Below are 72,089 nucleotides of genomic sequence, written 5' to 3' on the forward strand. Positions count from 1 at the left end.
GTTGATGACCTTGTTTCTTGTAAGAGGGTCTAAGGAGATGATTGTCTAGGCAACCTTGGCTTCCTTGGTTGATTAAGATTGAAGTTGATTATTTGTTTTGGGTTGGCTACAATTGATTGCACCGATATAGTTGTTGGTGGTAGCCGTACCAAGTTTAACTGAAGTAGCTATTGTTGAAGCTTGAATGTTCTTGCTAGATGCCATTGAAGTTGGTAGCAAGATGATGAAGATTACTTTCTTTGAAGAAGAATGAGATGAGAGGCAGAGATGTCCCACCGGGCATGCCAGAATTTGTGGACAACTAAATTTTTCAGGTTCGAAATAAATCAAACAAGTAAAATAGTTGCACAAATGCGAATTTGTATTGATGAATGTGTGGTACAATTCTCTGTGATTACAAAAGAGTGATCTTCTGATTCGATCTCCTTGAAAGATTTATGATTGGAGTTATGGTAATGTGATTTTGATTTAAACACCAAATATACTTCAATTTGGCTAAAGAATGGATCGAAGACCTTTGAAACAGAATTACAGTGAATCTCTAGCTACGAGCTTGTTAGAAATTCTTTGTTCTTCGTGTTCTTCGTACGTTCTTTGTGTTCTTGGTGCGTTCTTCGTGTTCTTGGTGGATTCTTCGTCTTTGAAGATTTGTGGTGGAAGTTCTTTAGTGCTTTAGAGGCTTGAATCTATAGAGCTTCGTTGATTTATGGTTGGTTGGGTTTTTGGAGGCTTTTGAGCTTGATTTCAGGGAACTTTGAGATCTAGGAATATGATTTGGATGATTCCTCTTTGAATGTTCTTTGTATTTGAAGGTTTGTTGTGAAAGTTCTTCGGTGCTTTAAAGGCATGAATCCGTAGAGCTTCACTAATTTGTGGTTTATTGACGTTTCTGGAGATTTTTGAGCTTGATTCCAGTGAACTTTAGGATCTAAGCAGATCGTTTGGATGATTCTGCTTCGAATGTTCTTCGTATTTGAAGGTTGAAGTTCTTGAAGTTGCTGGAGGCTTCAAGGCTTGATTCCAGCAGAGCTTCTTGACTTCTGAACTCAAGATCTCTTCTTTGATGCTGCTTGTGCTTCAGATGGCTTGGTGCCCTCTCTCCAGACCTCTTTCAAATGCCTTAAGAAGGCTTCTATTTATAGGAGTTTGGAGGTGGGTGAGCGACATGTGGCGGAATCTGATTGGTGACACATGTCACAGCTTGATTGATTCGCTTATGTCATCGTTACACACGCGAGGCTGATTATGTCATTGCTTACATGTGCTGATGCGTGATTGGTTTTTGCATGACACTTGGCAAATTTCTGTTGGTTTCTGAGTAGTGATAGCAAAACCTAGCAGTACTACGTGGAGTTTTGTAATTGATTGTATTTTGTGGACTTGGTAGTGTGACGTGTCAGCTTGTGATAGGTCGGGAATTTTCCCTCTCTACAGTTCTATAGGGATTTTTTTGCTTCTTTGCATGCTAACCGTAATAGTAACTAGAGCTCCCCGATCGAGCCTCCTTTTATGTTGTTGGGTGGTGTGAATTATAGTGATTGCCCTTAATTTAATGAAAGAATATTCCTTTAATGAAAGAATATTCCAATTGTCTTTCCATCCATGTCATGTATTTTAATCAAGGACATTGCTCCATGACGATTACTTTTTAAGGTCTGTTTGGAAATAATTTATTTAGTTGAAATTGAAAATTTTTTAATGAAAGTGTAGAAAAAAAAAAGTTAAAAACTAACTGAATAGTATAATGAATCTCATAAATAGTACTAAAAAAAAAAAAAATAAGCTAAAATTTTAAAATAAGCTAAAAGTTTCATCGGCTCCCAAACGAACACTTAGTATGCATTTGGATATCGCTTATTTTGCTGAAAACTAAAAACTGAAAACAAAAAAAATCATCTTTCGGTTACTGTTCACTTTTAAAATTACTGTTCACATGCCTATTTGCACAGTTCATATCCCATGAACAGTGCAATAGACGCTGGTTTAAAAAGAAAAAAAAAAAGCCCAAAACGCCAGACACGCAAAACAAATGGACCCTTAGTGTCTAAATTTTTTATCCAACAATAAAATTTTTTATCAGTTAAGTTAACTAAAACTCGCTAAATAAATTGTTTAAGGGCAATATATGTTGCACATTCTTTAGTTTCAACTTATTCATGGATTATCAAAACCTTTTACATTTTTTTTATTTAAAGAAGAGGCTATTTTACCATAATTAATAAGATATATTCTTATGAAGGTTGGAACTCTTAAATGTGTTTCTAAGTAAAAGATTGGACACTTTTTGTTGTTGATTAATTGCCAAAAAAAGTTATTATTTAGATAATAATAATAAAAAGACTAAATAAAGCAATTGAACTAAATATTTATAATAATAACTTTGTGAACACAACCAATAGAATATATATAAAAAATGCCTACCACACAACAACCAAAAAAAAAAAAAAGGAAATCAAAATAAAATTCACTTTTTCATTCAGAGTAGAAAATCACCCTCTCAAATATATCCATCAAGCCAAGGAAAAATTCTCTTTAAAAAGCATGGCTCTTAAAAGTACCCTTAGACGTCATAAGAGTAGGTTTGTTTCTTCGACATGTAAATATTTTGAAAGATGAAATATATTGTATAAACTTATTTAGAAAAAAAATGAAAAAGAAAAACTAAAACTGCGATAAATATGCATTTTTTTTTTTCAGATAAATTGTTATTTGAGGTAATTAGTATTTTTTTTTTTTTAATGAACAAGTAATTAGTATATATATTTTTCATCCCAAGCCAGTTTCAAACTACATGCATGACTCATTGAAAGTTTGAAACACTTATCATGAAGATTGGAACACATAAGTATGTTGCCAAAAAAAAATTTCACGTTTTGTTGTTGACTAATTAATGAGTAATGTTACAGACACAAACTATTTTATAACATTTTTACAAACTACTGATGTGGAAAATTCTTACCAGTTTTAGTATGGGCTCATCACTAACATCATAATTTTACTTATAATAACTATTTGGAAAATGCTAAAGCCACATTTGTAAAAAGACTAATGCTACAGACACAAACTATTTCACAACATTTTTATAAACTGCTAATGTGGTTTTAGTAATTTTTAAATAATTATTGGTAAACATAAATGTGATATTAATAGTAGACCCATATTAGAACTAACAAAAATTTGTCTATCAATAGTTTGTAAAAATGTTGTAAAATAGTTTGTGACTGTAGCATTACTCTTAATTAATTGCCAGCAAAAGCTAGCTATTATTATTATTATTATTATTATTATTAATGCTATTTTACAAGAGTAATGCTAGCTATTTTATAGGAATAATGCTACATATACAAACTATTTTACAATATTTTTACAAACTGTTAGTGTGGTTTTAGTAATTTTCAAATAATTATTGGTAAACACAAATGTGATGTTAGTAGTGGACTCATATTAGAACTAATAAAAATTTGACACATCAGTAGTTTGTAAAAATGTTGTAAAATAGTTTATAACTGTAGCATTACTCCTGTAAAAATGTTGTAAAATAATATGTCGGTAGTATTATTCCTAATTAATTAGCATTACCCCTAATTAATTGCCAGCAAAAGCTAGCTATTATTATTATTATTATTACTCATAAATAATTAAAGTAATTGAACTTAATATTTATAATCATAATAAATTTGTGGATCTAGTCAAATAAATAAACCAAAATGAGTTTATTCCCAAATTTATTCCATCACAACATTTTTAATTCCCAATAATAAAAATTACTATTCACATTTTAAAAAAATAAATTACCCTTACTATCATAATCTCTATTCAGTATATATACCAAATGTATTCTTTACATTTTTGTAACATTTATTTAGTATACCAAATGTATTCTTTACATTTTTGTTAAAAGTGGCTATCATGTAATCATTAACTAATAACATACTTTCTATGAGCTCATAACTTCATTATGAAGGTTGGAAAAATAAAAATTTGGAGGCTTTCTGTTGTTAATTACTACTAATTGCCAGTGAAAGCTATTATTATTACTCCATGACTAATAAAAGCAATAATTGAACTAAATATTAATAATGATATACTTTTGGTAGGAACCAATTAAATCCACCAAAAATGCCAAATTAAAAAAATAAAAAGAGGAAATCAATATACTTCGCTACTATTTAATTCAAGTTTCAGAACATATCCATCTAGCCAAGAAATGAAGAAGTCCTTTTGAAAATGCATGACTCTCAAATTACCTTGGAAATCATAATTAAGAACATGCTTGATTTTTTGTCATATAGACATTTTCTACTTCAAGAATCAACAGATGAAATATGTTGTGAAAACTTAAAAATAAATAAATAAATAAATAAGAAGAAGAAGAAGAAGAAGAAGAAGAAGAAGAAAAACTAAGACTGTACTGAACATACATTTGTCAGATTAATGTTATTTAAGGTTAATTATCCAAGTTTGGACTTCAGTTTCAATGTACATGATCACTTATCGAAACACTTTACAAATTTTTTAAGTGTTTATCGTATAATCATTAATCAATACATATCATAGTTTCAATGAGCAGATAACTTCATTATGAGGGTTGGAATCTTAAGTATGTTTCCCAAATAAAAATTTGGACACTTACTGTTGTTGATTAATTGCCAATGAAAGATATTATTATTACTCCATGACTAATGAAAGGCAATTAAACTAAAGTTTTATAACAATAAATTGGAGGACACAACCAAATTAATACACCATTAAATGCCAATAAAAGAGAGTTCAAAATTGAGTTCACTTTTTAATTGAGGAAACAGAAACACAAGTTCTCAAATATATCCACCAAGCCAAATCTCTCTTTTTGAAATGCATGTCTCTCAAATTACCTTTAGAATCCATAAAATCATTCTACCATTTCTTTGACATATGGATATTTTCTACTTCAAGTATCAAAATATGTAATGTATGGTAGAAACTTGTTTAGCACAAATAAAATAGTAAATAAACTTTAAAAAAGTATAGAGAAAACTAAGAATGCAAAAGCATGCATTAATTTATAATGTATGCTTCTGGACAGATAGATGTATTAGCTCATAAGTTTCAATAAAAATATTCATCTTTTCACTACACACAAAAAAAAAAAAATTCAAATAAATTAAAATCACATTATAGTAATTCTTAACATAAAAAGAAAGGAGACTAAAAATTTGTTGAACTACATCTTAATTAACATAACATGCACTGCCTGAATTTGTACATTTTCAAGAAGACCATGCACACTCGCAATGATCAAGGCACACACAAACGCTCAAAGACTAACCACAACTGGCCGATGCAAAAACACAAATTAAATCAACAACAAAAACATGGCTAATCAAATTACGCATTCAGTAACAGAAAGATAGCTAGCATCTGCAGATTATGCAGAATTACAAAGATTAATACAAAATATTATCTGTTTTCTCAGATTTGTTGATATCACACCTAAATTCTATCCCCTTCCTTGCAACATTCATATCCTTTGATCTTCACGCACATTGGCTAGTGCTGCCATGGAGTACTTTGTAACAGAGGCAATAATGGTTGGCACAAGGACTTGAAAGATCTTTGAACCCAAGACTGTCAATAAAGTCAAAAAATGAGTTGCCTAAGCCGAATGGTTTGGAAATATATCGCATTGCTTCCATTTTCCTTCTCTTTGCATGGGAACTCATATGCCCTCCCAAGGCATTTCCACTTTGAAATAACTTGTGACACTGAAAGCATTTGTGCTCAACTGGATGTGGGGGTTTAGTTTGAGTTTCATTGGTTTTCTTGGCAATAGGATTTTTTTGTTCGATTTTTTTCGGCTTCGGCTCACCTGATTTAGAGCTGTTTGGCTTCATGGTTGAGCCAAGAACATGGCTAGAATGATTCTGACTATCCATATTAACCTGGGGTGAATTATTTTCTGGATGAACTTGGGGTTCTTGTTTTGGGACTAAGAGTGGGGGTGAATTATTTTCTAGAAGAACTTGAGGTTCTTGCTTTGGAACTGAGAGTGGGGGTGAGTTATTTTCTGCACAAACTTGAGGTTCTTGTTTTGGGACTAACATTGGATGTGAATCATTTTCTGGAAGAACTTGGGGTTCATGTTTTCGGACTAACACTAGGGGTGGATCATTTTCAGGAAAAAATTGGGGTTCTTGTTTTGGGATTAACACCGGGGGTGGATCATTTTCTGGAAGAATTTGGGGTTCTTGTTTTGGGACTAACACTGGGGGTAGATCATTTCCAAGAAGAACTTGGGGTTCTTGCTTTGGGACTAACACTGGGGGTGGATGATTTTCATGAAGAACTTGGGGTTCTTGTTTTGGGACTAACATTGGGTGTGAATCATTTTCTGGAAGAACTTGGGGTTCTTGTTTTGGGACTAACATTGGGGGTGAATCATTTGTAGGAAGAACTAGGGGTGCTCGTTTGGGAACTAACAATGGGGGTGAATTATTTTCAGGTAGAACTAGGGGTTCTCGTTTGGGGTCTAACAATGGGAAATTGAATTGGTTGTTAGTGAGGCTTCCATTGGTGCAAGATGATGATTGAGGACCAACATTTGACATGATTGAGAACTGATTAACCCTATGTGTGGAGCTATTTGGATTTTCTTGTTTAGTCACAGGGCCAACCTTTAAGCAAGGCAAGGGGGGCTTTCTAAGGCCTTGAAAATGGATTGCTTGATTTGTCATATGCTTTGATTTGTTTGGACAAACCTGAGATGAGTTGAAGGTGGTACGAAAGTTGGGTTGCTGGTTGATACCTGCAGTAGAGAAATTCAAAGAAATTGTATTATAAATGGTACACAAGTTGTTGATTTTTACCTGAAAGATAGAGTTCAGTACCTTTTGGTGTTTGAAGAAGAGGATTTGGTTCACATACTTGCTTGTTTTTCGTCTTGACATTGCCAACCGACCTAATTGTAGGTGTGGATGCAAGATGAATTTCAGTACTGCATGAAACCAATTCGGTTTCACTGATTGGATTTTCAAAGCTATCTTCTTGTAGCTTGTTGATGGTATAGATCAATTGGTGGTTCATGGTGTTTGATATATTTGGGAGCTCAAATTCTTTTCCTATAGGAACATTGATGATATCGAACCATTCGTCACTATATTGTTGTAGATCAATGTCCATTAGAGGGAGAAAAACTCTTCTACCTCTTTTGGGTAAAGGGGAGATATACCAAGGAGAGAAAGGGAAGATGAGGCTTAGTTGTGGATGAGAACCACATCAATGCTAACATATATATGCAAATTCAAGGTAGCAACACGCCAATGGCAATTCTGCCGTTATTTAGCGTTTTAATAGCTTCATATATTTTTTACCATACATAGAAGTAGGTTTCGCTGGCCTTATTCAAATGTATTGAATTTAAAAGGGATGAAAAAAAAAATTTGGTAACTAATTTGTAACCATACTAGGGTTGTCCAACATCTAACCAGACCTAATAAACCACTAGACTCGAAGCAATTTGAACTAAAATTCGTCCAATCCAAGCGATGGTGCGGTTGACGACGAGTGTTGATTTGCAAAAACTGATTTTATTAATTCAAGTAGCATGCGGATTCTTCATGCAAAGACCCAATCCAACCGTCAAAGCTATTCATGGTTGTCACTTGTCCTCCCCCACTCTCCATTGCTCTTCTCCATTAAAGTTTTCATCTTCATTAGATCCGTGAAGAACATCACCAAATTCGGCAAAAATCTACTAAATTTAATGAGATCTTTGCCGAATCTAGCAAAATATTATTTTTGACCGATCAATCGGGTTTTTTATTGGTTCGTAACCCATATTCCTCTAGTTGGCAATAGGTGAGTGTTTCTTAGACATGATCCAATCGGTCAAGTGCATGTTTAGGGAAATTTGACTAGACCCAACCCATGGACACCCCTAACCATAACTTGGGCTCATGAAATTCTAGTTTTAAATTTTTTAAAAATTGTCACCCTCTTCAGCTCTGTGCAATTCTCCTTACTAATTGATTTTTTTTAATTTACTTTCTAAATTCACACTTTCATGATTTTGAGTGAACTCTATTTATTAATTGATTTCTTAATTAATTCCCTAAATTCACATTTTCATAATTTTGAATGGATTCTCTTTATTAATTTGCTTTCTTAATTTCATAAATTAAACACAATTGCTTTTTTTTTCTTTTCTTTTTTGCAAAGAACACTTGCTTAATTCCTGAGTAAGCATTAAGCTAACTAACTTGCAAAATACATGACTCCCACTATGTGACTCTATAACATCAATATATACTTTCTTAATTTGTTTAGGCGTGGAGTGAGCATTAACCTAACTAAAACACAAAATGAGACTACTTTAAAATAAGTCTATTACATCAAATTCTAATGTAGTAAAATTATATATAATGGTATTAGACACAGAATTGAATCTACAAGCTAAAAGTCGTTGCAATAATAACTTAAAAGGTGGTAAGTTATTACATCAATAGTAATATAATTTGCAATAACTTATGTATTTTTGTTGCAATAGAGTTCTTAATATCTTGTTATGTTAAGAAAATTTGTTATAATAATTTAAGACAAATAAAGTGTTGTAATAACCAAATACTAATTATTTTGGCAATATAAAATTGAACAATTGAGAATTTAAATGTTTAGCTCTCCTCCTCTCTTTCAATGTCCTTCTCATCAATCCACACCTTGCTCAAAAGGGAGACACATAAAATGCAATCCTTTGCTTAAATAAAACTGAAACAAAATCTCTACTCACATAAAACTAGAACAAAAGCAAAAACAAAACAAAACTACAGAGCATCGATCTGAACCAATCTAGGTTACTTGACCTTGGTGGTTGAGGGGACAAAAACATGACAAAGACGTTGATGGAGGGGATGATATCCACAAAGACCTGATTAGTTAAATCATTTTTAAAATCTTGACAATTCTATAATTGAAAGTGATGATTAGTTAAATAATTGAAAACAACTTAAAAGAGCATTGACAATGTCAATAGTTAAAAAAAAAAAAAAAAAATAGTTTCAACCTATGGCTTCCGCTTCTAATGATAGTTCTTTATCATCAAACTAAGACATCAATCAGTTTTTTGTGTAGACAGGGATTAAAGTTAAACCCTAGATCTCTTATTCAACTATCAGTGACTTTACCAGTTAAGCTAACTGGAACCCATAAAACAATGTCAATAGTTAATTTTACTATTCAAGGACCAAAAAAATTTATGAAGAACTTTGAATAACACTTTCAAAGCTACACAATTTACTTTACTTTTGACATTATGTCAAAACTTAACTCAATTTTTTTTAAAGCCTCATAAATCAAAAGTATTTGAAGTCATCATTTTCACAACTATACATTCAATATATTTCCAAAACATTATCTATCGAAACTCTTCAAGGTAAACTTTCCATTAATTGCACTAACTTCTTGTGGAACATTATATGATGCAACTCTCTCTCTCTCTCTCTCGAAAAAACAAAAAAAAAAAAAAAAATAGTTTACCTCCAAATTGATTATGGAGAAAAATTCCTCCAACCCACTATATGACAATTGATTTTTATCAACCTGTACTTTTAGTCACTTGACCTATATATATATATTGAGTCATGTGACTTGTAAAAATAGTATACAATATTGATGGTTTTATGAATCATCACATGATGGATTGGAGAAGATTTCTCATAACCGTAACTTTATCCCGAACAAAAGTACAATTACATTCTTCAAACAACAATGTTTAGCTCTAAACCGGTTTTGAGTTATCTACTCCAACTCTCTATATGGTAATTTATAAAACCAAAACAGTTTAGTTTTAAACATGTTTAGAGCTATCTTGCTCCAATCTATTATGTGACAATTGAATAGATCATTCATGTATAATACACATGGATTGTCTTTTCTCATTGCTAAACAAAATTGGTTCTGAGTTTAGTCTTTCACACACATATACAAAAAATAAAAATAAAAAAAATAAAATTTAATTTTAGTAATCAACATTCTTATGAACTATCAGGAAATGATGTCAACCTATAGCAAATGGAGCTTCTTAAATAATGTTAACGTGTAAGAGCACTAGCATCCAAGTGGCCGAAAAAGTTTTATTTTACCACCTAAAAAATTACTTTGTCTATTCACTACAAAAAAACACAGCTATAAACCCTAAAAACGCAACTATAGGCTACAGCCACGTTTATCAATGCGGCTTTTACTGCGCAAAAATAGCCCCCTGCAGGGTTTATAGCCTCCTTTTTTTAATGCGGCTACGGGTACCCTTATAGCTGCGTTTTTCCACCCCCTATAGCTGCATTAGTTTGTCTATTTACTGCAAAAAAACGCAGCTATAAACCCTAAAAACGCAGCTATTGGCTATAGCCGCGTTTTCTATAACCGCATTTACAAACGCGGCTTTTACTACGCAACAATAGCCCCCTGCAGGGTCTATAGCCGTGTTTTTTTAACACGACTACATGTCCCCCTATAGCTGCGTTTTTCCACCCTCTATAGGTTGAGGCTTATAGCTGCATTTAAAAAAAAACGCAACTATAGACCTGCTTTGGGCTGCGTTTTCTAAAATGCGGCTATAGGCTAAAACCTATAACCACATTTTTAAAACGCAGCTGTAGTACAATTTTTTTCCTTTTTTTTTTTACTTGCTAAATCACAAATTCTTGCCCAAATTGCATGAAGAAATAAAAAAAACAAGTTCCCAACATATACAAACCAACAATTGAGGTGTGATTTAAACCAACAAAAATTAATCTAGGGAAAAAATTAATACAAAATTAGCATCTTACAAACTTGCTATTAGAGAAAGGAAAATTAAATGGTTCTTTGCTACTCAATTCATATTCAATAAAACAACAAATTGTATCTATCAATATTTACTTTACTGGAAGTACAAACCTAATAAGGAGTTTCCTAGAGGAAAAAGATGACATAATTGATTTATGCAATGACAAGACCAAGTGGATACTTCAATGATCAAAGCCATAAAAATTGTAGTAAATTGTGATTCATATAACCCGATTGAACAATAATCAAATTTGTAGTCTATCTAAAGGTGAGAGGCTAAGAGCAAATGAAAGGCAACATTACAGTCTTCATAAAATGTGGGTGCACAAATTGCCACAGACACACACACACATCGAATGAAACATAGAACCATCCTATATTAACCGAGTTGGAAATACACCCAAAAATACACACACACTCTTGAAATTAAGCCTAGTAAAAAAATCCAAGCACTTTACCACCAACATTCTTTCTCCTAGCCTCTTCATGATCCATGATACCAGCAGAAGTTGTCAACACAATATCCAAACTGTAGTTTTTAGAAATATATCACTTAGGAAAAAAAATAGCAATCTGTATATATAACCGAATAAAATTAAAGAAGAAGAGGGGGTCTTTGCTTGCAGACACGTCTTACCTAAGCATGGATCCTAGTATAAGAGAAGCAATGGAAACAGGTCCTACTGCTAGGTCCCTAGAACTCCCAAGAACAGCATACACAAGTGGAGGGACAAAGCTAGAATCTTTGTGTAAAACCAACAAAAGAAAGAGGAGTGAGTTACAAACAATAGAACAATATATGCTTTAAATTCAGGTATAGAAGAAGTTGAAAAAAGGATATACATATACTCACATAGACCCACAATAGGAGGCAGATTAGCAAGCTTAGCATAACTGATGCCCTGTAAAGAAAAAAGGGTCATAAAGGAAACAGGTTCAATTTATGCATGGTATATTAGTTCCGCCTTATATAACTGCTTTCAATGATGACCCAACTTTTTGCATTGTTTTTTAGTAACTTCACAACTCTCTCTCTCTCTCTCTCTCTCTCTCTCTCTCACAAAAAAAAAACAAAAAAAAAAAAATAGTTTACCTCCAAATTGATTATGGAGAAAAATTCCTCCAGCCCACTATATGACAATTGATTTTTATCAACCTGTACTTTTAGTCACTTGACCTCTATATATATATATATATATATGTATATTGAGTCATGTGACTTATAAAAATAGTATACAATATTGATGGTTTTATGAATCATCACATGATGGATTGGAGAAGATTTCTCATAACCGGTAACTTTATCCCGAACAAAAGTACAATTACATTCTTCAAACAACAATGTTTAGCTCTAAACCGGTTTTGAGTTATCTACTCCAACTCTCTATATGGTGATTTATAAAACCAAAACAGTTTAGTTTTAAACATGTTTAGAGCTATCTTGCTCCAATCTATTATGTGACAATTGAATAGATCATTCATGTATAATACATGTAGGGGCTCATTTTGTAAAGGTTCCCCCAACAATACATTTTTAGAGAGTGGGTTAAAGATTTAGGCCCTAACAGACTAGCAATGGGATACAAATCACTTCTTTTTCATTGAAGGGGAGTGAGCCCAGTTTACAACTGAAGATAGCTCCTCGGCACTCGTCCGAGGAGACCCCTCTCCCTCAAGCTAACGCTCCCTTTTTCCTTTTCTTTCTTTCTCTTTCTTTTCTCCTCCCTCATCTATTGCTTTGCTCGCCTTCCTTATATCCTTCTCCTTTCCTTCTGCTCATCATCCATCTACCTCCTCCCTGACCTTCCGTCCCATCAGGGGTCTTATCTGTACTCAAGTGGCTCACCATAATCGGTGTTGCCCTGCCAAGAGGTTACATCCCCATTAATGCGGTCAGGGGGGTTAGGTGAGCGCATTCAATACAGAGGTGACAGTTCACCTTAGGCTTGCCCCTTCGCCGTTCTCCTGTCGCCGACGCGTGGCACTGGGCCCTTTCCTCATCGGATATTAAAGCGTCCTCTGGTGGGATGGCCCTCGTGTTCCCCCGAGGTCTCGAATGCCCGAGGATGGGCATTCCTCCGATATGATCCTCGGGAGTCGGTCTTCACGCTTTCATCCTCGGACCACTTACGAATCCTCGGCGTGGGCCTTTTGGGCCGGGCTTGGAGTGGGCCAAGGCTACCCGATTTTCTGGCCCCACAATACACATGGATTGTCTTTTCTCATTGCTAAACAAAATTGGTTCTGAGTTTAGTCTTTCACACACATATACAAAAAATAAAAATAAAAATAAAATAAAATTTAATGTTAGTAATCAACATTCTTATGAACTATCAAGAAATGATGTCAACCTATAGCAAATGGAGCTTCTTAAATAATGTTAACGTGTAAGAGCACTAGCATCCAAGTGGCCGAAAAAGTTTTATTTTACCACCTAAAAAGTTACTTTGTCTATTCACTACAAAAAAACGCAGCTATAAACCCTAAAAACGCAACTATAGGCTACAGCCACGTTTACCAATGCGGCTTTTACTGCGCGACAATAGCCCCCTGCAGGATTTATAGCCTCCTTTTTTTAATGCGGCTACTGGTACCCTTATAGCTGCGTTTTTCCACCCCCTATAGCTGCATTACTTTGTCTATTTACTGCAAAAAAACGCAGCTATAAACCCTAAAAATGCAACTATAGGCTATAGCCGCGTTTTCTATACAAACACGGCTTTTACTGCGCAACAATAGCCCCCTGCAGAGTCTATAGCCGTGTTTTTTTAACACGACTACGTGTCCCCCTATAGCTGCATTTTTCCACCCCCTATAGGTTGAGGCTTATAGTTGCATTTTAAAAAAAACGCGACTATAGACCTGCTTTGGGCCGCGTTTTCTAAAATGTGGCTATAGGCTAAAACCTATAGCCGCATTTTTAAAACGCAGCTATAGTCCATCTTTGGGCTACATTTAGAAACAGGGCTGCAGGCGCCTAAATAGGTTTTGTCTATAGCCACGTTTATAAAAACGCGGCTATAGACAATTTTTTTTCCCTTTTTTTTTTACTTGCTAAATCACAAATTCCTGCCCAAATTGCATGAAGAAATAAAAAACAAGTTCCCAACAAATACAAACCAACAATTGAGGTGTGATTTAAACCAACAAAAATTAATCTTGGGAAAAAATTAATACAAAATTAGCATCTTACAAACTTGCTATTAGAGTAAGGAAAATTAAATGGTTCTTTGCTACTCAATTCATATTCAATAAAACAACAAATTGTATCTATCAATATTTACTTTACTGGAAGTACAAACCTAATAAGGAGTTTCTTAGAGGAAAAAGATGACATAATTGATTTATGCAATGACAAGACCAAGTGGATACTTCAATGATCAAAGCCATAAAAATTGTAGTAAATTGTGATTCATATAACCCGATTGAACAATAATCAAATTTGAAGTCTATCTAAAGGTGAGAGGCTAAGAGCAAATGAAAGGCAACATTACAGTCTTCATAAAATGTGGGTGCACAAATTGCCACTCACACACACACACATCGAATGAAACATAGAACCATCCTATATTAACCGAGTTGGAAATACACCCAAAAATACACTCACACACTCTTGAAATTAAGCCTAGTAAAAAAATCCAAGCACTTTACCACCAACATTCTTTCTCCTAGCCTCTTCATGATCCATGATACCAGCAGAAGTTGTCAACACAATATCCAAACTGTGGTTTTTAGAAATATATCACTTAGGAAAAAAAATAGCAATCTGTATATATAACCGAATAAAATTAAAGAAGAAGAGGGGGTCTTTGCTTGCAGACACTTCTTACCTAAGCAAGGATCCTAGTATAAGAGAAGCAATGGAAACAGGTCCTACTGCTAGGTCCCTAGAACTCCCAAGAACAGCATACACAAGTGGAGGGACAAAGCTAGAATCTTTGTGTAAAACCAACAAAAGAAAGAGGAGTGAGTTACAAACAATAGAACAATATATGCTTTAAATTCAGGTATAGAAGAAGTTGAAAAAAGGATATACATATACTCACATAGACCCACAATAGGAGGCAGATTAGCAAGCTTAGCATAACTGATGCCCTGTAAAGAAAAAAGGGTCATAAAGGAAACAGGTTCAATTTATGCATGGTATATTAGTTCCGCCTTATATAACTGCTNAGAATGTGTCTTGTTATTAGCTTTGCCTCTTAGCCACCAGTGTTAGAAATTATCACTCATATCATATAAGCAATAAATTGCTTCAAACTTAGGCTACATTACTGGTACCTGTCCCCCCAATCATTCCTTGTTCACGAAATGTAACAACATGCCGCTAATAGAATAATCACAGCACAGGAAACAATACAATTGGCTTGGTCCATAACGGACAAGACAAAAACAGAAAACTAACCTTCATCGGCAAAATTGGAGTCAAAGACAACATTTTAAGATGCTGCTTTAGGAAAACCTACACAATGAAGACTACAAAAATAAGATGATGGAAATCTATGCAGCATAGCGCGTTAGCTTATAAATCAAAAATGAAAAGACTATCTACACATCCCTACAGAGCTCTTAAAAGTGTCAACCTATACGTGTCAGGCCACAAATTCAAACAATGAAACTCGACCCGCCAAACCTGACCTGCCGGGTTGGGTCGGTTTTTAAGGCTTGGTGGGTTGGGTTGAGTTGGGTTAACAAAAAAAAAAAAAAAAAATTTTTATAGCGGGTCGGGTTGTTTGGGTCATAAAATTACAAACCCGACCCAACCCACTCATATTTAATATATATTTAAAATATATTATATATTTAATAATTTTTTTTTAAAATCAGTTGTGGGCACTTATATATATAATATATATATATATATATAAATATATATTATATATCATATATTTAATAATTTAAAAAAAAATCAGCAGTAGAGCAGCACTTCCTCTGTTCCTTCTACTAATACTAATTTATATAATATATATAATATTATAAATTAAAAAAAATTTTAAAATAATCAGTTCTTCCGATCCTATATAAAAACCAATTAGTTTACACAAACTTTAATAAATTACTTGTTGTTTTCATTAGTGTTGTAGGGACTCAATTGGATTTGACCCGAGTATGAATGGGTTTTCAGCCCAACAAGCCCAAACAATAAATTTTTAGAGCATGGGTACAAGAATTAGTGCTGTATGACAGGAAATGTTATACTCATCAAGTAACAATGGATACTTTAGGTTCATTCCTTGAGAAAAACTCTCCTCGGCTTTCTCTCAGTCCGTCTCTCTTTTCTTTTCTCTTTTTTTCTTCAAAAGCCCTCTCCCAATTTCATTCGTTTATATCTTATATACTCCGTTCTCCCCTCCGTTTCCATTGTACACGTGTAGTTCTTATCGTGGGAGCTCCTTTCTGTCCCATCCAGCACCTACCGGAACGTTCTGCTCAGTGGCCATAAAGCTGCTTAGTCACTATTCAGGTATCACCTCCACATTAATGCGGCCAGAGGGTTAGCTGGAAAGCATTTAATGTGGAAGTGATGGCCTTGGAAGATATTTGATACCTTCCCCGACTTCCCCTTAGGTCTATACCCAATTTCCAGTTCAGATACAACTTTGCGGAGTCTCCTCAATAAAACGAAAGTTACATTCACCTCGGACTTTGGCGTCCTCGGACGTACGTTGTGCCGCTGTATACAATATCCACTCCTTTCTCCTATATTATCCATTTAATAATAATAAAACTTTTTTAGGCTATCCTCGGATAACTAAGCGTCCTCGGATTGGGCCGTTGGGCCCTGAGCCCACTTCTGAGGATTACTATATCTTTTTAACCAACAGGCCCCACAAGTGTTGTTTGCCTTTAAGGAGTTACATTGATACTAATCTTTAGGTTTTTTTAATATATTAATATTTATATTTTTTTCTACTCAATTTAATAATAAATAAATAAATAATTTGTCAAACCATGGGTTCAACCCGACCAAACCGATCCATGTGGGTTGGGTTGGACTTATGTTATGGGTTGGGTTGGGTCGAATTTTTTTTGACCCATCATGGTGGGTTGGGTCAAAAAATCATCTCAACCCGACCCATGCACACCCCTAGTCATTAGGGCCATAGCCTAACGAGGGAATCATGTGGTATACCTTGCTAAGTGGAAAATGACTTCCCCCACAATCCTACCTTTTTATTATAAAAAATAATTTATTAAAAAAAAAAAAAAAAACCCATAAAGTGGCAATAGCTTGATATAACTCTATATCATTTTTCATCCAATTTTTTTTTTCCATTCATATAAGTAATAAAATCATAACTTGTGAGTTATGACAAAAATCTTAGTAACCACAAATGTAGTCTAGAATATACATATATATATATATATATATATAAACCATTCCTATTGTATAAAATAATATTGTACATTTCCTCAAAGAATATCCAATTTTGTCAAGAGTCTTGTAGATCAATTTGCACTAAATTAACTAAAACATATAAGATTTAATATTCTCATCCTTAACTATCAAATTAAATCAAATTAAGAAGAGAAATTCTATGATGTTTAACGGGATTTGTCCCATGAGAATATTTTTCTATTAACTGCCATTGTCATTATGTCTCTAACTTAACCCTATTGGGAGTCTAATTTCTAATTATAGTTCAGTCTGAATTTGGACAGCACACTAATCACACATCAAAACTTAAGTACTGAAAGCAAACAGAAAATAGTGCATAATGCTTCTGTAAGCAGTTTTTTTTATATAAAAATTTTATTTTTGGAAAAAAACCGGTATTATCATCATGCATAATGTAGCACCCCACCATTTTGATAAAAACTAAAAAGAATGAAGACAACCAGATACCATTGTTCAATAGAAGTCGGTAGATTAAATAACTAATATTTAAGAGCTAAAGCATCCGACAACCTGGCCCAAGAAAATTACGATTTAATCAAACTTCACTTATTATCTTTTTTTTTTTTAATGTATCACACGGTTTATTCATCCCCTAGTCCCATATGGCCATATCTAATTAAACTGATAGCAAGCTAGATTAGCTACCAATGCCATCACAAATATTAACAAATGTAACTTAGCCACATTCATGCACAAGTTTCACACTCAAAGATAATAAAGCTTCAGGCATATGGATTGATATTTGAGTATAGGGAAAAATCTGAAAACTCTACAATTAAAAAGTTCATAGAAATCCAAAATTCAGCAATCAAGAGTTGACATAGTCAGTAGCAGGTTTCAAATAATGAAGCCCTTATAATAGGTTACCGAGCATCGAAGTCTAGAACCTTAACGATATTGTTTCTTAAAAAGGAGATGGTGCACCAGAACATTTTGAGGTGTAAATACACTGATGTTGAGCCATGTCAAATGTATCATTCTGATAAATTGTACAAACGCATTAAATCTATCCAATTTTGAAAAAGCAATTATGCATTGATATTGACCTGAAGCGTTAATGGAAAACTGATATTAAAAATTTGAACCAAGATATTTGCAGGGAAGTAGAGTGGTAACACTAGCCCAAAGTAGTTGGCTATAAATTCTCAGATTCATGGAACCTCCAATCACTACAACAAATCTGACTTTTTTCAAGGGTCAAACCCCTTGAAAAAGGTATTAAAAAACCTTGAGAAAATTTATTTTAAGAGTCCAATTAACCTTGATAACCTTCGAAACTTGTACCGTCGAAAATGAAATTTTGAAGGCCTTCGTGGCCCTCAAAACAAGTGCTCTATCTTATTTTGAGGGTCAAGAGACCCTTAAATAACTTTTTACCAAGGTTTAAAAGTTATACATTTACAACCCTTGATGAAAAAAGGTTATTTAAGGGGTCTCTCGACCCTCAAAATAAGATTTTTTTTTAGGATCGCCAACCACCGCGCCTCAACCTATCGTCGGAGATGAGATGAGCTCCGATTGAGAGAGAGAGAGAGAGAGAGAGAGAGAGAATTTTCTAGGAGTTCTCATTTAGTGAATAAAATGAAAATGGGTTTTCTGAGAGAGTGAGTAAAGACTTTATTCGAAAATTGGTTTTCTAATTTCTGAGTTTGTGAGAGAGAGACTTTTATTTTGAGGGTTGAAACATTTGGATATCTTTTATTAAGGGTTGTGTTAGAATTTCATTGAAAAATGTAAAAATTTAGAGGCAGCAATTAACGGGATTTTAGTTTTTTAGTTTATTTCAAGGGTTTTAATGACTACTGTAACAAGATTAATCAGATTTTAATTAGCGTTCCAGTTTTTAGCTTTTGTTTCAACCATTTTTAGTGAACCTNCTGTAAAGCAGCACTTCCTCTGTTCCTTCTACTAATACTAATTTAATATATATATATATATATATATAATATTATATAATTAATAAATTTTTTAAAATAACCAGTTCTTCCGATCCTATATAAAAGCCAATTAGTTCACACAAACTTTAATAAATTACTATTGTTGTTTAGTCATTAGTGTTGTTTGCCTTTAAAGAGTTACATTGATACTAATCTTTAGGTTTTTTTAATATATTAATATTTATATTTTTTTTACTCAATTTAATAATAAATAAATAAATAATTTGTCAAACTCATAGGTTCAACCCGACCCAAACCGATCCATGTGGGTTGAGTTGGACTTATGTTATGGGTTGGGTTGGGTTGAATTTTTTTTGACCCACCATGGTGGGTTGGGTCAAAAAATCCTCTCAACCAAACTCATGCACACCCCTAGTCATTAGGGCCATAGGCTAATGAGGGAATCACGTGGTATACCTTGCTAAGTGGAAAATGACTTCCCCCCACAATCCTACCTTTTTATTATAAAAAAATAAAAATAAAATAAAAATAAAAAAACCCATATAGTGGCAATAGCTTGATATAACTCTATATAATTTTTCATCCAAATTTTTTTTTTTCCATTCATATAAGTAATAAAATCATAACTTGTGAGTTATGACAACAATCTTAGTAACCACAAATGTAGTCTAGAATATATATATATATATATAAACCATTCCTATTGTATAAAATAATATTGTACATTTCCTCAAAGAATACCAATTTTGTCAAGAGTCTTGTAGATCAATTTGCACTAAATTAACTAAAACATATAAGATTTAAATTTCTCATCCTTAACTATCAAATTAAATCAAATTAAGAAGAGAAATTCTATGATGTTTAACGGGATTTGTCCCATGAGAATATTTTTCTATTAACTGCCATTGTCATTATGTCTCTAACTTAACCCTATTGGGAGTCTAATTTCTAATTATAGTTCAGTCTGAATTTGGACAGCACACTAATCACACATCAAAACTTAAGTACTGAAAGCAAACAGAAAATAGTGCATAATGCTTCTGTAAGCAGTTTTTTTTATATAAAAATTTTATTTTTGGAAAAAAACCGGTATTATCATCATGCATAATGTAGCACCCCACCATTTTGATAAAAACTAAAAAGAATGAAGACAACCAGATACCATTGTTCAATAGAAGTCGGTAGATTAAATAACTAATATTTAAGAGCTAAAGCATCCGACAACCTGGCCCAAGAAAATTACGATTTAATCAAACTTCACTTATTATCTTTTTTTTTTTTAATGTATCACACGGTTTATTCATCCCCTAGTCCCATATGGCCATATCTAATTAAACTGATAGCAAGCTAGATTAGCTACCAATGCCATCACAAATATTAACAAATGTAACTTAGCCACATTCATGCACAAGTTTCACACTCAAAGATAATAAAGCTTCAGGCATATGGATTGATATTTGAGTATAGGGAAAAATCTGAAAACTCTACAATTAAAAAGTTCATAGAAATCCAAAATTCAGCAATCAAGAGTTGACATAGTCAGTAGCAGGTTTCAAATAATGAAGCCCTTATAATAGGTTACCGAGCATCGAAGTCTAGAACCTTAACGATATTGTTTCTTAAAAAGGAGATGGTGCACCAGAACATTTTGAGGTGTAAATACACTGATGTTGAGCCATGTCAAATGTATCATTCTGATAAATTGTACAAACGCATTAAATCTATCCAATTTTGAAAAAGCAATTATGCATTGATATTGACCTGAAGCGTTAATGGAAAACTGATATTAAAAATTTGAACCAAGATATTTGCAGGGAAGTAGAGTGGTAACACTAGCCCAAAGTAGTTGGCTATAAATTCTCAGATTCATGGAACCTCCAATCACTACAACAAATCTGACTTTTTTCAAGGGTCAAACCCCTTGAAAAAGGTATTAAAAAACCTTGAGAAAATTTATTTTAAGAGTCCAATTAACCTTGATAACCTTCGAAACTTGTACCGTCGAAAATGAAATTTTGAAGGCCTTCGTGGCCCTCAAAACAAGTGCTCTATCTTATTTTGAGGGTCAAGAGACCCTTAAATAACTTTTTACCAAGGTTTAAAAGTTATACATTTACAACCCTTGATGAAAAAAGGTTATTTAAGGGGTCTCTCGACCCTCAAAATAAGATTTTTTTTTTTTTTTTTTAATAAAACCATAATCATGCACAAAATATATATATACACACAAAAAAAAAAAAAAAAAAAATACTACAAATTAACACTAGAGAGTAGAGAGAGAAACAATAAGTCTACTTGCAAAATAAAGTCCACAACTTTGTTCACAACAATTGAGTTTGCAAGTTGTAATGTATAAATCATAATTTGCCACCTCAACCAGTTGTGAATTTGATTGTGTCTCTAGGTTTACTCGGAGCAAACTCAAGCCATATAACTATGCATGATAATAGTTGTCAATTTAAACACCATAAAAACAATAACCCAAATAATGTTTTCAATTGAACCAAATGGAGTGTATATAACAACATAGATACAGGATATTACACAATTGGAGTAAACCCAATTAAACATAATGATTCTCAACCAAACACCATAAAAACAAAGACCCAGAAAACAAATCTTTCAACTGAGCCAATCTTTACAAATTGGGTGCCAACCCAATAGCCAAAAACACAAACACGCACACAAAGTAACAAAAGAATATCTAGTAAAAGACAGACGCACTATTGCAGTACTAAGACAATTGAGAACCAAGGCCTGTTCAGAATTGCTGTCCTAGACCAAGCTTTGCCCTCAACCATTATGACTTGATTAATAGAAACATTATGATTTGCTTTTGATTACCTGCACAGATGCATGAATTGGCCAATTAAGGAGAGAAATTTTGAAGAAACTAAATATTTATGATAATTGAGTATAACTAACAAACACAGTTAACCAAGGAACAAAATAGCAATAAAATATAGTCATTTAGAGATAATAAGCTGACTCATACAGTGGAACTCAAGAACATAACTAAGTAGCCAACAAGAGAAATTACTCATACAGTGGACAAAGATTCATGTAGGACAACTTATAAGGATTAAAATGGCAGAGCTTACTTGCAATAGTGTACTTGCTTTGCAAATCCTGTGAAAAAGAAAAATGAAGACAGAAACACCATCAGCTATTTTGATGTTTAGCTTTAATTCAGTGAAATGATTGCTTTAAAAAATTCACATTAGTATGGCAGCACTAGCAGGATAAGCAATTTAACCATGGCAAGATTGAAATCAATGAGATAGCCTTTATTTAGCTTCCAAGAGAAGATGAAGTTCCCAAGCTTACATCTCTATGAACCACTCAATGCAATTACAAAAAGAAGACCTTTACAGCTAGGCATTTTTTGAGACTTTCTAAATGTACAATTGTAGGAGTATCTTACCTGCTTATGCAAACATGCAAGGGCCCTAAACAGACAAAACATACCACTGGAGCTGATATACATCCATGTCTTTCTTCAAAACCTAGAAGAAAAAAATGCAAGCATAAAAACTCAACAAATGAGTATGAATGAAAGCTCAATATTTCCAAATTTTGGAATGCGAATCAAATTCAAATTAAAATTTCTGACAACAGTTATTAAATAATTAGACTTTTATTTTGAGGGTTGAAACATTTGGATATCTTTTATTAAGGGTTGTGTTAGAATTTCATTGAAAAATGTAAAAATTTAGAGGCAGCAATTAACGGGATTTTAGTTTTTTAGTTTATTTCAAGGGTTTTAATGACTACTGTAACAAGATTAATCAGATTTTAATTAGCGTTCCAGTTTTTAGCTTTTGTTTCAACCATTTTTAGTGAACCTTTGAAAAAAGTGGGTTGAAACAAGCCATGTTTTTTTGTAGTGAATGCTACTGACCTAGAGACACCAACAGAAGACGACTGCCCTAGAAAATGAGCCACATAACCATCATCAAGAGTAACATGGGGAGAATGATATGCAACACTAATAGTTCCAGCAGAACCTGTGAAGACTAGTAACCTGGAGAGAACACCCTCAATTCTTAGGATGCTTATACTACCATGGAAAATCCAAATAATGAACATATTAAGGTAAGATACCAAAAACCAAAAATTATTTGGCAACTTTTTATTCAACTCAACAAAGCTTTATAATAATTTGAAATCAACTCAGGGATCTAATTTCAAGTCTCAACAAGCTATATTTGCACATAGAATTTTCAAAGACATTGATGTGGTGCTACTCTGTTAAAATGAATCAAGTTTCAAATTTTCAACTAGTTTTATCTGCAATATAAAGTTTTAGAAATATATACTATGAGCATTTTTTCCCAAGCATTAACCATATTAACGGGGAGAAAAAAATAAATGACATAGGCACTACCAAGCAAGATGATCAACAGCAATTTAAAAACCCTGGAAGATTACTCACCATTTTTCATTATGCTATAGTATCTTTAAGTTCTTCCTTCCTAATTTGGTTTTCCCTTAGCACCTGCAACAAAATTTAAAATTCATGAGAATGGCCTTCCATATGAATAACTACTTATTAGTAGGAAAGAACAAAAAGCGAACATGAACAAGTTTTAGTTAATTGGAGGAAACAGAGAAACTTACCATTTGGCACACATGTATTAGAGTTACTTTAACATCGACTACATTCAATTTCCATAACAAATTCATCAATGTGTCTTTATTCGGGCATACATGTGATTCAACATCATTTTCAGGGGCACTACCATCCATTTTAAATTGGCGCCAGATGTCTTCTTGAAGTTGCAGTAATTGAAAAGCACCTGAATACATTTTCTCAATGCAATTAGGCAGCAAAGCATAAAAATTTCCAAGAAAAAATGTAGTTTTAGGAAGAGAGAAAGAAGAGAGAGGGAGGGGGGGGGGGGGAACTAATAGTTCCAGCAGAACCTGTGAAGACTAGTAACCTGGAGAGAACACCCTCAATTCTTAGGATGCTTATACTACCATGGAAAATCCAAATAATGAACATATTAAGGTAAGATACCAAAAACCAAAAATTATTTGGCAACTTTTTATTCAACTCAACAAAGCTTTATAATAATTTGAAATCAACTCAGGGATCTAATTTCAAGTCTCAACAAGCTATATTTGCACATAGAATTTTCAAAGACATTGATGTGGTGCTACTCTGTTAAAATGAATCAAGTTTCAAATTTTCAACTAGTTTTGTCTGCAATATAAAGTTTTAGAAATATATACTATGAGCATTTTTTCCCAAGCATTAACCATATTAACGGGGAGAAAAAAATAAATGACATAGGCACTACCAAGCAAGATGATCAACAGCAATTTAAAAACCCTGGAAGATTACTCACCATTTTTCATTATGCTATAGTATCTTTAAGTTCTTCCTTCCTAATTTCGTTTTCCCTTAGCACCTGCAACAAAATTTAAAATTCATGAGAATGGCCTTCCATATGAATAACTACTTATTAGTAGGAAAGAACAAAAAGCGAACATGAACAAGTTTTAGTTAATTGGAGGAAACAGAGAAACTTACCATTTGGCACACATGTATTAGAGTTACTTTAACATCGACTACATTCAATTTCCATAACAAATTCATCAATGTGTCTTTATTCGGGCATACATGTGATTCACCATCATTTTCAGGGGCACTACCATCCATTTTAAATTGGCGCCAGATGTCTTCTTGAAGTTGCAGTAATTGAAAAGCACCTGAATACATTTTCTCAATGCAATTAGGCAGCAAAGCATCAAAATTTCCAAGAAAAAATGTAGTTTTAGGAAGAGAGAAAGAGGAGAGAGGGAGGAGGGGGGGGGGGTGTAACACCCCAGCCTAATTACATAATTAATTTTATGGGTTTATATGCATGTTATTATCTTCATTACTTTTAGTGCATAAAACTTTGATATTGTGATATTATAGAAGATTTATGCTCTTTTAATGTTGTAGAAAGAAGTTTATAAAGGTAAGGATATATATGCAAAGTTATATTATTGTTTGGGCCTTTCTAGAAATATAAGCTTATAAGAGAGGGAAAGTAAATTTTTAAAAGTTAAAGGTTGACTCCCCAACCCCCTTTTTTTTTTTTTTTAGCATTACATGTGCCTCCACAAAGTCTTAATCCTCCCTTATCTACTTTGCTGAACCAGAAACATCTTTGTTCCTCTTTCATTTGCTTATTTCTTTTCTTCTTTCTTCTTCCCTTCTTACATGGCAACATCTCTCTCTCTCACTCTCCCACCGAAACCACAAATCTCACTCTAAAGAAGAAATTAAACAATTAGCCCTAAAGTTTCAGATTCAAAAATTGTGGGTAAGTAAATAAAACTTCAACTGATTGTGGGTATCTTGATAGTGTGATTGTTTTGTTTATTTTCCCTTCTTTATCCTCTCTGTTCTGATTTTAGAAGCTAAACTTGTGATTTCTGTTTTAGTAATTTGAAAGTTTGATGATATTGTGGTCTATTGGATGCTTATTAAGGTATTTTAATATGTATATTATAGGTATAAAAAGACCCAAATGAAATGAATTGCTATTAGTTGATGAATTTGTAAAAACTTGTGCTGAAGTTGTCACTATGATAGATTTGGGGTTTACAACAAGAAAAATATGTATTAAATCATATTCTGTGAATTAAGATGTTAGGAGTATTTTTATGAATTCTAAGACACACATGGTTGTTATAGAAGTGGTCTCACAGCATTTGGGCGAGTAGAAAAATGGTGGTTTAATTTCTAAGTGGTCTCACAAATTTGAGCATGCTTCCTTGTATGATTTTTAATAAATCATTTTTTTATGCTTTGATTCCGAAATTTTTATGGTTTATATTAGACATACAGGGGAGTAGCTTTGTAAAATTTCATGACATTTGGATGTGTGTGGATAGCCCATTCGTATTTTACAAATGGGGATTTTGCTGCTGAAATGAGTAGTGAACAGTGTAGGATAACTCTGAGTTTGTAGATTTAATTTTGAAGCTAGGGTGAATGTTTTGAGCTATAATTTAATATGCTCATCCTTTGGTATGTTTGGATCATATATAAATTTTATGCCTTGGTTTCTCTATGGTTTGGTAACATAATGTGTTTGATGATTGCATCATGTGCTTTGGGGAACCTTGTGTGATGGGAAGTAAGGATTTTCTTGAGTTTGAGAGTTAGATTGTGATTGAGATATAAGTTTAAATACTTAGGAAGAGTTTGTCAGTAATATGTTTTGGTTTTTCATTTAGGCGGCGAGAACGAGAACACGGACACTTGAGCTCCTTTTGTACAATCTCTTGCGTCTTCTGTTTTCAAGTAAGGGATTTGTGACATGTGCTTTTGATAAGTATAAAGATTGTTTAAAAATGTATTATGCATTAAAACTTTTAATTAAAGATATTACATATAAGCATGATTTAGGTAAAATATGTGTTCGTGAGTTGTTCAATCTTATATACATAATAATTTTAGCATACTGATGACATTATTTATTTCACAAACACAATATTTAAAAATGAAATGGATATGCTACTGTTGTGAAACATTTATGTAAAAGAAAAGTTATCAGAAAAATATAGTTTTCAGTTATTCCATTGTTATGATCTGAACTCAACCAATAGGAGTTCTAGTATTGGTATTTCCATGGAGATTCTGATTTGCCATTAAAAGTGGGACTGACTCTGTTGTACCCTCCGTTGTTGGTAACAGCCAACTTGTGGAGGATGTCAACCTACCCCCATGGTTGAAAGTATGTATTATGATATGATTCCGAAATTATCTAGCATTGTGGGGAATGCTGGATGCCTGACACTCTGTGCTCGAAGCCTCTCAAAGTTGTGACAGATTTACAATTGGACTAACTAATATGTATATAAATGAGCTATTAAGCTATTTGGAAATTGTAAGAAAAGTATGATAATAAGAAATGTATGTTGAATGTGTTATAAGTCTTATGAGAAGTTATGATAAGGTATTTTATAGTCTATTCAAAGGTAAGATTACTGAATTATGTTTATGTTCCTTATTATGTCTTTTTATTATTATATGAAAGGAAAATGAAGTATTTTCATCTAAGAGCTTGTAATTTATTTTACGAACAATAAGAACATTATGAAGGCTATTTTATCAAAGCTGGCATATTCATAAAATATTTGATTTACATGCATTCTTATTAAAGGCCCATGGAGCTTAAAACCTTAATGGGCTTCGCAACTCACCCTATTATATTTCAGTGCACATGTTCTTCCTGGAAGCAGCAAGAGTATTAGAGGTGGCAAGGATTCTGTGATTCTCGTTTGTTAGACTATGTACTTTTTTGTTGTATAGGAGGAATCAAGATGTATTTAATCCTTGAGCACAGATGTAATTCGGAACCTCAGTTTGTTTTGAACCCCAGTTATATGTCTTTGGGGTTAGGTTTGTAATATTTTACCCTTAAATATTGGTTAAATAATTAAATTCATTCTAATAACTTAAATTTTTGGTTTTTTTTTTTTTTTGAGAATCAATTGGTAATTTTTTTTTTTTATTGTTAACAATGAAATTGTATTAAATTTGAATGTGCTCCTTCTCATGCTAGACGAAACTGGTTCTGACTTCTGAGTTTGACTACACCTAATAGGAAATGAGTCTAATCTATCACCCACCAATACACAAAAAATAACTACTTTAACATTGTTAAAAGAAGGTAGTTTGCTGAATTATTAAAGTAATTACTTTAATATATCCAAAATGGTTCCAATTTCCAAAAGGTGCAATATTGGACCTATATAATATTTATGCTGCGCTAACATCTGAGAGCAAACTAAATCAATGAAACAATGCAAATGTTTTCTTGACAAAGTGCTATCATGGTTTATTATTAAATAAAAAAGGACAAATATCTCAGGTAAAAAAAGGAACTTATATATATTTGGATATGGGTGTTGGTTAATCCGTGTTCCAATGTGGATGCTAGTCGTATTTTTTTGTGAAATAGGATTAATTTCCATCAACTTTTGAAAATAAGAATAAGAGACTATCCTTATAATTCAATCATATTGCCTGCTCTCCTTTATGAGGAAAATCATATTCAAATTTCTTCTCTCATAGATATTGTTGTATGTATATATATTGAATTATCCAAAAAAAAAAAAGATGAGAATTTTGAAAACGAAAAGATGTTAATTTTAATTCTATCCACCTAATAAAGTTTTCCCTAAAAAGTATCTTTTTGTAAAGAAGATTGAAGAAATGAAACAAGATGGCATGACCTAGTATCAATGATTCAATATGAAGCAATTTTTAATTCGTAACTATGGGCATGACTCATGAGGCTATGATACATTTAATACCAATAATTATCGACATTTAACATTGCATCCTCCTTTTTATAGTATGTCAATTTTCAAACCCTCCTTTTTATAATTGATGTTCCCCACAATTTTGTATGACCCACGTACTATAAATGGGAGATGCATATATTGATGCATGAGACACTTCTCATTTAATACAAAGAGGGAATTTCCAAGTTATAATATAAATTGGTTTTCCATATAACTAATATTGCAGGCAAAGATATCAAATATGTCTTTCAAAAAAATAAAAAGATATTGAATATGTTTTATGAAATATTAATAATGGCACATGAAACATTAAAAAAAATTAATGGCACATGATTAATGCTTTCATAAAAGACTTACCAAAATATCGTTTTGACCTCAAAAAGTAATAAGAATAATAAAAGATCTACCAAAATGAAATGGTTCTTATCTCATGAAAGATGAAACCTATAACCAGAGCCTTAATTCCATTGGAATATGGCATCAATATATTTCTATAAATTCTTTTATGTGCCTCTTGATTACTTACCATATATAACAAGCTCCATATACTGCAAGTGCAATTGTAACAGTAGCAAAGTTTCCATAGATGGCTACATTTATTGTCATAGGGCCTATAAGGCTATAATTACATGATCACTGAGTTAGTGAACAAATAAATTATTTTAAAGTACATTTAATAAGTCATTAAATAATAGAAAGCCTAATTTAATTTGAATTTGTGCACGCAAACACACACAGTGCATTTAATACCACAATAAATTTAAATACACAACAAATTTTACAACTATTAAAATGGTAAGATGTGATTAGTGTAAATAAAAGTGACATTGTATTAACTACAATGAAAATCCTAGGTATACAAAAAAATTCATAACTTTTATCATAATCTGTCACGTGATGATTTATGAGTGGTGGAGGTAAAATTGTGAGTAGGGATGGCAATGGGGCGGGGCGAGGCCGAAGGATGGGATCTTTGTCCCTGCCTCGCCCCGCATGACGGGAAAAACTTTCTCACCCCATCCCCACCCCTTGGGACCCCGTGAAGTCCCGCCCCACCCCATAAAACTCTACTTTTTGTTAATTTATCTTACAATTAGTACAGTTTTTTTAATGAAACCTAAAAATCAAATCAATTTTTAGAAAAAAAATTGAATAATATATCCAATCGTTTAACAAGACAATCACACACAAAAAAAAAAAAAAAAACTCATATTATAACACATAATAAAGTAAAGACAGAGAACAACATTGGGTAGAATAAAAAAAGCTAATATTGATATGTTATTTAAACATTAGGGTTTTAGGGTATAAAAAATTTACAAGTATAATCCTTAGCAACTCAGGTGGGGGCAGGGCAGGTCTAAAAAGTCTAAACCCATTCCCGCCCCGCCCGGTGGTGCGGGGCTAAAATCTTATCCCATCACCTTTGCGGGGCGGGAAAAACCCGCACGAGGAGAAGCGGAGGAGGGGTGGGTTAAGCGGGCCGGAGCAAAATTGCCATCCCTAATTGTGAGTCTACACCTTCACAACTCACAAATTGTCACATGGTGAGTTGTGGCAAAAGTTGTAGACTTTTTGTGTCCCTAACATTGCTCAATTACAATCTACCACCTAAGTGGAAAAAAAAAAAAAAAAAACTGCTAAATTTGTTGTGTCTATAGCATTATTTTTTAAAACAACAATTAAGAATTATTCAGTTATTATCCTAGAAAACGCATTGCATAATTGCAAAATTTTACATGACTATAGTAATTTAGAATTAGAGATTATAGATTAGACTTTTTTAAATATCTACAATTATTACGATAAAGAATTTAAAATATACATATCATTTAATTTTGAGGTATAAAACAAACGATCTATTGCCACTCATTGATGTATTATATTTTCATATATTATAATAAAGATGTAGGTCTAGTATAATAATCCTGATACGAAATAACTATACTAAATTTAACACTATATGGATTTTCTTTGTTTAATATTTGTCATTTTTTTATAGAAAAAAAAATGCATAGGATATTATTTGGTAGACTATGCAAAATTGGATTGCTTCATTTTAATTTTTAGTAAGAAAAATAAGATGGTTTATTGACCTATTTATATACTTACTAATTCTTAACGTAATTTTTGTTATTATTACATAATAAATTTTTAAATGGTGATTGCATTTTGCAAAGAAATTATTAAAAGTTATATCATTATGAAAATCTATAAAATGCACAATTAGTTTTTTGAAACATTTGTGAGTTTCAGTTAGTTTAACTGGTAAAGTCTCTATAGTTGAATAAGAGATCTGGAGTTCAATCTCCGCCTATACCAAAAACCAGTTAGTGTCTTGATCTGATGATAAAGAGCGATTATCAGAAGCGGACACCATAGGTTAAAACCCCACATAGTATTACAATAAATTTTTGGGTAAATTACGATTTAAATCTCATAATTAATTTAAGAGTAGTTTGATCAAATTAAACCTTTTGCTTTCAAAAGTTTCAATTAAATCCTACATTTTCGAAAACATTTAAATCCAAGTCATAAATCCTTTTTTTCATGCTTAAACAATGATGTCATGTTGGTTGGATTGAAATAATGTCCATAAATAATGTACATGTGTGAACTAATCATATAAAATTGTTTGTTTAAATAATTTCCATTAACGGTGTCACTGTAAATAGGTGAATAATTTGAATTTGAATGTTTTCTAAAGTACTGTAGGGTTTAACTTGAAACTTTAAAAAGTGTGGGGTTTGATTTGAAACTACCTGTAAACTATAGGTTTAAATTTAATTTGTCCTAAAATTTTCATTAAAGTTTTTATTAAACTAAAATAAGTTTTGGAATTCTAAGCAAATTTACATTAGTTTCAAATGGGTTGTAAATAATTTCAAATATGAGGACGTTAAACATAAAATGAGATTGAGATTAAAATTTAATTTGAAACATTTGATACAAATGGATTAACTTACTCATCCTTTTGTTAAGTTTCTACTCAGTTATTAGTTTAGACTTTAGACTAACTAGCCTTAGAGTTAGTCATTCAAGCTTTCTATAGTTGAATCGTGGTCATCCTAGATGGAAGTGTACCAGCTATCCCAGCACTTACCATGGTAACTCTGCAAAAAGTTGGCCTAAAACCAAGTGACATTGCATGCTAGGATTGCTCTATATATTAGAAACAATTTAATTTGTATAGGGTAAATTGATAACTGAAAAGTCCAAAACAACTAATCCTCATGCCCAAAGAAAGGTTAGTAAAACTTGTATTTGTTATAAAGCCTGCAACGCCTCTGTACAAAAAGCATCAATACAGGTCATAAAATATTGATTCTAGACCTACTGATAACTGATAATGAGAAAGTTTAACTCTAAATCAATTTAAAGTTATCTTCCTCAAACCAATTACATGACGGTCGAAAATACCGTTTATGTGTAGTTTTAGTTATATGAGTTTTTAAATGAATATGTAACTTTTTAAAATTATATATATATATATATATAGAGTCTTATAAACCGCCACATAATGGGTTGGAAGAGAGTTTCAAATTAGTTTGGAACTAAACTTTGTTCTACTAATAATTGCACAATTACCTCAACACTAGTAGATCAAGTGACAATATATTAAAGTGGTACAAATTTAGAGCTCTTTTTTTCTTTTAGTAGAATCCCATTAGAGCTCTTATAAATGAGGCTTAGTGCCAAACATTATGCTACAATTAAATGCAATTAAAGCATTTAATTATGGAGTCTTGTTAACAAGTATCCTTGTTAAGGAATAATAAATGTTTAATTATGAATTACATTAAATATTCTTCAAATATATATTTCAACAATTTTTTTTAATATTTTGATAGTTACAATACTAAAAGATGGTAAATTCAAACCTTAATTCTTCTAATAAAAAATGCAAACTATACCATTACACTACAAAACTATTGGCATATATTTGTGAATGATTTATTCGCACTTTATGCAAACAAATTCAAAGCAAGCATATCAAAAAAAAATTATAAGAGTACTATATAAATTGACTCTATTTTATGAAAAAGATTTTAAAATTTTTTTTTTTAACATATAAAATGCATCTTTACTTATACCCTTAGTCCTTTAATTTACATGGTACTCATTAATAAAATTAATTACTTTCTCACCTCTTTGAGGATACACTCATTAAATCTCACAAAAAGCCAATGTCAACCCATGCATGGGCGTTAAAAGCTAGGCATTCGAAATGTGCAATTACTACTTGCCATCTATTCTCAAAAGGCCAGATACGCTCATTGAAGAAGCAATGAACATTTTTTGGCCTTATTCGCTAGTCAAATATGCACTTTTTAACGTGGTCTTACTAACATGGCAAGGCCTAGTGAAACTTCTATCCCTCAAAAAGGTATCACTCCTCTTTATAAAAGGGAGTCCATTAACCCAATGTACATCACAACTGGCTAGCCCTTTCACCATCCTTGCCAACCCTGAATTTCCTTTCCTTCTCTCTATCTCTCTCTCTCACTTCCAACCATGTCGATGCACTTCAATTGTTCCCAGTCTAACCAAATTGGTTTAGGCTTTCAAAACAATTCCATTGATCATGGCCAAATGTTTTCACAACAATCGAATTTTGGCCTCAATAACCGTGTGCAGCAAGGTGGTGGACTCTTTAGCTCTCATCAGCTAATGGGTGGTACCAATAATGCTAATAACCCCTCCGTTGGGCTACACCAAAACCGTGAGTTCACTTCCCATGTGAACCAGCCGAGTGCTCCTGGTCTAGGCCAACTTGGTCTGGGTCAAAATGAAATGGTTCCCCATGTGAATCGGCCTAGTACTAATAGCCTAGGCCAACTGGGTCATGGCCAACTTGGTCTGGGTCAACATGAGATGATTTCTCTTGTGAATCAGCCAAGTACTAATGGTCTAGGCCAACTGGGTTTTGGCCAACTTGGTCTGTGTCCAACAGTGACTGAAGTGAGAAGAACCTATGTGACGCCACAAAGGGTACAAGTCCATAGTGTTGTTGACTATTTTCCAGTCCAAAACCAAGCTCCTGTTGTTCATCAGTCTGAGATGAGTATCACTGAGTATAGGACAACTCAACTTCTCACTGCAAACTCAACTAGGGATCGTTTTTTCAGCCCTCCAAATCCAAATGATCAAATCCACATCCAAGGTCAACAACCCAACAGCTTCCAAAGCCTGAATCGTTTGCCTATGTCCAACCAGCAGCAGGTGAATCATCCATTGATCACTGAGAGGGACCCTCAGGGTAATCATTTTCGAAACCCTTTTCAATACCAACACCCCAGTTATTATCAAAGTCATAGTCAGAAATTTAACCAATACCAAAACCCTAGCTTCAATAATCCTAGCCTTATGCAAAACCAATCAGTTTTTGGTAGCAATGTGCAAAATCAATTCTATAACCCTAGTTATAATTTTCAAAACCAACCAAGGAAAGCTACACTCCAGCTTATTGAAGAAGATGAACATTCTGATCATAAGGGCAAAGTCAAAGAGGTTCTTGATGCTGAACCACTGAATTCATATGTGCCAAACACAATGGATCAAGATCCCAAGGAAAACCAACCACCAAATCATACCATTTCGCAAAACCAGTTAGTTGATACAACAAATGCTGCTTCTGATGATTCTGATGATGGTGATGATAATGAAACTGAAGATGGCGGCCGCATTCACAGCCTCCCTTGCAAGAAATATGGTCCATACACATGCCCAAAATGCAAGTCTGTGTTCAATACATCACAACTATTTGCAGCTCACGTGGGAACTCATTACAAGGATGAAAGTAGGGCTGAGAAGAGAAAAAGACAAATAGCCAAATACAGGAGGAAAAATCTGCGTCTTGTCCATGTGGGTGATGCGCTTACTGTAGTGCCTGTGTCCTTTGATTTACCACCAAGGAAAAATCGTCCCAAGCAAAAGAATGTGTCTAAGAAAGCAAAAAAGGATTCCGAGGAGGTTGAAGATGAGGATGCAAAAGTGGATTCCGTGGAGGATGAAGAGAGAGATGCAACAATGGCTTCTAAGGAGGTTGAAGAGAAAGACAAGGCTGAGATGCAAGAACAGGCTGCACTTCCAGCATTACCAGACAAGAAGGCCATAATTGCTGTTGTAAAGGATGAGCCTTTGGAGCTGATGGATTAACTCATTGATGTATTAGAGTTGTTCTTGGTGTTTTTGCCTATCTAGAACTTTATTTTATTTATGCATTAGAGTTGTTCTTAGTGTTTGCCTGTTTGGAACTTTTTATTTATGCACTAGAGCTGTTCTTGGTGTTCAGCAATTTGAAACTTATGATGTGCGAAACTTATGGTGTTCCCCTTATTTAACTTTCTTGGAAAAAATATATATTTGTGTGTATGATTTGAATTGTGTTATAAATTTTTCTTGATAATTATGAACATTTCTTTTTCAAAGTGTAAATAAGAGGATCAGATGCTCTTCTAAGCATATCATCAGAAGAAAAGGTCGATGAACATGAGTGGAATTGGCGCGAAAATAAACTTCCATAACCACGTCAAGGAAAAGTTCAAAAGAGAAAAACAAAAGAGAATAAATATGATTAATTAATAAAATTGGCGGTGCTAACAACCATTAGTTATATCTTCATTAAAAAGAGAGAGAACAAAAAGAAAAAAGAAAAACAAAAAATAAATACGATTAGTTAATAAGATTGACGGCCCTAACAACCATTACTTATATCCTCATTAAAAAAAAGAGAAAGAGAACTAAGAAAATCATATGTACATTTATATATATTAGTCATTATAATTAAATAGCGACTATTTCGTGATTTCTTCACAATCATGAACATTTATTCTTCTAATTATAAATAAGGGGATTTGATCTTACAAGCATATTACAAGGGGAGGGAGCCAGGGAAGATTTTTTTTTTTTTTTTTTTTTTTTTGGTGCGTGTGTTAAGAAAGAGATTGTTGGACAAGAGTGAAATTAGCGCGAAAATGAACTTCCATAACCACGTCTTCAAAAAGTCCGAAAGAAGAAAACAAAGAGAATAAGTATAATTAATTAATAAAATTGGTGGTGTTAACCATCATTAATTATATCTTTATAAAAAGGGGGGAAAATCAATACCATCTTTTAAAAATAAAAGGAGGAAAGATTTTTTTTTTAAGAAAAATGCATTGTAATTAAGTGGTGACTAGTGTGTTGTTTCTTCATAATCATGAACATTTCATTTTCTTAGTATAAATAAGGGGATTCAATTTATAAGAATATTATATAAGAAGAAAAGATTGTTGACTATGAGTGGAATTGGCGTGAAAATGAACTTCCATAACTATGTTATAGAAAAGTCCAAAAAAGAAAAAAAAAATAGAATAAATATGATTAATTAATAAAATTGGCGGCATGAACCATTATTAGTTAAAGACAAAATTTAGGTACAGTACCATAGATGTTGTTCCTTACGTTCCCCTTTTAAGATTCAGTTATGTGGCTACTTAACTAAAAAATACACTTCCATCTCATGAGAAAAAAATCCACATGGCATAATCTCAAGAGGCAAACCTAAGGAACAGCATCTAAGTACTAAACCTAAGTCTTACCCATTAGTTAATTATATCTTCATTTAATAAAAAGGAAAAATAAACCATAAATAAATAAAAATAAATAAATAAATAAATAAAAACCAATGCCATCTTGAGCCAATTTACCTGATTTTAAAATGAAAAGAGAGGAAACAGTTTTTTTTTTTTTTTCCTTTTAAAAGGGCATTGCAATTAAATAGCATCTATTGTGTTTTTTCTTAACAATCATGAAATTTCTTTTTCTAACTATAAATAAGGGTCCTCTCAAAAAAATAAAAAATAAAACTATAAATAAGGGGATTCAATGCTCTGCATATTTTAAAAAGAAAAGATCATTGAATTTGATGGTGATTCATAAAAGATTATTCGTTCATAAGGGTCTTTTTTTTTTTTTTTTTCAAATCATCAATTCACCGTTGAAACTCGAAGCTTACAACCAACTGATTTCATTCTTATCAGAACTGTTTGAACATGAGTGCAATTGACATGAAAATGAACTTTCATTACCACATCATTGAAAAGTCCGAATGAAAAAAAGAAAAATAATAAGTATGATTAATAAATAAAATTGGCAACATCTACCACTGTAAATAAAAAGAGAGGAAAAAAAAAGTGCTACAGCAATTTTAGTTGCTTTTTAAAAAATGAAAATAGGCAAAAAGAATATTTTTGAAGGCATTGTAATTAAATAGAGATTATTGTATTTTTTTAAGAGAGTTTCACCAGATAGCGTCCGCCTTTGATGATAGTCCTTTATCATCAGACCAAAACACCAATTAATTTTTGGTGTAGACGGAGATTGAACTTCAAATCTCTTATATAACCATCATAAACTTTACCAATTGAGCTAACTAGAACCCACAGAGATTATTGTATTGTTTCTTAACAATCATGAACATTTATTTTTCATCTCTCAAAAAAAAAAATGAACATTTATTTTTCTAAGTGTAAATAAAGGGAATATTTGATCATCTTATAAACATATTATAAGAAGAAAATATGATTGAACATGAGTGGAATTGGCGCATAAAAAAATTAAAAAAAAGGGTAACCACATCACGAAAAAGTTTAAAAGAGAAAAACAAAGAAAATAAGTGTGATTAATTAATAAAATTAGTTGCGTTAACCATCATAAATTATATATTCATTATAAACATCTATTATATTGTCTTTTTTATTAGCGTTGTTTCCCATGTCACTCTTCATAAGACTAGTACTAATTCTCTTTGGCAGAAAACTGTATTGAATTAACTTGATGCCTTACACAAAACCCACATTTGAGAGTTGAAAATGGTGGATTTGCCTCGTGGTATGTCAGCAATTGGGTCTATAAAATCAAGACTATAGTAGATGGATCAGTGAAACGCTACAAAACTCACTCGGTTGCCAAGGACTTTCCTCAAGAATATGGTTTTGATTTTGAGGATACTTTTGCTCCTATTTATAAACTAAACTCTGTTAAATCATTACTTGCAGTTTCTAATAGCATGTTAATAGAAGCCACAGAAAAGTAACTCTAATAGTAAGCATGTTAAAATATAAAAATAATTATAAAAAATAGAAAGGAGATGAAAGAGAGACAGAACACAAAGGATTAATTGTCTACATCCACAACGGAAAGCCTTAAACGACTACATAATAACTATTGAACTCACTATATTACAAATTTACAATGTACTCATTTAAGGGTATTCATAGTATACTAACCTTTTGCTAATCCTAAACCAGGCCTAAAGTTAATAATACCGTACAAATAGGACAAGGATAATACAATCAGCTTCGATCAGCTGGACTCATATTTCTAAATTCTGACTACTGCATCGATCACCAACCCCTCTTGAACCCAAATAAAACTTACAAAGCAGTAAAGTCTTAAAAAAATCAAAAAACAAAAAACAAAATAAAATAACCCTTTTTTTAGGGACCCTGAAATGTCACTCTTATGTTCTTATATATCAATGACCTTTCCAGGGTGTGACCCTTTCCTCCAAAAAAATTCACTCTAATGCAAAACTGAGGAGATTCTAAGTAGCATTTTTTTTTTTATACATGTTTCAAGCAATGCAACTTTTGTGAAGGGTGATATATAATGCTAAGATCATCACCCAAGGCCAGAATAACAAGAATGCTGGAAACCTCAGAAATTGCTGGTATTTGCCAAAATGTAAATCATCTTTCCTATCAGATTACAGATCTTCTCCAGACATATTCGCATATAGCTGCTTCGCAGTCCATGTTACTTCGGCTAGGCTTCTTAGAGGAGCTGCAATCTCATCTGCAATTGTCATCAAAAGAACTCTGCATTCTGCAACAGAAAGCGAGTGTCTTGACTTCAGCAACAGACCAAAAGTTTTATGCATTGACTAAAGCTGCACTACATTCTGCAAATAAGTATGATAAATTCTCATATGGTTCAAACTTAGAATCACATGCTCTAATACCATGAAAAATTATCACTTATCTCCAAAGTTTAAGCTATTAGGAAATGATGAATTTAATTGTTTAATCATTATTCTAAAAAGGTCCAAATATGCCGTGTGTTCTTCTCAGCTAGAAACTTGGGACCTCACTAGACACCACCTAGGAGAGATAAGCGGTGAAAAATAATGTGATAAAAATGATTGTAAGCTAGTTGGGAGAAGGAAAAAAGTTTTCTATAAGTTGGAGTGGGTAAATTACTGATCCAGATCAACCATTCTGGATTTAGAATCCCCAAGTGTGCCCATCTAGTTTGGATTAGGCACAAGTTAATGCACCACAAGAACATGCATTGATATGGATGGGAACACGAATATATGAATATGAATTCAACACCTAAATACACAGGAGAAAAAATAATGTAATGCCTGTAAGATAAAAATAAAAAATAAAAAAAAAAACATCATACAACAAGATCCAAAAATATTAGGACCCTTTGACCAACTATATGACTGTAAAAGAAAGGACAAGGTGATCAATAGTTTCTTTCCTAATAATGGATGTTAAGAAGTACCTCTCAAAATAAATAGAAGGATTCCTAGAAGCAACTTTTGTGCACTTGGACACTAGCATCATTACGATAAATTGTGTATGAACAGATTCTTTTTCTATTTCAGATGTGAGTTCAATTATAAAAATTATTTGTGATTATAAGGTGCTAACCTGAGATTTTGCTGAAATTGAGCAGACACATTGAGGCTAGGATCTTATGCTCAATCTTCTCACCTTTCTCTAGGCTTTCTTTCAGCCCAGAGATGAGAGCTGAGAAGGCAGATAGCTGGAACTCAGCATCAGGAAGTGAAGAAAGTGCACAGCTCAACCATGCCACGGTGGTTAGGCAGACCCTTACCATGTCCAAATTTCCAGAGGCTAAACATTTAGAAATGGTGTCTAAGAGTGACTTTTTCCCATTACTGAGCAGTGCTACTGACAAGTTCCTCAACCACTCTTCATTCTCCTGCTCTTCATCATCCTATATTTGAATCAGAATACAAAAGAATACTTTCAGTCATTCAAATATAAGTGACCATTTAAAAGATTGCAAGTTTATAAGTTTATTGCCATTTAAATATGGAATTCACAAGTTAAGGCTCAAGTTTACTTTAAAAGTTGACTTCTAATTAAATTTTAAGATTAAAGATTCTTCCAAATTTCTACATCAGATCTAGTTTAATAATAGACTGTCAAAACAATTTTGTGCTGGTGGAGACATCTATAAGAGATACCATGCTGAAAGAAATGCCAAATCAGCTCTATTGCCTTCAAATTCATTTTTCCATTATAAACAAGAGTTCACCCCTTCCCCCCTCCACATGGTGGATTACAAAGTCTATGTTTCATTAAATTGGACAACTATAAAGAACCATTTAAAGGTTGATTTTGATATGCATTATAGCATGCACTTCATGACCAGTTTGAGATGAGAGAATAAGTTAACAATTTAGATCCAGCTTAACCTTACATAGGGGTCAAGATTTAGGAAATCGTATTTTTTCTTCTGGTAAAAATTACCTTCAACTGTAAAGAATATATGAGAAAACAGATAATAAGAAAACCTGGACAAGTATCATTAGCAATTAAAGAAAAAATGTGAGAGACAGAGGTCAAACTGTACCCATGAAATAGTGTCATCGACTAATAAATTTTCTTCTTCATTTTCAAGAGAATTCACTTCACAGCTATCTTCAAATCCCGTTTGCTTTAGGATCCAACTCTCTGTCAATAACTTCACAGAGAATGAAAAACGCCCTCCTAATATATGAAGTGCTCTGCAACACTTTTCTCGAACTTTCTTATTTACTAAGCTATCTTCAAGAGCCACTGCAATGGCATCAATTGCCTCCTCTCTATATATGCTTTGTTTCTGAGGTTCTACCTGCAACCACCTGGTTGTCTCAGCCTACATTTTTTTAAGCCCTCAGACACAGAAAATATCCACTGATTAGCAGAGACATAAGTTCCAGGGACTACTTTTCTAACCTCCAATTGTCAAAAGCAACCTTCAAATGCTTAGTGCAAAGACAACAATTATGATAAATAACCATGTTTTGTCATGCTTTCTGTCAAATCTGCAACAATTAAATTCATTTTCTGTATAAGATTATACATTAGCTTCCCCTTGATGAACCTGGCCTTAAGTTCCTTTCAACATTGCCTACATCCATGAATACAGAGATATTGAAGTAGGAATTTCTACAGTTAACTTTTCTATGTATTTTTAAGCATGCAAGGATGTCATTGCAGTCCAACTATATGTAGAGAGTATTTTCCGGTTCATATTAACTCGGCCAAAGTTTTCAGGTCAAAATCAAAGAAATTGACATGGAAATAAGAAAAAAAATTGCAGAGAACAAAGATTAAACTTAGAAAAATAAAATAAAAAAATAAAACCTCTGTGAACAATAGGAGCATACCAGAAGATCCAAGTGTAACAGAAGTACAGCAACCAGAGGTCTGTGCTCCTTTGGAGAACTCTGAAGATAAAAAAGTAGAACATGCAGGGTATTCACTATCCCTTCATTCAGCAAGCCACTCAAAAACAAATTAACATCTTTCCTCCTGCAATGACAAAGACCACATGCTTCAAACAACCACTCCAAACTTGACGCGCAATTAATTAGCACACAGGCAGAGCCCTAAAGAAGAGACCTAATAATATACCAGGTCAAAGTATGCGATGCCTTGTATCAATTAATATTGCAACTGAAATTTCTTTCATCAAAATTTTTTTTTAACTATTGTCAAAAGGTTTTAACTTCTGGAAAATTTTTCTGGACTATGTGTATGTAATTTTAAACCAATTAAGGTCATGTAGTGCTATGTTTGTTTTTTTCTCGAAAACATTTCTAGGTAAATGTTTCCCTACCATGTTATCCATTTCAACTTTTCTTTCCAACAATTCTACAAATTTGTTAAAACTTAATAGAAACTTTGAAACCAGGACAGCTGATCGATTTTAGATTTATATGAACCTTAATTTCCATATTAAATGCATACTAAGAAATCTAATTCAGTCATTAGTCCATGTTTAGAACTTCCCTTTCAAATGTGTCTTTACTAAATCCCCATTGATGTTTCTTGTCATTACAGGAGCACAATAATCTTTGACATGATAAAATGGCAGTGCAAATCATAAAACAAGAAGTGGACATTTACATAACCAATAAGAAGCAAGATGATGAAGAAGCAACCAAAAAGGCACTGGCAAAATTGTCTACCAAGTACCAACAATTAAAAATTACACACCTTTCCAGGCAAACCAGTTCAGCTAATAATGATACTGCATTCATTATCGTCTTAACCTGCTTGCTCTGAAGTAGCTCCAGAAGACACCGTTTGTTAATATTTCTTGCTATCTGATTTCTGCAACTTGCATCTGCTTCAATACAATAGGACAATAGTGCTACTGCATGTGCTTTCTCCTCCATCTTTCCCAATTCGAACCTTTGAAGAAGGAAATGCAAGCCACCAAGTGATATAAGATGTTTGGCATTAGTTCTTTTCCCCTCTTCACTGAAAGCTGTGAGAAGCTGCTCTAACATGACAATAATAGTTTCATCCAAGTGTTTAAGACCATGTTCTCCTGAGTTTTCCATTACTTGAGAGGAAAAATCCAAGAGATGCCTACAATATTCCAATCTCCAATTGTCAATTACACGCTTCAGAACAAAATTGGTAAGTGGCACAGCAACATATTCCAAAGTTGTTCCTGTTACTGGACATTTTCTGTTTCCTTTATCAAACCATGCCTTGGCAGCCACTCGTTCAAAGGTTTGACCTGTCTCTAGGGTCACTGGATCTTCAAACAACTGTCCAGTAAGTGGGCAAATGAAGTCTTGAGGAATGCTAGAGAAAAAAGAAAGTTCATCAAAGTATTCATGACTTTCTTGTAATTCTGTGCCAAGAAAATGTAAAAGTTAACAATGGATTAAAATTTTTAGTTTAAAAGGAGAATCTTTCCTAAAAAAAGTACCTTTTAACTCACCCTGAAGAGAGGAACTTATTCTGATTGGCTGCACTTAAAAGACAATAAGTTAATGAAGTAACTATCAGAAACTAATAACAGAACAATGAGAACATAATTATGAAATAGAAACGGTTGAGAATTCAGTTCATTTACAACTGAGCAGGAAGCTGATGTCTCGCTGGAATTGGAAAGAGAAGAAGCACCAAGATCAACAGAACATTCACTTTGTTGCAGTTCAAAAATAGATTTTGCTAGGCTTTTGAGTGTAAGCTCGTCTATTTCTTTTGTATGTGCTTCTGCATAAGGCATTTTGCTATTGCCTGTAGTTTCTTGCCATATAGTAGAGTCACCAAATTCATCATCAAGATTACTTTTGGGTGAAGCACTCAACCCATGCAACATCCATCCTTCATCAGCTACCGATGAGAGTTCAATTTCCTACAAAAATGTTAAGCTTCTTGTGAGCATTAGCTTACTCTGTCTGTGTATGTGTGCGAGAGACACAGAGAGAAAGATCTTTCTTTCATGTAAAAAGAGAAGAGAATTTTGATGAGAGGATCATTATTTGTTGAAGAAAAAAATATTATCTCATATCTGCCAATACAGCAGAATGCTGACATCTATCATTATTAGTAGACAGAGAACCAAGGATGCTGACATCTATCAATCATAGAATAACATGCAAAATGATTTATTATGTACCATCTTCACATTTAGGGAAAAACTGCAATAGCCAAGCAACTGACAACAGAAATCAAGCTAAAAATGACCAGAAACTAGCACAAAACTTTTCTGATGGGCAAACCAGATTTAATAAATTCTTTCGCTAATACAAAATTCCTGCAGTTCCTTTAGATTATTTGTGGCACAATGGCAGGTAAGTATGCATCACATGAAGCAGATTATAGTACAAGAGAAAATAAAAGGTAGCAATGCTAAATACTCCAAAAGCTGTTAAAGAAAAAGTGATAATTATTTTACCAAAAGAACAAAAAGATACTCACATTTTAAAGTAGGCAAACGAGATACTCCTTAAATTTTGTTTTATGTGCTTGTTGAAAGGATCCAGTCATAATTTCTTATTAGCTAAAACAGAAATAATGTAAAGAAAAAGAATTAAAGACAATAATGTTAAAAAAAGTCACTCACAGAAAGGAATGCATCATCCAGCACACTCTTGTTTGAATCTTCTTCAAGATCATGATCTGAATATTTAACTGCTTCAGAAGAGTACGTTAATATTTCTTTAACGAGATCAGAATCACCAATACTTCTTGTACAATCATCAATATTCTCTGCCTCCCCACTATCTTCAGCTTCATTAACTCCCGCTTTAGTAGAAGAGCTAAACACGGCATCATACAGTCTTTTGCTGACCATAGGCTGAGGAGAGAATGGACCACTTGAACTAGATAACTCTGAAGAATGACTATATGAACTTCCCTGCCGAGCTCCCCAAAGAGAGACTGATGGGATGTCAATGGAAGGAACGGAAGGAGCTTCAACCCCTTCAGTGAGCCAATCCTTGTAGTAAACCGCAAACTGATAAGTACCAGAATCCAGAATTTCATTGTACACTTTTTCAAGAAGCTTCAGTTTCCTTGTCCTTCTTAGTGTATCTGCTATAGAATCAGCTTCTTTGTTGTACCAGTCCTTCAAATGTGAAAGATGTGGAAGAAACAGATAGTCCCATAGTTCAGGCAACAACATTGTTCGTGCCTGAAAAGGTGAACCACAAAATACTTGCAAAAGGTGCTGTGCTGAAAACCTGTGTTTCTTCTGTAACTTACATATCACACTCAGGTAGAGATGAGCACAAGCTGACAACTTTGCAGTAGGAATTTCAGATGTGAACCCATCCTTCAAATTATTTGGATTTAACCCCGTGATCTCCCTCAGCTGAAACCAAGCCTTTTTCAAGTCCTTAGCACTTGAAGAATCCTCAGCAGCTTTTTCTACTGTTTCAATTGCTTTCTCAAGGCTGGCCGTGACATTGGTCTCAGTACTTTGCCCTTGTTCAAGTTCAAAATCAATTAGGGAAGAGAAGCAGTTGTGACGGAGCATTGTCCGAAAATCTTCATCATTTAGAAAGCGTTTGATATATCCATTTAGGATGGAAACTATGGCTTGGATAGCAACTTCATCAAGAGCAGGTTCAGAAATTAGTTGTACAAAATTATCACGATTTTGAGTCTGATTATCTTCAAAGCTTTTACTATTCTCTGAACCCCTATTAGATGTGTTATAAGAGGTTGTGGTGGGCTTTTTAATGCTTTTCTTCTTATTGGCAATAAAACTCATATGTCCAAGCAGCTGTATTCTCAAATTGTAGTCATGCCTCTTGTCACCTTTTGTCTGCATGCCTAACCTCTCTTTGTGTACTTCCTTTTCCCTGGCTCCAATAGAATGCTTATCTTTCCCTTCATCTGACCTATACATTTTATTTGAATATATATCCCTAAATCTCTCTGTATTATGCTTACCAACCTCATCTATTTCATTTCGTGACATATCTTTTGATAAATTAGTACTAATTCCTTTACCTTCCTTTATATCTCTAAAAAGTCTCTCCCTAGTTTCTTTCTTCAATTTTTCATCATTTTTCTCTTTTCTAACTGGACTATCCCTAGGTCTTGGATCCCTAACATCATCATTTGATGATGATTCCCCTCTTGGACTGTATCGAGCTACATCAGACCTTGCGCTGCCTGTCTTACTCCTGTGACCCAATGTTGAATCACTCTTGACTGAATCTCGGAAAGTGTAGAATGACATACGTGCACCAACTGCTTTGGAGGATGAACTTGACCTATTCATTGATCTTCTTTTAAACCCTTCCTCTGCAAGAAGCTCCTCCAAAGATGATGCCATTTCCACTGATATTAGAACCTCGTCCTCTACACTGGATCCACTAGGAAAGATGAATGAATAGTACTGTGAAAAATACATGCATACACACCTGAATTGATATTAAATCTCTTCTTTAGATGAAAGAATGTTTATTAACCAAGAAAATCCAGACAGGGTCAAATTTTGCTACCAAAAGTAGGGAAGAAAAATATCATCTTGAAATTACTCATTTAAGACTAACTACAAGCAGATTTGTTGCACCGAAGGTTTAATCCATCAAATGCTAAATTTACTTTGAAGTTGCCATATAACCTACCTATAATATCATTCATGTAATATGAAGCAAAGTTCTTTGAATCCTGTACCTTAAAATTACTTTAGAATTTGCATAATATCATGAAAATTGGAGGAAAATAATGAAAGCTAAAGTCTACTGCATAATCCAATTCTCCCTACTTTATTAGTTCCATGTTACAATTCAAAACCAAAATAACTTGAACATATTTAGAAGCCTATAATTGAACCTATTGAACTCAAATAATACCATATTTTCTCTGATTTATCAATTTAGAACCAAAAAAAAAACAGAGAAAAAAGAAAAGAAAAGAAAAGGAGTTTTAGAGAGGCTAAAAGTCCGCTTTGTGAACTTTTTTCTTTTCTACCATTTTGAGCTTCTTTTAACAACATAGTAAGGACCACAGAATTCAAATACTATTCATTAACATCCAGTAATTTCTTTCAACACAGATCCACTAAATCATTAGCATAGAAAACTATACAAATATACAACACACAATGCCAAAAAAATGTCACTTGTATACCTTTTTAGCTCCTTTTTGTAAAGCACTGCAGAGACAACAAAGTTACAAAAGTTCACGCAAAATGTGACGGAGCATTGTCCGAAAATCTTCATCATTTAGAAAGCGTTTGATATATCCATTTAGGATGGAAACTATGGCTTGGATAGCAACTTCATCAAGAGCAGGTTCAGAAATTAGTTGTACAAAATTATCACGATTTTGAGTCTGATTATCTTCAAAGCTTTTACTATTCTCTGAACCCCTATTAGATGTGTTATAAGAGGTTGTGGTGGGCTTTTTAATGCTTTTCTTCTTATTGGCAATAAAACTCATATGTCCAAGCAGCTGTATTCTCAAATTGTAGTCATGCCTCTTGTCACCTTTTGTCTGCATGCCTAACCTCTCTTTGTGTACTTCCTTTTCCCTGGCTCCAATAGAATGCTTATCTTTCCCTTCATCTGACCTATACATTTTATTTGAATATATATCCCTAAATCTCTCTGTATTATGCTTACCAACCTCATCTATTTCATTTCGTGACATATCTTTTGATAAATTAGTACTAATTCCTTTACCTTCCTTTATATCTCTAAAAAGTCTCTCCCTAGTTTCTTTCTTCAATTTTTCATCATTTTTCTCTTTTCTAACTGGACTATCCCTAGGTCTTGGATCCCTAACATCATCATTTGATGATGATTCCCCTCTTGGACTGTATCGAGCTACATCAGACCTTGCGCTGCCTGTCTTACTCCTGTGACCCAATGTTGAATCACTCTTGACTGAATCTCGGAAAGTGTAGAATGACATACGTGCACCAACTGCTTTGGAGGATGAACTTGACCTATTCATTGATCTTCTTTTAAACCCTTCCTCTGCAAGAAGCTCCTCCAAAGATGATGCCATTTCCACTGATATTAGAACCTCGTCCTCTACACTGGATCCACTAGGAAAGATGAATGAATAGTACTGTGAAAAATACATGCATACACACCTGAATTGATATTAAATCTCTTCTTTAGATGAAAGAATGTTTATTAACCAAGAAAATCCAGACGGTCAAATTTTGCTACCAAAAGTAGGGAAGAAAAATATCATCTTGAAATTACTCATTTAAGACTAACTGCAAGCAGATTTGTTGCACCGAAGGTTTAATCCATCAAATGCTAAATTTACTTTGAAGTTGCCATATAACCTACCTATAATATCATTCATGTAATATGAAGCAAAGTTCTTTGAATCCTGTACCTTAAAATTACTTTAGAATTTGCATAATATCATGAAAATTGGAGGAAAATAATGAAAGCTAAAGTCTACTGCATAATCCAATTCTCCCTACTTTATTAGTTCCATGTTACAATTCAAAACCAAAATAACTTGAACATATTTAGAAGCCTATAATTGAACCTATTGAACTCAAATAATACCATATTTTCTCTGATTTATCAATTTAGAACCAAAAAAAAAACAGAGAAAAAAGAAAAGAAAAGAAAAGGAGTTTTAGAGAGGCTAAAAGTCCGCTTTGTGAACTTTTTTCTTTTCTACCATTTTGAGCTTCTTTTAACAACATAGTAAGGACCACAGAATTCAAATACTATTCATTAACATCCAGTAATTTCTTTCAACACAGATCCACTAAATCATTAGCATAGAAAACTATACAAATATACAACACACAATGCCAAAAAAATGTCACTTGTATACCTTTTTAGCTCCTTTTTGTAAAGCACTGCAGAGACAACAAAGTTACAAAAGTTCACGCAAAGCCCAATTCTTCAAATGCTAGCCAAGGCCATTTTTTTGTAGGAACATCCCTACTCAATGAAGTTTCCACTACAAAAACCTAGAAAACTCAAACTAGGTTTTTTTTCTTTTTCACAGCGGTGGATTTGATCGATGTTTCTTAGAGAAGAAACAAGGAATATGGAGGAATCTTGGGATAAGAGAAAAAAAAGAAGAATGTAATGTTGGAGATGCTGGTGAGGAAAAGACATGAGAGAAGTATATAAAAGGACTGCAAAGGAAGATAAAAGACAAAAACAAGTGGAGGAAAAAGTGATGGAGGTGGAGCATTGTAGCAATAGGGCAACCAGGCGAGTGACGGTAGGTTATTATGGAGAAAGACAAATGAAAGTTGACAAATGATAACTGTGTGATTTGAAGAAATGGAGGTTTGGTGTGTGTGTTTTTTCTGACCGTTTCAATGTCCAGTTGTTTATGCTTGTGTACGTGTTTTTGTTTTTATTTTTGCACTTAAAAAAGGCTCTTTGGTGTTTCCAAACGTAACTGTTTCAACTGCCGTCCTTTCCCTCCCTCCCTCTCAAGTCTCTGGTTGGTCTTTGAAAAAGATTTAGTAGTAAGGGTGTCACTGTCATATTTTTCTACTACCATTCAAACTCTTGCAGTATTCCACTATTCCTAGCTATTTATAAGTATTCTATGACATTTGGCATGGGTGGTGAGTTTAATAGATTTAAGGGACATGTAATAAACTCGAAGGTTTCAAACGCATGTCCTTAAATTCAAAGGTCTCAAATCTCATCGCCCACATTATCCTTCTTGCCAGTATCTTGGGTCACTTCATCTCCCTATAATAATCTGGTACGAGTGGGAGATGAGATTGTATATACATGAAAGAATAGTCAAATACTTGAAAAAATTTGGACACTCTTATTTGTCAAAAAAAAAAAAAGTCTTATAAACAAATAAATAGTGGAATAATTTTGAGAATACGGGGGCCTAAGCCCAATCTATCTGCTTAAGTAATTTGAATGGGGTCAACGGAATTGTTCATTTTTTGAAGTGGCTGAATTTTCATTTAAACAGGGTGAAAACTCAACCAATTTACTGTGGCTGATGTCTCGGCACCGTATTTTTATTTTTTTAATCATTTGTTAAGGTTACTTTCACCGGTTCACTGTTAATGAAAGTCCAGCTAGTTGAGAAGGTAAAATTGAACTTCAAGGTTTAATCGAATGTTAAGCTTTGAGGGGCTATTGGCCCAGCAAATGCACCGTCTCAGCATATATATATGCATGTATGTATGTATTATGAATTTCAGATGATTGTATGGTTGAGGTGGATAACAAACACCTGCTGTAAAAATAGAGCAAACTTCATTGATATATTGCTATAAACTTGGACCCTAATAGATCTAACATCTCACTCAAATTCAATGTGGCAAATCTAAGACTACCTTGAGTTTGGAGACAAGCATATAGAAGCGACCAAGAGAAAGGGACAAAGTGAAGATATTGGAAATAGGTTGAAGTGGGAGAAGGTCATGAAGGCTAGATGATGAAACTTTTCAAACTTCTCATTTATCTCTCTTTTTTTTGTGTGTGAATTTTAAAAATCTAATCGTTGAATTTCATGTTCCTTATGTTCTTAACATACATATCAAATTTCGTTCAAATTAGATATTATTTACTATTCAATCAATAAACTTATTTTTTATACACAATTTTACATCATAAAAATTTGAAATTTTAACATTTATTTAATGAGATAACAATTGATCTTTGATGTTCTTGAAATTTTACATGCATAAATAATATAATAAAAACATGTAATCTAATAGTTAGATTTTTAAAATTCACACTCAATATAGAGATATATGAGGATTTTGTAGAGTTTTCTTTAAACTAGTTTGGAGAGAAACTTTGTTCAATAAAGTGACAATTAATCTCAACATGCTTTGCACATTCATAGAAGACATTGTTATGAGTAGGGCCGGCTCAACAAATTTGGGGGCCCTAGACGAAAGTTTTAAACGGGACCTTTTATTATATTTAATTATAAATTCATATATTTTTCAATTAAAATTTATTTTTCTTGCTTTTTGAGAGGCAAAATTACTAATTAAATTTTTGTGTTTAAGTTCCGCTAACATTTCCTTTTCAATTGATAATATGGCTAATCCACTTAATCTTTCTTGTGACATAGTTGATCTTAAATAAGATTTTATTAATTTTAATTTTGAAAAACTTCTTTCTGCGAAAGCAACTGTAACAAGTATAGTTAGTAATATTCTGAAAGCAATACATGCATTTGGAAAAGATTCTAGCCTCTTTATATAATTTAGTACATTAATTGGAGAGTTTTCATTTATTTGCAAAACTTCTTTTAAAACTTTTAGTTCTGAAAATAAATCTAAGCCATCAATATCAGAATAAGTTTCATGTGTGAGAAAACATTCAAGATTAAGACAATTTTTTTTCAAACTATCATCATCTAGTGATTTTAGTTTTTCAAAATTAAATAAAAAACCAAAAATATTTTTATATATTACTTTCAATTGAAGAAATAGCTTGATCTACTATATATAAAAAATAATTAATTCTAAAATATTCTTCAGCGGATTGTGTTGTCTCATCATTGATATTCTCATCAAACTGTTTCTTCCTACAAATTATACCTTTTTCATGAAATATAGGCTCTATTTCCATTTTGGTTGTAATTTCTTTAGATGAATTCATAGCAGATGTAAATCCATCTTCTTTATCTTTTTTTTTTTAAAAGACATGAGACCTTTTAATTTATCTATAGCAACAACAATATGCATGTCTTTCGATTGTAAATTTTTACTAACAGAGTTAACAGCAAATAATATGTCATACCAAATAGTCATAGCTAACAAAAACTCAAAACTTTCAATCTCATATTTTGCTAAACAATCAGCTTCATTTTTTTGTTTTGGGATCTTCACTTGCTTTTCCCAATTGTAACAAAGCATCTCTTATTTCTAGAACTTAAAATTTTATTGCTTTCACACTTTCAATTCGACTTTCCCAACGTGTTTGTGACAATAGCTTAAGAGTTAAATTTGTCACATTATCTTGTAAAATTTTCCATCGCTTTGTGGAAGAAGAAAATAGTGTGTATATACGTTGTACTACTCCAAAAAAAGATATAACTTTAGGACAAGAATTAGCCATATCACATAGGACAAGGCTAAGATTATGACAACCACATGGTGTGTAAAATGCTTTAGGATTTATATCAAAAGTTCTTTTTTGTACCCCTTGATTTTTTTCCTTTCATATTGAACCCATTATCATATCCTTGTCCACATACATCATTAATATCAAGTTCAAGATTTTTTATTGCGTTTATAATTTCATTGAAAAGGCCTTTTCCAGAAGTATTATCTACCTTTAAAAATTCCACAAAATGTTCATCTATTTTTATCAGACTTATTGAAATATCCACACATCTTAGTATGAGAGTCGTTTGTTCTTGATGACTTACATTAGGGGTACAATCAAGTATAATTGAAAAGTATTTTGCTTCTTTAATCTTTTTTATAATTTTACTTTTAATTTCATTGGCTAATAATTGTATCACTTCATTTTGTATATTATGTCCAAGATAATGATTATGGATTGCACCATGTTGAATATGTCGAACATGTTCTTGCATTACTAGATCAAATTCTACAATCATTTCAATTATATTTAAAAAATTCCCGTTATTTTATTGATAGATCTTTTAGTTCTTTCCTCGGAATGCCAAATTATTTTTACCATGATTTTTTTACCACCTCTATTATTCTTAATAACACTTTTTTCCAATGATCTTTCTCTTTCTTAATTTGTTCTTGGACATTTTTATCAATTGTTTCATTCTTCAATAATCTTAGTTCTAAATCAATCCAAGTATTCATATTAGTAATATGCTCATTGGTTGTTTCATGATTTTTAAGAATAGAACTAATATTTTTCCAATCCTTAGTTCCTCCATTAGCTAGTTGATTTGTATTAGATTTTGAATTAAACAACTTGCAATAAAAGCAAAATATTTTATCTAGGTCTTTTGAATACACTAATCATTTTCTATCATGTTTCTCCCCATTTGGTAATTTTTGAATATAATGCGTAGTAGAAAAATGTCTAGAGTTCTTATCTATATGAAAGTTTAGATCATCAACTCTTATTGGACCATTTTCTACTAACAAATCTCTTAATTTTATATCAATGGTTTTCCATTGACTTGGATCAAAAATATTTGTAGGAATATAATTAGGTTGATCATTAATATTTTCTCTCTCCTCTAAATTATTTTGAGCTTCATTATCAAGAATGGTGACATTACATGTTTAAACATTATCATGACCACCTTCGTTATTATCATTTTGTTATATATTTTCATTATCTTCTAACTTTTTTTAATGAATTTCTTGTTCATTTATGAAACCTTCACTCAAATTTTCTGCAAGATTTTGTTTTTTACTAGTAATAAATTTGTCCATAGCTCCCTTTTGAGATTCATTTAGTTCTTCTCTTTGTTTTTTTTTTTTTTTTTTTTTTCATATCCAGATGGATATTTTCCAATAGACATTTGTAATTAAAAAATATTTATGAATAAATGAAACAAAATCTATAATAAAAAAAAATTACAATTTAACTAGAATGATATAAATTTAATGTATAAAACAATAGAAACTAGTTTATCAAAAGCACAATTGCAGCTTTACTTAATATGATCACTTTACACTTTAAACCTACACAAAAAAATTAAAATTAATATTAATACAAAGTAAATTATTATAAATTTATAATTTTGTTATCAATACTCTCTTTTTTGTGTAGCAATAAACCTTTTTTTTTAGCAAAATGTGTAGGACTCAACTTGATTGGATCCACTAAGACCAGCCCACTAGCCAAATGCGTAAGACTCAACTTTATCCACTAAGACTAAGACCAGCCTACTATCCCTCCATGGCTCCATCCCACTAAATCTGATTTCTTTAAAAAATAAAAAATAAATAAAAGAACAAACAAAAAAACGTAAACGTGTAGGACTAGGATCACTAGATCAATACTTTAACTTCCATACCACTAAATCTAATTTCTTTTAAAACAAAACCCAAAACAAAACGTGTAAGACTAGAAGTTTAGAATCAATACTTTAACTCTCTAAGTGGGTCCATTCCGACCATTCCATAGCCTTCTAGAGAAATCTAAAGAAATCAAAATTTAAGAGAATAAACAAAAAAGAGTAAAGAGTACAAGTGTACAACTAAACCAAAGTTCAGCCAAAAAGAATAATAAAAACCCAGTAGCAATGAGCAAACTCCTCTTCAAAAAAAAAAAAAAAATACCCAAGACACCGAGTAGCAAACCACGAAAAAGAAGAAAAAGGCAAAGGAAGAGAAAACAAAAAAAGAACATGAAATGAAGATCTGTGAACACACCAAGTTTATTGCCAACACCAATTGATAAGTAAGCCAACTAAAAAGAGTTTTTTTTTTTTTTTAGAATCAAAATGGAGAGAGTCAAAGAGTGAGTGTTTTTTTTTTCTTTTTCTTGCCTTTTCTTATTTGTCTCTTTTTTCTGCCTTTTGTAATCTTTTCCTCTTCAAGCTAAAGATTTTTGCCTTTTGTAATCTTTTCTTCTACAAGCTAAAGATTTGGTGACGGGATTAGCCTTCATGTCACTTTAGCCATTTTGCTTTGTGAGAAACGAGCCTTTTTTTTAAAGCAATATTATATAATATATTATTACTATTTGGGGGCCCTCTTACAAGTGAGGGCCTTAGGCGGTGGCCAAAATGGCCTATAGGTTTAGCCGGCATTGCTCCTCACCGCCAGACCATACCCACTCTTACCTCTGACTCATGGCTTACCACTCATATATTGGCTGGGTACAGGTTGGTGGTACCTAAGGCTTATGCGTGCTCCACTTCCGTGTGTGTCCAAAGCTTGTCTGTTACTCATGCATTTGCTATGGCCTGGAGGTCCATCTGTGTGTTCTGCTGCTCATTTTCGACCTCTTGTGGTGTGAACTGGTTTCCTGATCCTTCATCCTTTATGGCTTGCTTCCTTTAAGGGCTAGGCCTTGCTTGATTATGGGTTTTTCTCTCCTTAACCCACTCTTTGCTCCTTCTGTAAACTTGCTAGCATTCTTGTCATGCCACTCTGTTATTTCTGCTGTGGTGTTATTTAACCCATGCTTGTTAGGCCTCTTTTAGGCCTGCTATATGCTTTTCTTTCACTCAATTACAGTGACCCAGTATTGTCATTGGGCTTACATTCTTGCTTCTTTAGGCCTTCTTGACCCATTCCTTTACTTACAGGCTTCCTGAGCCCATTTCTTCTTCATTGGGCATCCTCGGCCCACTTTCTTTCCCTAGGTATCCTTGGCCCATTCCAACTCTGCATTCACATGGGTTTTTGCTAACTCTTTTGGGCTTCTCTGGTCCAATTACCATATCCTTTACCTTTGGGGTTTAAGGGCTTTCCATCAATCCATTACTTACTTACTTACTTACTTTATTACTTTGGACCTGTTTTGGCCCATTCTTGCTTTCATACTACCCATGGGTTTATTACTTCTTTCTCTGAGCTCCTTTAGGTCTGCTACTTCCTTTGAGACCAATATTATTTTCTAGGCCATGATCAATTATTCTTGCCGTTCAGGCTTAATGGTTTTTCTCCCAATTTACTAACTCTTTTTTGCTCATATTGTTAGGCTTCTTCCTGCTATTGGGCTTTTTAAGCATCAACACACCCTAAAGTTTAGGGTGTTTGGATTTTACACTCGTAAATTCTGAAACTTCAAAATGTAAAATCTAAACACTCCCAAATTTTAGGAAGTAAAATCCAAACACCTCTAAAATTTAGAGGGTAAAATTCAAATTCCAAAACATCAGGATGTAAAATCCAAACACTCCCAAACTTCATGTTGTAAAATCCAAATTCTAAGACTCCAGGGTGTATAATCTAAACACCCTAAACTTTAGAGGTGTAATTTGCAATTTACCTTAAATTCTTAGTACGTTACATATATATAATTAATGCATGGAAACAAATGCATTTACCCCCACAATAAATTAATACATCAACATAAATTTCTTTTAAACAAATAATTATTACGTTACCTATATGTAATTAATACATGAAAATAAATGCATTTATCTTGCAATAAATAATACATTGACATAAATACAAAGTTTTGCTAAGGTGGAGAGCTAAATGAAGAGTATTTCATTTTCCTTCACACACACACACACACGTGTGTGTGTGTGAGCCTAGGGCAATTTCAACCATAAATATAATACACTACAACAAAATATATTTTTGGAGATGAAAATTGTTGTCACCAAAAGTCCTAATTTTCATTGCCTATGACTTTTGGTGACGAAATTTGTTTTTTGGCAACAAAACTAGTTTCATTGCGTATGCCTCGTCACTAGAAGTCTTGGCAACAAAAAATCTCGTCACCAAAAGGTCCAACTAATTTAAAAAATAAAAAACTTTTGGCGACAAAACCTTTGTTGTAGTGATAGAATGCTAAGTGTAACAAAAAATTGAGGGAAGTTGAAGTCTAACACAAGAAATGTAATTAATGCCTTTAAAACTAAATTATTAAGAAATAAATATTTTCTTCAACCTATTACGTGGTGGATTTGTGTGTGTGTGTGTGTGTGTGTGTGTGACGTGGTGGTTCATAAAACCATCTACATGTTATTTAAATAAGTCATATAACTTAGTAAATATGTTATGTGACCTAAAATAGTGAAATACACATGGATAGTTTTATTTATCATTATGTAATGAATTGAAGAAATTTTCCTCCAAATTGATTTAAAGGTAAGCTTTTTCCATTATTAACTACACGTGGGGGAAAAAAAAGAGAAAGAGAAATAGTGATAATATTTTAATTATTACTTAAGGAGAGAACATACTGACATGGAAAATTGTGATGAGAGTATTTCAAATCTCGTTTTATATATATATATAACATAACACACAATTCAATTAAGTATAGAGTTTTCTAATTCAATTATATTGTTCAATTCTCTCCATAGATAAATATTGAATTGGAATTTCCATTCACTTTTGAAATCCTATATGACAAAATAAATTATTGTATGATTAATTTATTTTTGTAAGCATCCATCTTTGTGTGGGTTTGTTACAATGCATCAATTAAAAATACTTTTAGTGATCCTATATGACAAAAATAAATTATTGTATAATTAATTTATTTTTGTAAGCATCCAACTTTGTGTGGGTTTGTTACAATGCTTCAATTAAAAATACTTTTAGTGATGGAGAGATTTTAATAAACACGAAAGTAATAACATGCATAAGTAAGGAAGAAATATTAGCAACTAGGAACTTGCTTAAATCTACTTGAACTAAATCAAAGAGCACAATATCAATAAAAGCTTGAAACTAATTGAGGATCATTTGAATACAAATTAAAGATCATTAAATTGCCCACAAGAAGATGCACTACTGTTCCAATCTTCTCATATGATGCACAAGTGTATTCCACATGGCATAGCCACTACACCTCACACGTGTCATTGTGGGTTATAGTTAACTTAATTGGTAAAGTCTTTAGTGCTTGAATAAGAGATTTGAGGTTCAATTTCTGCCTACACAAAAATTGATTAGTGTCTTGGTCTGAAGATGAAAACTATTATCAGAAGCGGACGCTATAAGTTAAAATTCTCTTAACAAAAATATATATAAAAAAAAAAAAAAAAAAAAGTCACACATATCATTCTTTCTATGCCACTAATTACATATTAGTAACGTGTATAAAAATATAAATACCCATCTTTGGGACTTAACCATTAAAATTATTTAATGATATAAACAAATCCATTGTTTTGTTTGTTTTTTAAATTTTTGTCTAGTGCTCTTGGAGCTGGGGCCCCAATATCAGGTAAAGAATTTGAAGCTTAAGCTTTTCTATTATAACAACAAAACCTCACTACATTTCCCCAATAAGCTAAGGTGCGAGATTTGTTGTCCATAGACTTTTTCTTTGAACCAAGTAGCTCATAAATCTCATGAAGCCTTGAGAGGCAAAGGTGAGATTCCAACTTTAGAAATCAAACACCTCCTAGTATCAATATCATTGGGCTACTACTTTTTTTTTTTTTTTTTGAAATGATCATTGGGAGATTTGGATCCAATGGAATGATTAGGGCTATTACATAGGGCAATACCCCCTAAATCATTCACAAAAAAAAAAAATTCAACTTTCTTCATCTTTTACCTCTTATAACTTTTAACTTCTTTTACTTTTTAGACTTTTTTTTATCTAATGACTGATATTCAAAGTAACTTTCTTAACTTTTGATCACAACCATTAAAAAGGTATTACATGGTGCAGATGATCACAATCCATCATTGGGCTACTACTACTTTTTTAGAAGATCATTGGGCTACTTGTGCTAGTACTTAAACCCCAATGTAAAAGTGAATTTAAGGACCCAAACTAAGAAAATAAAGAAAATAATTAGAAAAGCCCAGCGCTGACTCCAGTTGCTGTAAACTCTGAACGCCCACAATCCCACATGGCCTGGAGCCCTTCCTGAATGTTTGGCTTAAACGGTTACACCTCACCAAATTCACTTGGACCATAAGAAGAAGGTTCATATACCCACATGCAAAAGTGGGTTCTTTGCCATGAACTGTGAAGAACAAATACTGAAGGTAATGCCCGCATAACCTGATGAAGGCCCTTTATGGGATTAGTCATAGTATTGGAACTTGGAACAATGTGTTTTGTTTAATTTCATGGTATTTTGGCTATTTGCTGTCCTTAAATTGCTTAAAATGTAAGGTGGCTCTATGTGTTTTCTTAGGCCGTTTGGTAAATTTAATAAACATTCATTTGACTTTTGAGTAAGGATAGCAATGAGGCGGGACAGGGTCGAAGAATGGGGTCTTCATCTCCGTCCCGCATGACGGATAAAACTTTCTCACCCTATTCCCGCCCTTTAGGGCCCTATGAAGCCCCATCCTACTCCGTAAAACTCTATTTTTTTATTAATTTGCCCTACAACTAGTACAATTTTTTTTTTAATGAAACCTATTTGATTAATAAAAATATACTTGAATTTACAACTAAATTTTTCTAATCAAATCAAATCAATTTTTGGAAAAAATTGAATAATATATCTCAGTGTTTAATAAAACAATCATAAAAAATAAAAATAAAAATCTCATAGTATAACACATAACAAAATAAAGACAGAAAATCACATTGGGTAGATTAAAATAAGTTAATATTGATATGTTTATTTAAATAGTAGGGTTTTAGGTTATGAAAAATTTACAATTATAACCCTTAGCAACGTGAGACAGGGCGGGGTGGGTCTAAAATGTTTAAATCCATCCTCGCCATGCCCCGCCCCGTGATGTGGAGCTAAAATCTTGCCCCATTCTTGCCCTACCACCTTTGTGGAGCAGGAAAAACCCGCGTGGAATAAAGTGGGAAGGGACGAGTTAAGCGGGGCAGAAAAAAATTACCATCCCTACTTTTGAGGACATAATGGGACAAAGCTGTTTGTAATGCATTTGGGCTCGTATGCAAGGCCAGGTGTTTGATGAGATTATTGTAGGTATGGTTTATGCTCGCGGGATATGTTGCTTTCTTTCCGTCTATTTTTATTCCTACATTTGCTTACTTTTCATGTGTTTCTGGTCGTCCTTCTAGGAAGGAAGGAGGAAATATTTTTTTTCTTTTCTTTTTTGACTTTGGGGTTTTGTATTGTTTTTGTCTTTATTTCTTTGCTTTTGTATACAATAAAATCAAGGTTACAACAAAATGGTCTAGTCGCCATTTTGGTAGTTTTGGTCCTAGTCACTGCTCTAATGTTGAAGATGTGATTGTAAATGAGAGTGACCCTTTTGTGTAGTTCTCTTTCTTCGTCAATAAAGTATTTTATTCATAAAAAAGTATATGATAAAATCAGGTTTACAATAAAAATTTACAATAATTTTATAACGCCTCTAATTTGCCTACTAACACACACAAACCTAAGCCACCAAAATCTGCAATTTTTTTTCCTGGTAGACAAATTAAGGAATGTTGTGAATTTTTTTATGGTGATCCTACCTTTATTGTTTTGTATTTGTGTGTGTTTTGATATCTCAGCAAAATTTAACCTAAGATCTAGATTTTCCATCTCAACCAAAGTCTAAAGGTCCGTTTAGTTGGAAGAATGGAAAAGTGGGAGGATAGAAAAAATTTGATTTTCCCTCATGTGTGTTTGGTTGGAGGGATGGAAGAGTGGGAAGGTAGAAAACCTTTTTATTTGGTTGGAGAGAAAAATGGGAGAATGGAAAATGTAGTTTATATAAGTTGAATATTATGTCCTCGTTATATAATAGTGAGAAAGTGAGAGGGGTAGGTGAGTGTAATAAAGTGGGAGTATTTGTGTAAAATGTATTTCTCATCACTTTTCTCTCAAGATCTAGATTTTCCATCTCAACCAAAGTCTAAAGGTCCGTTTAGTTGGAAGAATGGAAAAGTGGGAGGATAGAAAAAATTTGATTTTCCCTCATGTGTGTTTGGTTGGAGGGATGGAAGAGTGGGAAGGTAGAAAACCTTTTTATTTGGTTGGAGAGAAAAATGGGAGAATGGAAAATGTAGTTTATATAAGTTGAATATTATGTCCTCGTTATATAATAGTGAGAAAGTGAGAGGGGTAGGTGAGTGTAATAAAGTGGGAGTATTTGTGTAAAATGTATTTCTCATCACTTTTCTCTCTTCATTTTCCTCCCAATTTGTAGACGTGGGAAAAGGGGCAAATCAGGTTAGGTTGCAGGTCAATCGAGTCGCGGGACGGGTCAAGTTGACCTGTATTTTTCAAACAAGTTTTTTTTTTTTGAAATAGATACAATTTGTCAATTGTTTCTAAATTCCTTAACTGTGACTAGATTCTCACTTGTGATATTGTTATCGCTTACCAATTACCACTAAACACTTGATACCCAAATTTGGTGCAACTCTTGTTCTAGCTTTCTAGAAACTAGTTTTGGTATAATTTTCGACTTGTTTAAAGTAAGAAGAGAAAATGAATGTGGCAAGTAAAAAATAACAAACTATAATGAAGTACATAACATATTAAGTGAAGAATAAAAATTAAATATTTTATAAGAATGATACCTCAATCTCAATCTACTCAACGTTGGTAGACGTGGCAAAACGGGTGGGTCGGGTCAATCGAGTCTCATGTCAAAACGAGTCATTTTTAAACGGGTCAATCGAGTTGCGGGTCAAACAGGCCGGGTCCGAAAATTCTGACCCGTTTTGCCATGTCTACCAATTTGGGAGGATAAAAGAAGTGGGTCCATTAGGGAAAAATTTCTCTCCTATTTTCTGTCTCTCCTATTTTCTTTCATCAACCAAATAGTAGAAATAATATTTTCCACCATATTTTCACCCTCCCTGTTTTCACCCCAACCAAACACACCCCAAGTGTGTTTGCTGGGTAACACTTACATATTTCAGAAGCATTGTTTCCTCCTCTCACGTGAGGGGTAGAGCTCACCCCTCATGTGAGAAAAGAGAGCAATGCTCCCAATTGGAGCATTGCTCCCAATTGTCTAATAGTTTTCCGTGTTTATTGGCCATTGAAGTAAAGCAATATCCATCCTAGGGAGTAATGGTGGAGATGGACCAATTGAACTTGTGATGGGTCCAAGTTATGGCCCGTGGGTATACAGAATAGGTGAAGTTAAAAACTCAAAAAGACCATCCCTTGAAAATACATTCGGAAAGTAGAAAATGGAATAATATTTTTAACACCTTTAGATCTACATACATCTTTAAATAAAGGAAAGAAAAAAAGTGTTGCAGGATAAGTGACAACAATAATAAAGCTATTGTTATCATTGTTATGGTTATCAAAAGCTTTATAACAAAATAAAGCTTAACCCACCACCAAAGGAAGCAGCCTAAGGTAGGAATTCTTTGAATCATTATTTTTGCATGTTTAAGAGTTGTGATTCGAGTCATGGTACTTTAGTTTAAAATGTCGTGCCCACATGGATAGTCCCAAGTAATTTATGTGGTCTCATACCATAAAATTCAAGATTAAGTGAAGCAGGACAATGATATCGCACTGTATGAGCATTTTTTTTTGTTCATAATAAAAATATAATAATAATAATAAAGCTTAACCCAAACAATTTGGTATATATTTAAAAAAAGTTAAGACCATAATATTTTTTACAACTTTTTATTATAATTATGTAAGTAATAATTAATCACTCATAATTTTTTATATTAAAATTATGATAAAAAATTATAAAATAATTTGTGTTCCTAAAATTGCTAGTCCTTATCTACATGGTCAATTGTCTCAAATCACTCCCATGATCTGTTTGGATCATAGGTTTCACTTTTGCTTGAAAATGAGGTATTTCCAACTCATCAGAGAGAGAAAAAGTCCAGTCCTCCCACGTCCTCATTCGTCGTTAGACATCCTATGCAGAAAGTGGACTCATGTTCTGATAACATGTCAGTAGCGATTACCCAATCTGAGTGGGCCCCACGCAACCCACCCCCCACGTCTATACCCAAAAAAGTGGGCTTTAGGACAAAACAAACCGACATTTATCTATTCTCCCTGGGATAATTGTAAACTCCTTTGGTCTAAACTACCCCTTACCTTTTCTTGGAATTACCAAACTGTCCTGTGCTATCTCGGTAAAAGAGCAGTAATAGTAGTAAAAACTTTAATAAAAGCAGCCATTAAAAAAAAAAAAAAAAAAAAAAAAAAACCCAAAAGAGAGTTTGCAAAAAGAAAAAGAAAGAGCACTAACCAATATCCTTTCTCAAGCTGCCAGTTCAAGTACAAACCCTCTTGTTTGAAATATGGGTAATAATATTCTATATCAATAATTAGTCAATAATTTCAGACCGATAACCACAAAAACAAAAAAAAAGAGATAAAAATATATATCATTTCCATATTTTGAAAAAGAATTCACACCAAAGTGAAACAATTAGAGAAAATATTTTAAAAAAAAGAACCAATACCGCAAAATTAAAAGCAAATAGATATTAAAGAGACTGGAAAAAAAAAAAAAAAGAAGAAGAAGTTGTTCGGTAGGAGAATATTACCAATTACCAAAGTCAAGTAGATGAGTGGATTCAGAATGGCTCTAGATCTAGACTCTAGAGTGGCAATAGAAAAGAAGAATGGCCAAGATCTGCTTTCTCTCCCCACTGGCCAAATCTCTTTTTGGCAGCCTCTTCCTCTCTCCACCTAAAAACAAAATATATATAGATACAGGATAAAAAAGAGATGAGAAGAAAGTGCATTTGTTTATATAAAAAATTTGTTAGAGAAGAAAGTGCAGTTATTTTGCGATATAGTTGCATAATAACTGGTCAATCGTGGCTAGTGGAGAAAGTGTGAACTACAAAGAAACTGATGAAAAATATATTTTACAATGAATTTGGTTTACAATTTGTTGTAAAAAGGGAAAAAAAATTTGAGTTTAGTAATTGTATAAGTGGAAAACGTGGTTGGCAAATTAAAAGCAATTTTTTAGGAGAGAAACATGGTAAATCTAATCGGTTAAAAAAAGGGAAAAATTGATTTTGTATATTTAAAAAGTTGAAAACGTTCAATCAAAATAAAAAGTGGAAAGTTATCCAAAAAAAAAAAAAAGTGGAAAACTAACGTGAGAGAGAAATGGAGAAGTGGGAGAAAAAACAGTTTTTTTTTTTTTTAATTTTAATTTAGCTAAAAATTAGGAGTTTTTAAATTACTAATTTTACATATCTAACCCTATAATTTAAGCCTTAGAAACAGATAAATTTGAGGGTATTTTGGATATAAAAAATGAGGAATCCAAACAGGAGAAGCCCCTTAAATAGTAGTATAGATTATGTAAGTAATAATCAATCACTCATAATTTTTTATATTAAAATTATGATAAAAAATTATAAAATAAATTGTGTTCCTAAAATTGCTAGTCCTTATCTACATGGTCAATTGTCTCAAATCACTCCCATGATCTGTTTGGATCATAGGTTTCACTTTTGCTTGAAAATGAGGTATTTCCAACTCATCAGAGAGAGAAAAAGTCCAGTCCTCCCACGTCCTCATTCGTCGTTAAACATCCTATGCAGAAAGTGGACTCATGTTCTGATAACATGTCAGTAGCGATTACCCAATCTGAGTGGGCCCCACGCAACCCACCCCCCACGTCTATACCCAAAAAAGTGGGCTTTAGGACAAAACAAACCGACATTTATCTATTCTCCCTGGGATAATTGTAAACTCCTTTGGTCTAAACTACCCCTTACCTTTTCTTGGAATTACCAAACTGTCCTGTGCTATCTCGGTAAAAGAGCAGTAATAGTAGTAAAAACTTTAATAAAAGCAGCCATTAGGAGTTACCGCACTCAGGTTGTTTTTACTATATTGTCCTTACGGGTGTTTGGTAGTGAGTTAGAGAGGTGGTAATTTGGGTGTTTTGATGAGGTTAGAATCGTCTATTCGGTTTTTTGGAAAAACGGCTCTTTTTTCCCAATTTTTTAGCTTTGTATCTTTATGAATCTTTACCCTTTTTTCAAATTCGAATCGCCGGCCCTAGATGCCCTTGGATTGGTTGGTTTTTTACAATATTACCATTTATATGCGTTACAAACAGGAGGGATTTTTTTTTTTAAATTATTATTATTTTGGAATGCGTGCTAATGGGACCTGATTTGACAGGTTTATTATTCTCATCCCATGACTTAAAGTCTAAAATTACTCAAACTATTTTTATTATTACAATGATTAGGAATTAATTAGAATTCTGAACTTTTGAATATGTACAAAGGCAATGCCTCTTTCTCATGTATTAAGGCAAACTTTGTCATTTGTCAGGAGGATTTTCCTTTTCAAACCTTAGAAGTTTTGTACTTTGATGTAAATGTTCATTTGTTGTGAATGATAATCTTGTTTTTCTTTTAAAAAAATGGCTCAAAATTATTTCATTTTAAGAAATGTTAACATATGCTGGACACTAGTTTAATAACTATTTTTAAAAACATTTTATGAAAAATGATAAAACAATTTAATTTTTCTCACAATTTTTTTTTTTATATTTTTCATGAAAATAGTGTTAAAAACTTTCATGATATAATTTATTAATAATTATTCTAAAAATACCCATTAATATGACCTTGTAACTTTTACAAAGTTTAAAATATATGCAAGTGCAACTCATATTTTTAAACCACATGAATATATTGAGTTATTGACTAATGAACCAAAAAAAAATGTTATTTTTTATAAATTCTCCTCAATCTTAGGTTGGTTTTTTATATCTAAAAACTTCACACATACCCAAAATTCATGTATCAATAAATGCAAATTGAATAATTTAATTTCAATGCATCTATTAAAAAAAATAAAATAAAGGTTACGCATTTGATTAGTTACAGAGTCCCGTGGCAGTCTTGTGATTTCCAAGAACATTCAGCCTATTTTGTATACGGCGCCACTCCATCGCCCACGCAGAAGCGACCCCACTAAAATTAAACAACAGTATCTCATTCTCTCCACCTCACTCACATTAGTTTCACGCTTCACTCAAAATACCAACAATAGTAACTTTCCCAAAAAGCCTTCTGTCTCACTCTCTCTGCTTCTCTCATTAAGCTTTTCCTTCCTCACTAAGTTGCTTAAACTTGCAGCTGTCTCTCTGTCTCTCTCTCTCTCTCACACACTCCTCATTCACTCTCTCTCTCTCTAGGGTTTCTCCTTCAACCACTCATCTGTAAGCTCTTCTTTCTTCAAGCATTTTTTTCTACATTGTTGTTGTTTAGCTTTCTCAGCTTCATCACCTTTTCGCCGATTCTCTTTGTGCTGTTGCAGATGTGAGATTCAGAAGCTTAGCCATCGCTCTCTCTCTCTCTCAACCATCTGGTAAGCAGAGAAGCAGTTTCTCTTCGCACTGTTTTTGTTTGCTTTGATTGAAGAAGCTTCACTGTTTTTAGATTTGTGCTTTTGTGTAAAAGGTGTTTGGATTCTGAGATTCTGGTCGGATTTGGCCGGAGAACATGGCGTCGTCTTCGTCGGCGTCGACTTCGGCGAGAGCCGGAGGAGGCTCCGATCAACCTTCGCAGCCGCAGCAGAGGAGGATTATGCGGACGCAGACTGCCGGAAACCTTGGGGAAACGATCTTCGACAGTGAGGTTGTGCCGTCTTCGCTTCAAGAAATCGCTCCGATTCTTCGTGTTGCCAATGAAGTCGAAAAGAGCAACCCTAGAGTTGCTTATCTCTGTAAGTTACAAGCTCCATTGCTCTTAGAATGGTAAAAAAGCTACGGTTTTTGTTCACAGTATAATATTCTGTGTTGAGTGGTTGTGAACCTTGTGGTACCTGCTCTGCATGTTGTGTTGTGTAATGAATTTGAGCTAGAGCTTAAGTCATTAGTGGCTATACCATACTATCTTATTCAAAGTAGACAATATGGTAAATAACACTTTCTTCCTAATAAATTGACAAGTGTGGTTGAGTTAAAAGTTTGAGTTTTCTGTGCATCTAAATTTATGTGTGTGTGTATCTAAATTGTGCACTATCTTAAGCCATAAGTACAATAGATGTGAAACAATTTAAAGTTCAACTAGTGAGGGTTTTTCTCTAAATGTGGAAATGCGTTTAAAGGAAAGGCCTACTAATGACTAACTCATCTTCAGAGTTTGTTGTTATATTGCAGAAATTTTGGTGTCAAATTGAAGATGCTCGTTTTCCCCAATATTGTGTTATGCTATCTAATCGAATATGCCATTGCTTTTTTTAATTTGTGAAACTTTAACATGTTGATGAGTTAAGGTGTATTGGTTGAACACGTGTTGAATTTTTTTCTCTGTGTAGAGATTGGTACATTGATCTGAATATATAGACATGGTTACAATGAACTTGGATAGAGTTCGTATAGCTACCAAATTCCAAAGTGTTTGTTAACAAGCTAAAAGTTAGGCCCTATAAATGAGGGAGAAGACATCTAGATTTGAAATTAAAAAATCTCTATAGATGGGTGTCTCTAATAACATGAATGACTTCTCCACTAAGTTGGTGTTTCTAGAAATTTATCACACAAAAGCAAATAATTTCCACTTTTTGGCAGTGACAAGTCATTAGTCTATAATTATAAATGGGGGCTTGGGGGTTTGGAAAATGGCCACTTTTAATTTAGTTCTGTTGGGTAAAAGGCTATGGATTAATGGATGTATGGCATGGAAGGAGATCATCTTTGGAGATGGGCCGCTGGTTGAAATACAGGGAAGATTGAAGTCAATCGTCAAAGAGGATTGTAAGATCATATGGCTATGGGTGGTGCCATCGGTTGTAGAAGACCTATTATTTGGATGGAGGAATTGGTTTGGGAGTACTATTCAGAAGTTTGGAATTTTACTCTGTTATGTTTGATGTTGATAGTGTGAAAAGGATGGAATAGCTGTATTTTTGAGGATCGAGAGATCTCTTGATCAGCTCAACTCCTTGTTGATTTGTACCTTGTTTTGATTGGTCTCGCCCTTGGGGTTTTACCCATTGTATTCCATTTTTTGAGTTCCAAGACTTGATTTTTTTTTTTGGAAAATAGTTTGTGTTCAACTTTGTGAACATGAAGTAATTTTCTATTTTAATAAAATATTATTACTTATAAAAAAAGATCATATGGCTGTAATATTTAACGAAGCATTTGGGTGGGGTGGGAGACAGTGAGGGGCTTGTTAGCTGCATTCATTATGTGGTGAGGTTTTGGCATGCATTGGGTGTGGGAATCAACCTATAAAAGTTGCATTTCCTGGATTTTTCTCAATCGCAGTAAACAAAGATGCTTCTATTTGTTCCAGTGTGGAGATGTTGAATGATGGGGACACGATCTTGGAATATTTGCTTTGTATGGGCTTTTAAGTGATTAGGAATTGAAATGTATGGAATAATTAATTGATACTTTGTATTCCAAGGGTAGATGGTCCTAATTGTTTGAGTTGTAGGTTGACCAACAATGGTCAATTGGATGTTTGTTCTATGGTAGTCAAAGGTGAGTCGGGTGCTCACCTAGGCACCCAGGCAAGGCGAGGCAAGGTGCCACTAAGGTGCCTCTAACGCTCTAAGGTGACTGCCTAAAAACATGAAAAATACACTAAGGCGAGCCACTCAGTGTGTATTTTGTTAAGCTTGTTGTAAAACGAATTGTTAAATTATTAATTTACAGAAGTTTGTTATAAAACCTATCGTTAAATTAATTAATTTATAAGAGCTTGTTTAAAACCTATTGTTAGATTAATTAATTAATAATAAGATTGTTATGAAACCTATTGTTAGAATAATTAATAGAGCCTAATTTGTTTTAAGCCTTTTTTAAAATCAGTTAATAGACCTAATTTCTTTATAAAAAACATGTCAAAAGCTCTTTATTATAATAGTTCAATACATTTTATATATATATATATATGTATGTATGTATGTATGTATATGAATTTGGCACCTTACTTTAATTGGGCTAGCGCCTTTTTGTTGCCTTACATCTTAGGTGATACAAGGCCTTGGCGCCCTAAGGTCACCTTTGACTACCTTGTTTGTTCCTGTTATGAGGTTCCAAGAGGCTCTACTGGAGTGTGTTTTCCTTGGAAGAATGTTTAATTTTGTTTGAATATATTAGGATTTGCCCATAAATAAGTAGACCATAATTTTGGAGAATACCATGGGCTATTGTGGTTTAAAGGTTTTAGGGTTGTCGTACTAGGCCTAATATATATACCCAATATTGGGTTTGTTATAATAGAACATATGATAAAGGAAAGATTTAGCTGGCCTACGCTTCCATCAGCTTTGTTTTCTTATGCTCTCTAGCTTTCTCTCACCACATTAGTTTATCTTCTTTCTATATCAACTTGGTATTAGAATTTCAATTTCCGTTCCTCATCAGCCTTCATAGTCTCTGTCAACTTTAGAGCCTACAACCAAGATCTAGATCCATGGGGATTTCATCTTTGCCTAGGCTAGTTACATATGTATATTATCCTCCCCGAATTGTTATTTCAGTGTTGCACATGCCCTTGATCACCTTCTCAGTCTCAATCCTGCAATTCCTTGTAGCTTCATGCACTGATTCTTTTTTTAAATACACCATCCACGTATCTTATCTTTGCTTAGAGTCCTCACAAGCTAGTGCGCCTTAGCTACTATAGGTCCTTGTTCCACACAGTTTACGTGTTAACAGACATGCCTACTTGTGCTCTTGTGATAGAGCTCATTCCGTTGTCATATCAAGTCTTTGTATTCATGCATCTTCTCTGTGTTTTTCTTTGCCTATGCAGCATACCAATGCTCTTTGAGATCGTTTTTGCACAACCTTGGCTATATAGTCTCTCTGTGCATCATGTGCTTCACAGACTTCTTCCTCTTCAACAATGATCTTTTTGGGCATTTCTTTCTTATACCTAGATCATTTGATGGGCAGTGAATACTATCCTTCCAAATTCAAGTTTTTTTCAAGCCTTCGCCTTGTGTTTGGGGAGATGTTAGAATATATACAGATATTCACATAAATAAGTAGACCATGGTTTGGTAGAATACCATTACTGTGGGCTATTGTGGTTTTAGGGTTAATAGTAAAGATGTAACCGCTTAGGCTTTCCACTGCGGACCTTGGCCATTAGGCTGAACCACATTAGTTTTCTTACTTTCACTTTTGCTCTCTCTAGATTTTTCTTTCTACATCATTTGTGATGTGTGTGATGTGTGTGATGTGTTTGTTTGTTTGTTTTTTTTTTTTTTCTTCTCTATTTTAACTGGTTTAATAAAGCTCCTTTTTGTGTGGACATCTGTGTGGGATAAAGTTTGGGTAAAATGCTATAATACCCTCTTGAACGTTGGGCCAAAATCAAACTAACCCTTTGTTATTCTAATTTGAAATCTTTAATCCCTAAAAACTTAGATAAATGACCAAATTGGTCCCTTTGATAGATTTGCATCCATCACTTGAAGTGCATGTGATATCATTCTAATAAATAATTATTTTAAAATCAAAATGTAATAAAATTTTTTATTTTAAGTTTTTAAAATTTTATTTTTTATAATTCTATTTTACTCAGAAATTAGAAATTTCAAAATTTGAACAATGGATGCTAGTTTAATTTCAAATCTGCATTGGTGGACTGGTGTTGCGCGTGTATATTAAATGGTGAGAATGTAGTTCACCTTTATTTTGGGCATCCTAGTGTAGCTAGGGAGTTCTGTTCTTGATTTTAGACTATTTTTGAGGTCTATTAGGTGATGCCAAAGACCATGGCAGAGCTGTTCTTTGAAAATCTAGTTTGGAAATCATGGTAATTATCTAGTGTGGATATTGCCCCTTATGTTTAATGTGGACACTTTGGAGTGAGGAATAATTGCACTTTTAGTTATGTGATGAAGAATTCAGTTAGAGAGATGAAATATTTGTTTGTGGGGGATCTTTGTTTGAGTGGTCTTGTTGCATGGGAATTAATGGTAATGCATTCACTTGTAGATTTTATAGATTCTCTTATCTTAAATTATAAATTCTTTGAACTATTCTTTAGAATAATTTTGTGTAGGCGCACCCTATGTGCATAAATGTATTATTTATGTACCTGTATTAGTTATCAAAATAGTAGTAATCATCATAATAAGTGTATATTTTCTCAATCAAAGTATTATTTATTTAAAAATAATAATTATTGTTGTTATTATTTTTTCATCATTATTGTTTTTGACATGTTCGCTAATCTTGTTTGAGATGTAGTTGTCATCATCATCATCATTATTATTACTTTCTTGAGTCATATTTCTTTTTCAATTTTCATTATGCATTCCAGTAGCCTGACATTTAGCTCATCTGTTATGGCTTTGATGTAGGCCGATTTTATGCCTTTGAGAAAGCTCATAGGTTGGATCCCACTTCTAGCGGACGTGGTGTTCGCCAATTTAAAACTGCTCTCCTTCAGCGTCTTGAAAGGGTAAGCATTATTATGTTCTTATCAAATGCATGCCAAGATTTGTTTTTGGGGTGCATAGAATGAGAATTAAGCACTCATTTGTAGAAGTAAGACAGTAATGCTTGTATGGATTTTGGTGCCCTTTTAAAAATATATTAGAGATTTAAATCAAGTACAAGCTTTTATCTAGACGTTCTGAATGCTTTGCAGCTATCATAATTAAAGAAGCTATATATATATACATGATAACCAGTTTGAGGGTTTCCTACAGAGGGGGGGGGGTTGTGAAGTGGCTTTTCATTTTGATCCGAAACGGTGACAGCACTTTTATGACTAGAAGGCAATACAACTGTACCAGAATTAGCTTATAGTAGGCTCAGATAGACCTTGCTATTTGATTCTTTTGTTGGATTTTATAACAGCCTTCAGTAAGATTTATGGCTGCTTATATCTATTTTGTTGTGTGTGTGTGTGGGGTTTCTGGTTAGCTTAAACCATGTAAGCTTTGTCTATTTCTTAATCGTTTTCTAACTCTTTCAGGAGAATGATCCAACGTTAATGGGAAGGGTAAAAAAAAGTGATGCACGTGAAATGCAGAGTTTTTATCAGCATTACTATAAAAAATACATCCAGGCTTTGCAAAATGCTGCTGATAAAGCTGATCGGTGAGTTCTATGGAAGATATTCGATCTTTAGGTGGTATGCTTGGAAATTGCTTCTGTCAACACTGTCCTTGATTGCCAACTTTCTGTTTTTTTCCAGTGCACAGCTTACAAAGGCATACCAAACTGCTAATGTTCTCTTTGAAGTTTTGAAGGCTGTGAATATGACACAATCTATGGAACTTGATCGTGAGGTAAAACTATGTTACACTTCTTGAACTGTGATATATAAAGCTGTTGTTTTATGGTGGATGTTGCACATATGCCTGATATTATTATGTTTGACATTTGATAAGATTTTGGACGTTCAAGATAAAGTTGCTGAAAAGACAGAGTATTATGTTCCTTACAATATTCTCCCTCTTGATCCTGATAGTGCAAATCAGGCAATTATGAGATATCCTGAGGTACTTTTGCAATTTTCATACTTTTTGGTATCCTTCAGTACAATGAATTTTTTCTGTACTATGAAATATTGCTTTCATCATCTTGATTTGCAGATCCAAGCTGCTGTTTTGGCTCTACGTAACACTAGAGGCCTACCTTGGCCAAATGACTACCAGAAGAAGAAAGACGAAGACATTCTGGATTGGCTTCAGGCAATGTTTGGGTTTCAGGTGATAAAAGTAACTGGAACTGTATCCTTATTTTTCCAGCGCAGTTGGGTCGGGCATGATATATTTTAGAAATAAGCTTCTTTAAATGATTAAATGCTGTATTTATAATCTTAACCCATGTTTTCATGTTCGTGGATTATGTTAATAAATATGCAGAAGCATAATGTTTCAAATCAAAGGGAGCACCTGGTCTTATTGCTTGCAAATGTGCACATACGACAGTTTCCAAAGCCTGATCAACAACCCAAGGTTTGTCCTCAATCAAAGATTTAGTCTCAGTGGATACAGTCTTGTTTCTTAATTTGCTTTCGCCTACTTCTGTTTCTTATTTCCTATCCACTACAGAACAATGATTTGTACTATGTGGTAATACATGCTATTTGTTTTAACTCAACATTTAATGCGAAGTTACTGGATTGTACTTTTGGGAGGACTTGTTCACTTTTGGTTATGTTTACATAGGAGCAATTCCACCTGCACCACGTCCATCATCATTGCACCAAAGCAGCCCCTTGTGAATATTACCAATAACCTTCTTTACCACAGCCTCCACCACTCCTACTTTCAGCATTGATGGTACCAAGTTGGGGATGCTGCACCAATCATTTAGGTTTTCCAGGACCGATTACAAACATTACCAATGAGCTTCTTTGCTACAGCTTATTGACACCAGGCTCAGGACACTGCACCAATCCTTTAGGTGTTCCAGCAATTACAATGCGGCTACATTTGCGCCCCCCCCCCCCCCCCAGCCTCTCTCTTCCTGTTTTGTACAGATAGTAGCTAATAAAAAAAAAAAAAGTTACGGACCTTGCAGAAGTACTTTTACATTTTCCTGAGAATGATAACTTATTATTATTAGGAAACTTATATATACGATTCTATTCTTGAAATATGCTGACACCAAGTTGTTAAAAATAGGAACAGTATCTTCGGTCTGCACAGGTGAAAAGTATAAAAATAATATTTCTAGACTTAGAAGTTCCTCTTTTATTTGCTCATAACATACTT

At 33.2% G+C, this 72,089-nt stretch overlaps 2 protein-coding genes and 2 long non-coding RNA genes across 4 annotated transcripts in view; 2 read left to right on the forward strand and 2 right to left on the reverse strand.

The window, feature by feature from the left end:
* Nucleotides 1-14,630: 14,630 nt before the first annotated feature.
* Nucleotides 14,631-18,305, reverse strand: LOC136066607 (uncharacterized). The gene is made up of 3 exons (XR_010628129.1): nt 18,094-18,305; nt 14,847-14,895; nt 14,631-14,736 (listed from the first exon to the last, which is right to left on the reverse strand). It is a non-coding gene; the product is annotated as an uncharacterized LOC136066607 (long non-coding RNA).
* Nucleotides 18,306-25,211: 6,906 nt separating this feature from the next.
* On the forward strand, nt 25,212-27,581 carry LOC136066592 (uncharacterized). The gene is made up of 3 exons (XR_010628080.1): nt 25,212-25,418; nt 26,338-26,404; nt 27,322-27,581. It is a non-coding gene; the product is annotated as an uncharacterized LOC136066592 (long non-coding RNA).
* A 9,995-nt stretch (nt 27,582-37,576) lies between these two features.
* On the reverse strand, nt 37,577-46,976 carry LOC111987583 (putative E3 ubiquitin-protein ligase LIN-1). Its single transcript, XM_065771136.1, has 10 exons — nt 46,227-46,976; nt 46,095-46,180; nt 43,573-45,334; nt 42,577-42,861; nt 42,442-42,469; nt 41,703-42,351; nt 40,871-41,015; nt 40,072-40,332; nt 39,120-39,429; nt 37,577-38,283 (listed from the first exon to the last, which is right to left on the reverse strand). The coding sequence occupies exons 1-10, from the start codon at nt 46,974-46,976 to the stop codon at nt 38,165-38,167; spliced, it is 4,395 nt and encodes a 1,464-aa protein (XP_065627208.1). The 3' UTR covers nt 37,577-38,164.
* Nucleotides 46,977-64,433: 17,457 nt separating this feature from the next.
* LOC111987563 (callose synthase 3) overlaps nt 64,434-72,089 on the forward strand; it is a 30,197-nt gene continuing 22,541 nt past the window's right edge. Inside the window, 9 exon segments of the mRNA XM_065771159.1 lie at nt 64,434-64,605; nt 64,704-64,754; nt 64,847-65,111; nt 69,720-69,820; nt 70,340-70,464; nt 70,562-70,655; nt 70,758-70,868; nt 70,962-71,078; nt 71,235-71,327. Of these exon segments, the coding sequence (XP_065627231.1) occupies nt 64,889-65,111; nt 69,720-69,820; nt 70,340-70,464; nt 70,562-70,655; nt 70,758-70,868; nt 70,962-71,078; nt 71,235-71,327 (864 nt within the window). The 5' untranslated portion in view covers nt 64,434-64,605; nt 64,704-64,754; nt 64,847-64,888.

This window comes from Quercus suber, unplaced genomic scaffold (assembly GCF_002906115.3).
Source record: "Quercus suber isolate HL8 unplaced genomic scaffold, Cork oak 2.0 scaffold_40, whole genome shotgun sequence".
Classification (NCBI taxonomy): Eukaryota; Viridiplantae; Streptophyta; class Magnoliopsida; order Fagales; family Fagaceae; genus Quercus; species Quercus suber.

Bases quoted from the DNA above. Each gene is read 5' to 3' on its own strand.
- LOC111987583 (XM_065771136.1), bottom strand. From the start codon at position 46,976: ATGGCATCATCTTTGGAGGAGCTTCTTGCAGAGGAAGGGTTTAAAAGA. The intron at 41,016-41,702 runs GTGTGTAATTTT...TTGTCATTGCAG, and splicing joins GAACTGGTTTGCCTGGAAAG to GAGGAAAGATGTTAATTTGT. The intron at 39,430-40,071 runs GTACAGTTTGAC...ATTCAAATATAG, and splicing joins TCGATGACACTATTTCATGG to GATGATGAAGAGCAGGAGAA.